Below are 68,572 nucleotides of genomic sequence, written 5' to 3' on the forward strand. Positions count from 1 at the left end.
ATGGGAAAGTAAAATAAATCTGTTAACGGGAAGCTGAGGAGGAGAGGTCCACTTGCAGACAACCAGACACTTGACACACACAATCGCGTCCAGCGCGGGCAAAAGCTGTACATCTGAGGGGCAGGCTTTCCATCCACTAGGGTCCTTTCTGTCTTTTTCACTGTGAACATTTTCCTAGACTCACACTGCCCCATCCACCGCCCTGGTTAGGTTATTGCTCTAAGTTACCAGAACTGTGACACATTGAGGCTTTGTGCACATTTGTGCTGGTGGCCCTTGGATATGAATTTCACAGGGACCTGCTATGTAATGAGGGAGACGGGGGCGGGGGGATTGGCAGCGCTGGGGGTCTGTGACCCCAACCGAGGCCAGGGCCAGTTCTGCAGTAAATGTCATCTTGGTCCCTGGTTCAGTAAACAAACCTTGTGATAAGGTCCCTTTTGGCTCTGATACTCCAGGGGTCACCTCCCAACTAGGATGGCCTCTCTGGGCTCCACATGGCTACCCTTCTAAGACACCCATGTCTTACCCAAGTCACCGCTAACCATGTGTGCCTGCTGAGCACTTGAAATGTGGCTGGAGCTACCAAGCAACTTCTATTGAATCTTAAAGAATTTGTTTTAAAAGACATAAAACATTCCCATCACTGAAGAAAGTTCTCTTGGACAGCACTGCTCTTAGACTGTTTTCAGTGGTTAAATTCTTTCAGTGGGAAGGGAAAGCCACTCCTAGGTTGACGTTAAACATGGTGTTATTTAAGTTTTTACATCAAGACGTTTCGTAGCAAAATAGCAATACATTGTTCTCCGCCTGTGTAATTACTTACCTTAAAATAAAACCAGTTCCTTAAAAAAAGTTGCAAAGTAAAAGCAGTTTCAGTGGCCTGCAAATAAAGGGAGGGCAGGAAATAGGTCTTCACCAGGGCAGGGCCGGCCCTGGGCTGGAATCCTAGTCTGGTTTGGCCAGGGTCTGCCTGACACCAGCCTGTTCTAGCAAGTAAGGAGTGGGGGGAAATTAAGAGGGTAGAACATACACCTCCCTTTGGCCCCAGCAACCAGACCTTGGAAGATAGGGAGGGGACCTGCTTAACTTTGGCCCCAACCTTCACAAAAAGCAAGCTCTGAATCCACTGGGCTCTCTGGATGCCTGGATAGAGTCCTGTGGGTTGCTGTTATCCACGCCACATCCAGCTCAAGGAGGGCGGCTTCTCTATCCCTTGCAGAGGACTCCTGCCTTCTGCTCACCCCTCCCTCCCACCCACCCACCCAGGCTGACTTTGGAGGGTTGCCCAGACCCCACCCCAGCCCGTCAGGAGAGCCCTCAAACAGAGTCACAGGACCGCTCCCCTGAGGTTTAGCATCAGTCTTTAATGCTATCACACTGCACATTGACAAGTCACACTTTGGTCTTGTGTTGGCAGTGGCAACTTACAATGAGTCTAAAGGTCTGAGCACCAGACTGGCCTGCAAGAACAATTCTTGTTCCTACATGCCTCCCCCCGCCCCCACCAGGTTCCTTCCGAATTCCATCATGGCCCCTTACAGAGAGCAGCAGCTGCTGTGGACTGTTTCATTTGAGTGCACACCAACTTTACACGGAATTATAAAAACATATTTACAGACGTTCCACAGTGCTCCTGTAATCAGAAGCAAAGACCCTTTTATCAAAAGGGATTATACCTAGGGCTGTGCAAAATGCAAAAGGATCAGATCCTTTTGAGAGTCCAGAGTCCATTAAACGAAAAATTACCTGGGCCACTGGTAAATCCCAGGTGTGCCAAAAGATTGCCTTACAGAAAAGGAAAGTGAGCGCACTCAGCCTTGGAGCCAGGGGTCGAGAGGACCCCCTGCTCCGGCCAGGGCCCCAGACGCTCGAGGGAGAGGCAGCTGCACAAGTTACTCGCTCACTGGAGGCCGGCTCCCTTGGTCTTGCTGGAACGAGAGAGGTATTGCTTGTGGGAGCCAGCCAGGCAGTTCGGCAAAAATAAGTCTAGGTTCTCAATTTGAGATGGCAAGAGAAAAGACGGGATTCTTCAGGGGAAGAGTAAGACGTGGGAGACAAATACAGAATAAAACATGAACTGATTACACAACAGAAACTGAGGAGTGTACAGGGTTTGGTAACCAAGAAGGCAGGTCCATACCACGTCTAACATCTGCAAGCAAAGGGACTACAGAGGGATCAAGTCCAGCTGTGGGTCTGCCTCTCCCCCTGGGCAAGGCCTGGGGGAGGAGGGTGTGGGCCCATCCCGGAGGGCGGCAGGACCCAGCGGGGCAGACTGGACTGCCTTTTCCTGCTGTCCCCACCACCTGCCACCTTATCGCTCGAAAAACCACTTAAGTTTAGTGCACGACTTTAAAAGATTGTTATATATTCTCTAGAAAACATTCAGCAGTATGAAAGCCTGCCCTGGGCTCTCCCGCCCTCTCGTGGGTCCACAGCTGGTGGAAAAGTCTGGAAATCCTTGAGCTCTGGAAAGGTCCCTGGTCAGTCCTTGGGGAACATAGTTGACTATATCGGAAGAACCTGCTCAAGAACGGTTCTTGACGTCTGGGGAATCCTTTCGGGGAAGATCACTTCAAACTCAATAATGAGGTCCCCACGTTTCTCGGGCATTTTGGGGAGAGGAAGTCCTTCTCCAGGAACTTTTCGCCGCATGCCAGGCCTGATGACATCTTTGAATACAACAGGTATGGTCCTGCCGTCCAGAGTTGGGACATTCACTGTACAGCCACACAGAGCCTTGGAAAGCAAATGGACAACATTAGATAGAGAGTAGCTTCGGAAGCTCACATCCTGCCCAGAGGCTGTTTAATGTAGGGAAAGCACCATAAGGCTTTTATAGCTAAGGCCCTGCCCCCAGATCCACCCAGGTCACCAGCACAGAAGCTCTGAAAAAACAGAGCCCTGCAAAGTCTTGTTGCTACTGCACCTCCCAAGCCTGGCATGCACCAAGAGCTCAGAAATGTGTCAAGCAAATACTGAACTGTGTCAAAAAGCAGCCTTCTCCCTCCACAGACGTTGCCCTGCCTAGTGCCTTACCTCCCGAAGGGTGATCCTGGCTGGGTAAATGACATCAGAGCCATCTCTCTTAAAGATATTGTGTGGCTTGTCCTTTAAAACAAAGACGATGTCGGCTGGAATGTTGTTGGAGGTCTGGTCTCCTTCCTTGGGGAAGGTGATTTTGGTCCCTTCTTTCCACCCCCGCTTCACTTCAATGGTCAAGATTTTGTCTTCGTTGCGAATGCTCTTTCCATCAGGGTTCAGCCGCTTATGAGAGATTTTCATTTTCTTGGTACAGCCGCTATAGATCTCTTCAAGTGATACCCTAAGGTCATGGGTGACAGGGGGATCCTGCTTCCTTCGGGTGGGCTCTTGGGTAGGGCGGGAGCGGCCAAAGTTCATGTTGGTGAAGCCACCCATGCCAATGGGGAAGCCTGAGAATGGGTCATCGATGTCCATGCCTTCCTCCCCGTTGCGCTGCCCAAAAAAGGTGTCAAAGGGATTTCGGCCACCGAAGAACTCAGCAAACATGGCGTGAGGGTCTCCATGGAATGTGTAGCTGAAAGAGGTACCGTTAGCACCACCGCTGCTCCCGCCACTGGGGCCACCGCCCTTTAGGCCTGAAAAGCAAAAGCAGAAGAAATCAGATGGCTGGCTAGGAGCTTAGCTCTCCAGGAGCTTTCCTTGAGGAAAAAAGCTTAGGAACCATTGCGGGAGGGATTTTCTTAGCCTGTCTGGGAAGAATAAGGAAGAACCCCAAGCTTTTACCTCCCACTTGCAGCGGCAAAAACAGAACCCTTACTCCCCAAGGTAGGTAGTTCATTGTGGCATGACAGTGGTGAAAAGCTCAAGCTCTGAGATGGCCACATCTCTTGGGGTCACCCAGGTCCTCACACCTGAGTAACCCATCCTTCCTGCAATGTTACAAGGAGTACAAAGAATTCACTAACAGATCCGATGAAAAAAGCACAACCCAGGATCAATTTTCACTAAATGTTAACTCTTAAATACTTAAGGGCTAGAGACGTGTGGGAGAGTAGAGAAGAAGGTGAAACTGTAAACGGAGACTTTCAAATTCTCACACCCTGGCACTTACTGCCACCATTCTTATTTAAAAAGTCACTTCTTTCTGAAGACCAAGCCCAGAAGCCAGCCTGAGTCATCAACGGGCAACTGGACAACAAGAAAGCTTTCTTTTTCCCTGAAGAGGGCTACCCCGGGGAGGCTGGGCAGAGACAGGCCCCATTGCTCCAAGCACCTTGACGGCCGACTACGTGCCCGGCACGGAGCCACGTAAGCACTTTACAGGGATTACCTCACTCCACCCTCAGGGAGCCCCGGGAGGTCGCTCGGCGTTAACTGTCACTTTCGTTTGCAGGCTCACTACACGCAGGCTGTGCCCGGCGCTCAGCCAGAGGCCCCGCCCTGCACCCCAGGGCGGCAGAGCCTCCCACCTCGCCCAGGTGAGCCTAGGGCCCGCGGGGCCACAATGCCACCAGTCAAGCTAGGCCTCCGAACCCTCTCCTGCTGCACCCCGGACCGATCGGGGCCGTGGGCGGAGGCGGGCGCCCAGGGAGGGGCAGCCCCAGACATACTAGAAGCTTCTGGGCGAGCAGCGCAGCTCCTCCCATTGGGCGGCCGCCTATCCGAGAACGGAGGCCCGTGTGGCCAGAGGGCGGGGGCTGCTCGCCCCGGGGCGCCGCAGCGTGGCTGCTGTGCCTCGGTTTCTCCTCCTGTCAAACGGCGGGGCCGCGCCCCCGGCCGCGCGCGCGCACACTACCTTCCTCCCCATAGCGGTCGAAGATCTCGCGCTTGCGCGGGTCGCTGAGCACGTCGTAGGCCTCGGCGATCTCCTTGAACTTCTCCTCGGCGCCGGGCTCCTTGTTCTTGTCCGGGTGGTAACGCAGCGCCTGGCGACGGTAGGCCCTCTTGATCTCCTCATCTGACGCACCGCGGGCCAGGCCCAGCGTCTGGTAATAGTCCTTACCCATTGCCTGTGCCTGAGGCCCGCCGCCCAGCTGCAGCCGTCCCCCGGCTCCGCCGCCGCCCGCTCCCGGAGTCTATATACCCGCCCGGCGGAAGCTTCCAGAGCCCGCCAGCCCCCTCCAGAACCTTCCGCCCCGCCCCCTACACAGTTTCAACCAATCGCCGCCGCCAAGGCTGCGACGCGCAATATCCGGGGCGGGGCCGAGCCGCCCACAGCCCCCGGCTCGCGGCCGCGCCCCTTCCCGCTCCGACCTCGGCAACGCCTACCCGTGGCTTGCGCCCCCGGGAGACGGAGGCCCCGCCCACCCTCCACGGGAACCAATAGCGATCTTGCTTTACTGCTCCTGACGACCCGGCCGGCCGCGCAGCCCGCCCCCTGCCTGGGTCAATAGATTACGACGCGCTGCTCCGGGAAGGGGCGGGGTCGGGGAAGACTCCGCCCCTTCCGTAGCAGAAGCAAACTTGCCCGCTCCTATCTCACGGGGCGTGGGAATCAGTTCCTGCCAGGAGTCTCGGGGCGGGGGAGTTACCTAATCTTTCCTTGCCCCAGACACCCACCCTGCTTCTGGGACTAAAATTACCCACCCGCCCTCTTCTACCGGCTGTAGGGAGAATGCACTTGGGAGCCCCGGTACTGTCCCTGTCCTCACCCATACAGTACCATGTAAAGCGAGGTGAGCACCCGGGACCAAAGTTCATCTCCCTGGAGAGGTCTTCTCAGTCCAGCTCCTCAAGCCTTTCAGTTTACCGTATTCTCAAGAACCCCTGCCACTGAAATTTGAAATTACTCTGTTCCTTGGTTTTCATGCTAAATGTCACCCTCCTCCCAGCCTGCGATCACCACGAGGGCAGGGACTGGGTCTTTGTCAGTGCTGGGTCTCCAGTGCCAGAAACGTGTCTGGAACCGACGCTTCGTAAATATTCCTGGCTGTTTTTAATACACCTGCTGCTTTTTCCCCTCCCCACTACCTTTATGATTTGGGGGAGACATGGGCGTGTCATACACGTCTCAGGACCTCTGTTTCCTCATCTGTGGGCAACATGATCCCTTTCGGCTCTGAGAGTCTGGGGTGTCTGTAGTCAAGGGCAGGGCCCACGGGGTAAGAAGGCTCAAAAAGGGGTACCACCTGAGAAGGGAAGGGGGGGTAGGTGGTAGTGCCCTGTGAAGGGGAGAGTTTCCTGGAAGAACTGCTTGGGAGGTCTGGGCGGTGTGACACTGGCTCTGGAGCCAGGCAGCCCGGTTTCATTCTTGGTTCCAGCTCTTCCTGGCTGTGTGATCTTGGGCTGGTTACTGAGCCTTCCAGGGCCTTTAGCTTCCTCATCTGTACAATGGGGGTAGTAGTTGTACCTGCCTCATAGGGCTTTGAAGTTGATGTTGATTCAACATTTGTGAAGTGCCCAGGAAGTGCTGTCAAAGGGGTGACTAGCTGTCTGGTTGAATGGTGGGCTGCTGAGCCACCCGCATCCTGGCAAAAAGCTTCTGGTAACTACTGCCCATGTGCAGGTTGGAACTCCTGAGGAAGATGCCATGGCCTTTCCCTGCTGTCTAGCAGGGGGATTCCGGCCATCCCTGGCCACCCCCGACCCCAGGGTAACCGTGTCAGTAAGGACCCTGGACTAGGACACACACCAGCTGACCTGGGAGGATGAATCTGGGCTGGGTGCCCAGGGGCACAGCACTGCAGGGTTCCTGAACCAATCATGGAGGGGAGAGAGTTTGATTTTTTTTAAAGCTACATAAACAGATAGCGGGAGAGTCACCATGGGGAAAAACTCAGAGCTTGTGGATTTCCTCACACTTATAAATTTAAGAGTTAACAGATGTGGCAGGGTCTTCACATAGCCCTGAGTGGGCCAAAAACATCATGAGAAGGGTGTCCTTGTGTTTAGGGGCAACCTGAGAGCTGGGAACTCTCCCTTCCTTGAGCAAGCCTGGGTCATGTTCAGGAAGTTTTAATTGTTTAACCCCTGCCCCCCAAAAGAAAAAAACAAAAACCAAACTCAACATCTCTTCTTATGGCTATGATTCTTTGACCTGGACACTCACTGGGCACTTTGGAATGTTATTGGAAAAGTGGCCTCTGCAGAAATCTCAGCAGAGGTTTGAGCTCTCAACTCAGAAGAAGAGAAGATGTGATGGGTAGTTGTATGCATCGACTTGGCTAGGCAGTTGTACCCAGTTATTCAATTAAACACTAATCTAAGTGCTGCTGTGAAGGTGTTTTGTAGATGTGGTTAGGTTAACATCTATAATCAGTTGACTCTAAGTACAGGAGATGACCATTGGTATTGTGGGTGGACCTCATCCAATCAGTTGAAAGTCTTCAAAAGCAAACACTGAGGGAATTCCCTGACAGTACAGTGGTTAGGGTTCTGCGCTCTCACTGCCGAAGGCCTTAAAAGCAAATACTGAGGTTTCCCTGAGGATGAAGCATCAGTTCCTGGCCAAGAGTTTCCAGCCTGCTGGTCTGCCCTACAGATTTCAGACTTGCCTTGCCAGCCCCCACAATCGTGTGAGCCAATGCCTGAAATAAATCTCTTAATACACAGACACACTCACAAACACATATATCCTACTGGTTCTGTTTCTTTGGTATCCAGTAGAACCCTAATATAAGAACTAAGCAGGACTTCCCTGGTGGCGCGATGGTTGAGAATCCGCCTGCCAATGCAGGGGACACAGGTTCGATCCCTGGTCCAGGAAGCTCCCACATGCCGTGGAGCAACTACTACTACTGAGCCTGCGCTCTTAGAGCCCACAAGCCACAACTACTGAAGCCTGCATGCCCTAGAGCCCGCGCGCCGCAACAAGAGAAGCCACCGCAATGAGAAGCCCGCCCACCACAACAAAGAGCAGCCCCCGCTCACTGCAACCAGAGAAAGCCCGCGTGCAGCAACGAAGACCCAACACAGCCAAAAATAAAAAAATAAAATAAAAAAAAGAACTAAGCAGGTGAGTCTGGAGTCGGTCAGCCTCCGTTGAAATCCTGGACCCACTATTTACTTATTTACTGCCTGTGTGATCTTGCACAACTTGCTCTACCTCTCGAATTGCTACGTATGTCCTCCATGAAATAGGATAAGGGTAGATCTTACCTCCCAGGGTTGCTATGTGGATGAATTTGAGAGGGGCCAGGAAATGAACATCATAATAATAGCTAACACTGACATGGTCCTACTCTGTGTCAGGCCGGTTCCAAGCACTTGATGTGTATTAACTCATTTAATCCTGATAATAATCCTATGAGGTTGGACTATCATTACCTCCGTTTTACTGGTAGGGAAACTGAGGCTCTGAGAGGTCATGTGACTTGCCTGAGGTCACCCAGTGAATAAAATACTGAGGTGTAAAGTGTTTAACATACTGAGTATTTATGGTGAGCACTCAGCTTATGTTAAGGTGTGATTCAGATGATGATAAAGACTTAATTTTTTTAAAAAAAGCATCGCCATTTTTTTCAACTCTTCTCTTCATGAAAAAGAACTTCAAAAGCTTTACAGCCATACAAGCTAACAATCTTCCCATGGTGGAATACCCATGTGAAATAAAAACCTATGTTCACATAAAAACCCATGAGCAAATGGTTATCAAGGCTTTATTTGTCATTACCAACAGCCATTAAAACCTAAATATCCTTCAGTGGGTGAATGAATAAACTGTGATCTGGCAACATGATGGAATACTATTCGGCCATAAAAAAAGACTGAGCTACTGACACAGGAAACAATGCAGAGGAACCTCAAATGCATTATGTTAATGAAAGAAGCCAGGTTCAAAAGTCTATTTACTGTGTGATTCCATTTTAAAGGACCTCTGGAAAAGGCAAGAGTATTGATGCAGAAATTGGATTAGTGGTTGCCAGGGGCTGGGATCTGCTGCAAAGGGATACAGGGGAATTTGGGGGGATGATGGAAATGTTCTATATCTTGACTGTGGTGGTGGTTACATGTCTGTATTTATTCAGAACTGTACACTAAAAAAGGTGAATTTTACTGTATGTAAATTATACGTCAATAAAAAGAAAGAAAATAAATCCCATGGACCTAAAAATAAAAATTAAAAAGACAGACAAGATAGAACCTGGGAAACCTCTCTCTGGGGCTCCTGACACAGTGGAAAGTTGCTATCCAGCCCTGGCTTGTCTGCTATAGGCTTTACCTTCCCTCACACAGCTCTGAATAAGCTTGATGACACACCCAAAAACAAGCCAAGCCAGATTCCTGGAAGAATCAAGATCCTGGGCTTCCCTGGTGGCGCAGTGGTTGAGAGTCCGCCTGCCGATGCAGGGGACACGGGTTCGTGCCCCTGTCCCGGAAGATCCCACATGCCGCGGAGCGGCTGGGCCCGCGAGCCGTGGCCGCGGAGCCTGTGTGTCCGGAGCCTGTGCTCCGCAACGGGAGAGGCCACAGCAGTGAGAGGCCCGCGTACCGCAAAAAAAAAAAAAAAAAAAAAAAAAAAAGAATCAAGATCCTATCTTACTTGCATGTGGGAAATAGAATTTCCCCTTTGGAAACTGCTCTAAGGGACTTATCACATTTGGCTCAGCAAATACCAAATGTATTTACTTGTCACCATTATGAATCAGCCACTGTGCTGGACAATCTAGCTGTCCCTACCAACAGGTATAGTCAGAGCCGTGGTACAGTGTCATAAAGGGCTTGAACAAAGTGGCCAGTCTTCATTCTGAGGGTGGATTTGGTTTCTGCTGGCAGATGGATTACTGGAAGCCAGGTGAGGACAACAAGGGGTCCTCACACCTGTACTACCCATCAAAAACAAAGGACTGGGCTTCCCTGATGGCGCAGTGGTTGAGAGTCCGCCTGCCGATGCAGGGGACACGGGTTCGTGCCCCGGTCCGGGAAGATCCCACATGCCGCGGAGCAGCTGGGCCCGTGAGCCATGGCCGCTGAGCCTGCGCGTCCGGAGCCTGTGCTCTGCAGCGGGAGAGGCCACAGCAGTGAGAGGCCCGCGTACCGCAAAAAAACAAAAAAACAAAGGACTTCTTTGCAGGCTGGATCATGCCTTTCTATGCATTTCTTGTAGGTGAGGAGAGGGGCGGAAATTATTTTTATGCCTCGGCTGGCACACAGCATAGTAGGTTCACAAAATTATTTGGTGCCTGTTGAGTGAGTTCAGGGCTCAAGGAAGCAGTCTCGAAAGGGAAATTCCAGAATGTTCTGAGTCTGTAGGAATGTGTGTGGAATCTCCAAAACTGACACCTATTTGGACACCAGACGCCTTACCTAGCTGGAACCCAGTGATAGGGAAGACATGCCTACTCAGACCACATTGGAGAAGCTGGAAATTGGCAAAACTGGCAAAGTAGCAAAACATGGCTGGGTTTTAGGGGTTCAACCCTGCCCCCTCAGCATCTCAGAAGTAGACACCTCAAGTAACTCAACTTCATACAATTTAAACTTGTGGCCTCTGAGTGAGTAGTCCCCCATCCCCCTCCATGAGGCCAGGGAATGAGGCCTGTCGGTACATAAAGGATCTCAAGATACTGTGAGCCCCACAACTGCTAACAGGAAGAGATCTGTACAAGAGAAAGTACAAGTATAAAACACTATGTTTTCACCTGTTTTGCCCAGATACGCCCGATGAAAAAGGTAATGAATTTCTGAAGACCACAGCCTTAGCTTCCTTTACTTGGAGACAGGGGTCCCCAAAAGCTGTAGCTTCAGAAGTCTCTAGAGCCTAACCTGGATGACTAAGTGCTGAGCATTGACTCACCTTCTCCCTGCCCTGCTCTCCTGTGAATCAGAGATCTATCTTTGAGGACTTCTCACCATGTCCCTGATGCCAGGCCTCTGAATTCTGAAGGGTTCAATGGTTGATGAAGGCTCAGGGGCAGGGTCTGGAATCAGGAGAAAGGAGATAAGGTGAGGGAGTGTGCCAGGTCCTGTCTTAAGTGTGCATGGGTCTGTGTGTGTGTGTATTTGTGTGTGGTGGAAACCAGCCTCCCAGCCTGCTCATGACAATCAATGGAGTAAAAGCATGGCGTGACCCCAAACCAGCACTGTCCAGTAGAGCTAGTGTGAGAGGGACAACCGCCAGCCACATGCAAGCTGTGTTTGATTTTAAATGTTCCAACAGGCACATTAAAGAAGTAAAAAGAAACAGGGGAATTTAATTTTAATAATGCATTTTAATCCAATATATCCAAAATAATATCATTTCAACGTGTAATCAACATAAAAGGTGATTAATGAGGTTTTTTTGTTTTTTTTTTTTACATTTTCCTTTTCGTACTAAGTCTCTGAAATCGGTTTGTGTTTTATGTTTACAGCACATCTCAGTTTTGACCAGCCACATTTCAAGGGCTCACTAGACACATGTGGCCAGCGGTGACCATACTGGACCGTGCAGGTAGACACAAATGTGGCCTCCCTGCCCGTCGAGTCGAGCAAGGTGGGGCGGGGGCTTGCATTGAAAGGGGAGTGAAGACAGCCCCAGAATGGTTACAGGTTGGGGGCGGTTCCAGAAGGCTTTTCACCACCCATTTCCCCTTTCCTTTCCTCCCATTCATGACAGGTACGGGTCCCCTAGCCAGAAAGGCCTCTCCATCCAGGTGCCCCAGCCCATGCCTCCAACCGCTATCCCTCTCCCGTTGCTCCCCGGTATCCCCCGGGGGCCGCCCACCTCGGAATTCATCCAGTCGAGCTGCCCACCACGTGGATGCTGCCTTATACGTCACTCAACTGCTAGCTCCCTCCCCCCCGCCTTGCAGTAACCTTGGCTTCCCTTGGTTTCCACAGCGACGCCACCAAGGGGCGGGGCAGGGGGGCTCGCGGCGCGGAGGCCCCCTTTGATTGGTGGGTAGCCAAGCCCCTTCTTTCTACCGACCCCCCTCCCTCTTGCCCGCGCTCCGCCCCCTCGGTGGGTCCTGCAAGCTGATTGGCTAGCCCCGTGGCGAGAGCGGCTATTTCTCGTTCAGACCAGGCCTGCTGGGCGAGGGCGAAGTGGGCGCCCCGTGCGCTGATTGGCTGGAGGGGCGCGCGCGGCAGGGAGGAGCGGGGCGGACGCGGAGCCGCGGTTAGTCTCGCGGGGAAGTCGTGAGCGCGTGAGGTATCCCTTGCAGTGTCGCGGGCAGGTAGCTGCAGCAGCAGGAGCAGTATCCGCCGTGTGAGGGAGCCATGAAGCACTCTGAGGTAAGAAACGAAGAAACGGGGGCCGAGCGACCGCCGCAGACCCATTTTTTTCTTCGTGAGACAACGGGAACCCCCCTTCTCGCCCTGTGCCGAGCCGGAAGGCGCAGGCGCAGTAGGCGCGCGTTGTGCCCTGGAGCCACTCGTAAATCGCAGTGCGCATATGCGGGGGAGGTACTTCTAATTCTGCAACCCAGGCTGTTTTGCGGTTGCCTTTTCTTGGGGTCTCTGCAGGACCTGGGAAGCTTACAGGTTCCTTGCAGCTCCCCCTGCGGGATGAGTTGCAGACTTTGGCAGGGGAGGAGCGAGGGTGTGGAACCCTTGCTTCCAGTCTGAGGGTGTCTTGCACAAACCTTGCACCCTGCCTCTGCCTCGGGCTTTGGAAGGGGCTTTGCAATCAGCCCAGAGAGGCTTGATCTTTGGATCCCTTCCTCGCCCGGGACGTCTCCCCGAGAGGCTTAGGCGGTGTAGGTGTAGCTCCAGTGCTGGCTCCCGCCGACCAGGAAAGCTGATCTTTGTTTTCTGTTAATATAAGAGATCATCTCAGTTAACCCCTGCGTGTCACCGAGGAGATATCTCACACCCACAGCCAGTCTTGAAGTCTAGGTCTAGGTCTTCTGACTCCCAACTCGGGCCTCTTTCCCTTAAAACGAAGTGTTCTGATGCACTTACCGACCTAGCTGATAATATAATGTTAATACTTTAATTAATTATTGCTGACTTATAAGTAACATTAAATAATAAACTAATTTATTATTAAATTAATACGGATAATTTAAAGAGTGCTTACTTTTGTGTTACCTTGTTTTCTTGTCTTCACACCCCTGTGAGGTAGGAGACTATTAATTATTCTTGTTTTTGTAGATGGAGAAACAGTCTCAGAGATGTCAGATGACTTGCTCAAAGGTCCTGAGCTAGTAAATGCAGAACAGAGAGAGAAACTCAGGACTCCAGAGTCTCAGTTGCTAACCTCTATGCCATGCTGGTCCCCAAATGAAAATGAGCAGGTTGAGAGGTTTCTTTGTTTTCTTTTTTCCCTTCCCCAATTAAAAAAATTGTGGTAAAATACACATAAAATTTACCTTAACCTTTTTTTTTTTTTTTTTTTTTTTTGCGGTACGCGGGCCTCTCACTGTTGTGGCCTCTCCCGTTGCGGAGCACAGGCTCCGGACGCGCAGGCTCAGCGGCCATGGCTCAGGGGCCATGGCTCAGGGGCCCAGCCGCTCCGCGGCATGTGGGATCTTCCTGGACCGGGGCACGCACCCGTGTCCCCTGCATCGGCAGGCGGACTCCCAACCACTGCGCCATCAGGGAAACCCTGCCTTAACCATTTTTAAAAGTACAGTTCAGTGGCATTAAATACATTCACATTGTTGTGCAGCCGTCACCACCATCCATCTCCAGAACTCTGTTCTTTTCATCTTGCATAACTGAAACTCTGTACTCATTAAACACTAACCCCCCTTCTCTTCTCTGCCTAGCCTCTGGCAACTGTCATTCTACTTTCTGTCTCTGTGAATTTGATCATGTTAGGTGGCTCATGTAAGTACAAGGAGAGATTTCTTGTTTTTATTCACGAGTGGAATACCACTGCTTCTGGCCACCCCCTTTACTACTACTACTACTACTACTACTACTACTACTACTACTATTATTGTTACTACTTTTGGCGGTAATTTCCCCAGAATATTTTGAAACCTTTAACCCAGAAGTCCTTAATCATTTTTGACATGGCTCAAAAATGAGGAAGTAGGATTCAATAATCTCATGCTTCATTCAACTTCATGATGATAGATTGACATTCTTCTAATAAAGTTCTCCTAATACAGTTTTCCCTCTCAAAACCTCTGTGTAACCCTGGAGAAAAAGCCACATTCACTTTGAAAGATGCAGGATGGAAGATACGTATGGGCTTACAAAATGGAGTTAGTTTTGCTAGTCGGCAGGCAGATAAAGTAGGCCCCAGAGAAGCCTCGGGGTGCGCACTTTTGTTCCGGGAAGCTGGGCACAGCCTGAGGCCCATGGCTTGGACTGGAGGACACGCTCTACTTTACTCAAACCCTTTCCCTCCCAGAAGGAGGGAGGAGCTTCAAACCCACTGTTCAAAGTGACCTCGGAGAAAGAAAATAAAATTGTTAATTTGCTGTGTTCTCTGTTATCATTCTCTGCTAACATTTGCCAAGTAAGCACTGAGGTGATACCTACAGAGTTTGTGTACGGGAGGAGCGGTTGTCTCCCAGCCCAGTTTGCACAGCATGCCGATCAGCTTTTTGTATGTTTATTCTTTAAATTATTATTGGGGTATAGTTGTTTTACAATGTTGTGTTAAGGCCGACCAGCTCTGGATGTTTGTCGCCGATTAATAAAAATAGCAGAGATTCTTTCCCTCACATTTAACAGTTTGAGAAAAGGTTTCAATTATCCATAGCAAAGAATGTATTTCTGTTTGGGACTAAGTCCATCCTTCCACCCCTAAGCGACCCCCTATCCACTGAGTGATTAACACCCACTAAAAAGACCTTTTTGACTCTGAGAGAGACCTTGGAGATTAGGACGTGTAATTGACAAGCGATAGAGATGCTGCTCAGAAAGGTGCAGGACTTGCTCAGTGACACAGTGAGTTAGTGAGGGTTGATATCTGATGTTTTTGGCAGGTGGGATTCCAGCTGGAGGGGAGATTTGCTGCTGCTGTGATGACAGTTTGCTGACGCTGCCATTCTCCCTTCTATGGTCTGAGAGGACGATGTGTCCCTTCAGTGGCCTAATTGAGACAAAGCGGGTAGAACAGGTCACTCTCGGGCTTTGGCTGAAGCCGTTCCTTGGAAGGCAGAGCAGGCCTTGGGATTGTCTTGGGATCAGAGCAAGGTCGATAAAGGAACTGCTTATCCGAGGCTATAGGAATTTTTTTTTTTTTTTTTAATTTTGTTTTGCCATTGCAGATGAGAGGTCAAAGTAATGATCCCACTAGCAGCTCAAGAATAGTTCCTGTTTCTTTTGAGTCTGTTAATTCCTGGAATGATCAGTCCCTCTCAGCCTTCTCGGGCCCAGGTCACTGCCCATTTCCCACAGCTGAGTTCCCGGAGGCAAGGCAGCCTCATCCTCGTGGGGTCCCCATTGCCCCATTTAGGATCTTCCACCCCCTTCCCCCCAGAAAAGCGTAGCTCTGTTGGTTCTCATCTTGTGAATAATCCTCGACCAATACGGTTCTTGCTTCAGTTTTCTCCACAGGAATAAGTATACGAAAGTTCTGGAAGCAAGAGTTCTGGTCAAGAGGCAGTTGTTTAGAGCCGGAAAACTTGGTGGAAGGTGAAAATGAAGGAGAACGTAGACTCGTGTGTAATGGTGCTATAGGTGCATGGGCTTTGGACAGGCCTGACTCTGCCGCTCACTAAATAACTGTGACCCAGGGCAGGTTACTTAATCTTTCTGAGCTCCTTGGAGCAAAATCTGTTTAATTGTGACAGCAAAGGCCAGCAATAAAGAACATTATGAAATTGCTGGAAATATATCATCAAGGGGTATGCATAAAACGAGAGGTGCTACATGTAGCTCTGGTTCATTTATTTTAACTGTTGTGCACGATTCCATTATATGAAAAGCAGTCTAGTTTGATCTCCTGGTCCTTTAATAAATCTCCAAACATCCTGTAGAGTGGAAAAAAAGCAAATAGCAAAAGATTTTATAAATTTAAAAAACATACCAAATGAGACTTAATGTGTGTTGTTTATGGACATATACCTAAATAAAGGATAAATTGTAATATGAGATGAGAAATGTGTGGGAATTACACAGTAGTTAGAGGAACCGTTGCTTGGGTAGAGATGGAGGGCGAGGAAAAGGCATAGGGAAGGCTTCAGCTGTTTTTTTTTTTAAAGGAATCTGATGTAAATAGAGTAAAATATAAATATCTGTTTAACCTGGGAGGTGGCATCCTAAGTGTCTGCTGTTTCCTATACTTTTTTCTTGTGAATTCTTGTGTCCTTCTGAAGTAGAAGGTGAGGGATAATTTGGGTTTTTTTGGCCACCAAGCGCTGTTTTAATATGCTGGTCTCTGACTTTTGCACTTAAATTTGGTGCCTGTTTGCAGGAAAGTATTGTACTCTGAGATGGGGCTTGCTTGATCTCTTCACTCACACCTTTCTGCAGGCTGCATCCAACAGGCCTTCAGAAAACGCTTTTGGGATTGATTTTGCATTTGCAGGCAGGATGGGAGCCAGGTTATGATCCCCCTCTTTCTGGGTTACTTTTTGTTGCTGGATAATCATATCAGCGACAGGTCACACTTCTCATGTCCTTCCAAAAACCCTGAGAGGTGGGTACTCCTTGTTTCTTTGTTTTGTGGATAAAGAACCAGAGGCTCAGAATGGTGAAGGAGCTTGTCCAAGATTACATCGTAGTGGAGACAGGATCCAGACCCAGGTCTGTCTGATTCCTCATCCGTAGAAGAGCCAGAGCCGCGGCATTGCTGGTGATGCTGGCAGTGCTGGTAATAACAGCGACCAGAGTTTATTGAGTCCCGTGAACCCCTGATCCGGTGGGCACCAGTGTTAACTTCTACTTTACAGGTAAGGAAACTGAGGCTCAGAGAAGTCGGTTAAGTTGCTCAAGGTCACAGAGCCAGGAAGCAGTGGAGCTGGGCCTTGGCCTCTGGTTTGCCTGACTCCAGTGGTGGGGCCTGGGTGGAGGAGGTGGGGCCTGGATGGAGGAGGTGGTGGGAGAAGCTGAGTGCCTGGTGTGGTTGGGCGGGTGCAGGGCAGGGCAGCTGTTAGAGCCCACTGGTGGGGCACTGGGGTGCGGACGGGGAACCCTGAGCCTAGTGGAGCCTCTTGAATAACTGGTTCCTGAGGAGTGAAAAAGGTGGAGGGTTGACAGCCCTGCGTGGGGGGGTGGGGACTGTGCTCCCCAAAGACTACGCAGTTGAGTTTGTTTGGGAAACCCTGTACTTTCACTGACAGTCTTGGCTGGATGCGGATGAGAAAAGCCCGAGACCTTGGGCTGGTTGGTCAAGTTCAGGTGAGGTCTTAACACCCTCTTGCTGATATCGACAGTGGCAGCTGAAGATGTTTTAATACCTGAGCACAGCCAGAGCATCATGATGAAAGCCACTACTGATAGAGTGCTCCCTCTAAGTGCTTTTTATCAATTAACTCATTTACCCCTCACAGTAAACCTATGAAGTTGGTACTATTCTTATCCCTATTTTTTAAAAAATTTTAAATTTATTTATTTATTTTTGGCTGCATTGGGTCTTCGTTGCTGCTCGTGGGCTTTCTCTGGTTGCTGCGAGCGGGGGCTGCTCTTCGTTGTGGTGTGCGGGCTTCTCATTGCGGTGGCTTCTCTTGTTGCGGAACATGGGCTCTAGGCACGCGGGCTCAGTCGTCATGGCTCGCAGGCTCTAGAGTGCAGGCTTCAGTAGTTGTGGCGCACAGGCTTAGTTGCTCCCTGGCGTGTGGGATCTTCCCAGACCAGGGATCGAACCCGTGTCCCCTGCATTGGCAGGCGGATTCTTAACCACTGTGCCACCAGGGAAAGTCCTCTTATCCTTATTTGACAGATGGGGAAACCAGGGCCCAGAGGAGCGAAGAGATGTACCCCAGGTGACACAGCTAGTGAGCGGCAGAGCCTAGGTTCTACTAGATTCAAAGTGGGCTTCACTGTGGGTTGGCCCAGGCATTCATGCCCTGAGGAAGGAATGAAGTGTGGCCGAGTGGCTGTGGCCTTTGGAAGCCACTGGGTCTGCTCTCGGGACAGTTTCTTAACTGTCTCGGGACAGTTCAGTCTTCTCATCCATGAAGCTGGGATAAAGACACCTGTCTTGGAGGGCCACTGAGGAGAGTGAAGTGCCCAGCACACTTCCTGGCCCATAGTCCAGGTATAAATCATTAGGCGGGTAAGGATAAATGGTTAGGTGGATGAAGACAGATCTGCATCAGTGATGCCACCTGAAATGCCTTCTGCATGTGTCTTCTTTTTTTTTTTTAATTAATTACTTAATTTTATTTTTGGCTGCGTTGGGTCTTCATTGCTGCGTGCGGGCTTCCTCTAGTTACAGTGAGCGGGGGCTACTCTTTGTTGCGGTGCGCGGGCTTCTCATTGTGGTGGCTTCTCGTTGCAGAACACGGGCTCTAGGCGCGTGGGCTTCAGTAGTTGTGGAGCGCAGGCTCAGTAGTTGTAGCTCGTGGGCTCTAGAGCGTAGGCTCAGTAGTTGTGGTGCATGGGCTTATCTGCTCCGTGGCATGTGGGATCTTCTTGGACCAGGGCTCAAACCCGTGTCCTGTGCATTGGCAGGTGGATTCTTAACCCCTGAGCCACCAGGGAAGGTGTGCATGTGGCCTGTTTTGAACGCATCATGACTTGTCAGTGAACAAGGCCCATGGAGATGGATTCTTGCTAAACAGTATGCCCAGAAGATGGAGGAAGAAGCCCAGATGCCAAAGATCAGTTCTGATACAACATCACGTACACTAAAGTCACATTTTGGGATGATCTGCTCAGTCCTCCTCTGTGGGATGACCCTCAGTGAAGTCAAAGCCCAGTCAGAACCCACCTTTTTCTTTTTTGCATTTTGGCTGTGCTGCGCAGCATGCGGGATGGTTCCTCAATCAGAGATTGAACCCGGGCCTCTGCAGTGAGAGTGCTGAATCCTAATCACTAGGCCACCAGGGAACTCCCCAGAACCCACTTTTTAACTTTTGTGACAAAGAACCATTCCAAGAGGCAGGTGCTCCAAGTGGGCCTGGTCTTCTGATGCCTGTTACAGCCTTCGTACTCACAAGTGCACCGCTTCTGTTCTTGCCCCTCCTGGCTGTGTTCCCCACCCAGCAGCAGCCAGAGGGTCTCTCCCATGTAGGGGGGAGGATCTTAGCACCACATGCCTGAAAACACTCCCCTCAGAGTCTTCTGGTCCTCCTCTACCCCCTGCTCTGCTCACTCATTGCTGTACTGCTTTTGTCTCAAACATCCACATCCACATCCCTGCCCTGTGCATAGGCTCTTCCCTCAGCCAGAAATGATCTTCCCTCTGTTTTTTCCCATGCCTGCTCCCTTCTTGTTTTTTTGTCTTTTTAAAAAAAATATTTATTTATTTATTATTTTTGGCTGCACTGGGTCTTATTTGTGGTACGTGGGATCTTTTATTGCGGTGCATGGGCTCTTCATTGCAGTGAGTGTGCTTCTCTCTAGTTGTGGCACATGGGCTCCAGAGTGTGCGGGCTCAGTAGTTGCGGCATGCAGGCTTAGTTGCCCCGTGGCATGTGGGATCTTAGTTCCCTGACCAAGGACCAAACCCGCACCCCCTGCATTGGAAGGCGGATTCTCAACCACTGGACCACAAGGGAAGTCCCTGCTCCCTTCCTGTTATTGAGAGCTCAGCTTCAGTGTCGTTCATAGAGGCCTTCCCTGACTGTCCTGTCTGGGGTGTGACCCCTGCACTCTGTTCCTCTCCTCTGGCCCTCCTTGGGCTGTGGTTGTGTTTTCATTTGGGAACTTGATGGTCTTTCTACCCGGACAGATTATGAGCTCCCTGAGGGCACGGGCTCTTGGTGTCTTGTTCCTGCAGCTTCCGAATGGGTAGATGAATGCATCTTCTCCCTGCGGTCAGGGTCACAGGGAGTAGTAGAAGGGTGAGTGGGGGCCTGCTGCAGGGACCTGGGTGAGTCCAGTGTTGCATGCGTTGGGCTCAGGTGGCCCTATGCGACCCGTCCTTAGTGGTCCCAACCTAGGGAAGTTGGCTTTACAGGGTGGTCGTAAGCCCTGGGTCCACCCTGGCCACAAGTGTCCTGTTCCCTGTTGTCCCCCTCCTTCTGGAACCTGGGCATGCTGAGACGGGAGCCTCCAAGACTGCACGTGGGCCTGCCCGTCATTGTTGCACAGGTTGCTGGCAGGTTCTGCTGGTCTGGGCACTCTTCCGTGGTGGGCTCTGCTCACCTGTTTTCTGGTCCATCGTCTATTTATTAGTTCATTCTTTCCAACATATATATATATATATATATATATATATATATATATATATATATATTTCTCTATACCTGTCATACGCCAGGAATACTGGGCTGAATGAACCACAGCCTCTGCCCTCAGGATGTCTTCATCTAAGCTGAGGCCTGAAAGAGGAGGTCTTCCGGGAAGGGAGGAGCACAGTTTGTGCAGAGGCCTGGAGGCCAGACTCCACATCTAGAGATGAGGCTCGCCAGGCAAGCCTTTGTAGGCACCCAGACACCTGTGGACTTTGTCCCAATAGTGATGGAAGTTTCTTTTTCCTGTTGATTTTACCTAAAAGTTTAACTTTCAGAGGGCAGTTTACTGCTAAGTCCTTGGCGGGGGGCCCTCCCACTATGGTGTGTGTTATGTAAACATGAGGGAGAGTTCTCATTACGGACAAGGGCGCTGTGGGTGGTGTTTGGGGCTCCCCCCCCCCACGCCCAGTCCCGTGGTTACTTAGAGATGGGCCACGAGCGTCTCCCAGCCCTCTGGGGGATAAAGGGCCTCTCAGCAGCTTGTGGGGATTGGCAGGCTGGCACAGCCCTGTCCCTGCTCGAACCAGGCTCTTATGTAAGCAGGACTCATGGGCCATTCAGGCAGCCCGGGAGACTGCAGGGTTTGTGCCATCTCCCAGGGCCTTCTGAATTCTTTTTTTCCTCTTTAAAAGGACCAGGGAGCACTGGCTGGGGACCATGCCGGTTGTGTGGGAACTGGGTCTGAGGGAACGGTGCCTGTCCTCAGGGTGGGAGTGGATCTCTCAAGTTGCCGGGTAGGGCAGTTTAACCCTAGCATTTGGGGCTTTCTAGAACAGCAGGAAGCAGGCTGAACTTGAGGGGGTCCAAGAGCTGCAGCTTGCAGTCTAGTGAGGAGAAGCTGTCTCCCAGGACACCTCAAGAAGCTAACTCAGAAGGAGAAGGGTGGGTTGGGGGAGTTGCCGAATTGATGCTTCTCAGGAGGTGGGGTTGAGGGAGCGTGTCCCTTTGTGCGTGAGGGTAATAGCAGAATTCTTGGGGAGATATGTAGAGAGTCTGAAACAGTGTATTGTTGAATCCTCTCCACTGCAGAGAATCAAGTCTCACGGAATCTCCTGGCTGGAGGTGGGATCCACAGAGGGCGGGCTGGGGTTGAGCCCGGGGAAATCCCAGTGCTGGGACAGTTTCTGGAGAGGTGGCTGTCCTCGTCCTGTCAGCAAATCTCCTCATTCAGGTCTCAGCTCAAATGTCACCTCCTCCGAAGGGCCCCCTCTGACCCACCCAGGCCACACTTGTCACCCCTCCTGTTCTGGTTCTCCGCGTAGCACTTAGCACCTTCTGATAGCTGTTTGTGTGAGGTTCTCCTCTGTCACCCTGACGTGGATCTCGTGATTGTGTGCTTGCCTGTTAAGAGACCTACACACACAGGCAGGGCGGGCTCAGGCAATTAGTTAGGCACGTCGTCCATGCCCGCACAAAAGGCACCGCAACCCAACGAGCAGGAGGGTCCCAGGAGGGTGCCTCACGCTTTTGGGGTGCCTGGCTGTTCCCTGGAACCCAGGGTTTGGCTGTGAGCACGTGTAGCTCTGGTGCGTTAGTGTGGGCTTCTGCTCATCTTTCGGTACTTTGGAATTTGGCCATTTTTTTCTCCCCATTTTTGACCCAGAGTTACTTGAACTCTGAGTTTTCATGTAAGGATGAGATGGGGATCCTGTAGGAAGCGCTGACCACGACCGACAGGCCCCAGTGATATCTCCTGCCAGGCTTATCCAGGCGCCATCTGAGAAGCGGGACCAGGAACTGTACACATTCTCAACACCACATCCTGGCTCACCTGGGGCCTCTGGATGGCACCATTTCCAGTCTCTCCAGCTGGGCCTGGAAACCTGCACCATCCGGGAGAAAGCACGGGGAAGGATGTCTTTGTGAAGACTCTGGGACTCATTTCCCTGTCTCTTCCAGAGCCAACAGAGCCGAGCGAGCTGAGACCTGTGGGGTTGGGAGAGGCTCGGAGGGCCTTGGCCTGTGGAGACAACCAAGGGTAGCCTCCTGCACCCCTCTGTCAAGAGCTGCAGCGGAGTATTTTCTCTTAAACTACCTTACCCTTTATAGACGTGGCTAGGTCTGTTAAATATTCCAGAAACCCTGCCCTCCTCTGCCAAAATCCTCTTTCACTTGTTACTACTCTCCTCTCTTTGTCCCAAGACGTGCATGCATTTTTTTCCCTTTGGCATTTTCATGTTCCTTAAGTTGGGATACATCTTTATTTATGTATCCCAACTTATTTATTTATTTAAATTTTATTTCTACCCATTTATTTATTTAAATTTTATTTCTTTTGTCTGCATTGGGTCTTCGTTGCTGCGCGCGGGCTTTCTCTAGTTGCTGTGAGCCGGGGCTACTCTTTGTTGTGGTGCTTGGGCTTCTCATAGCGGTGGCTTCTCGTTGCGGAACAAGGGCTCTAGGCACATGGGCTTCAGTAGTTGCGGCACGTGGGCTCAGTAGTTGTGGCGCACGGGCTTAGTTTCTCTGCGGCATGTGGGATCTTCCCAGACCAGGGATCGAACCCGTGTCCCCTGCATTGGTGGGCACATTCTTAACCACTGCACCACCAGGGTAGTCCCTCTACCTATTTATTTTATGTTGACATATGTGTCGTCCCCCCCCCCCCCCAAAATGGCAGCTTGTTTTGAATCAGTGGCACTTTAGATCTAGGAATTAGGGTGTCTTTTTCACCGCTTGCCACCTTCATGCTCTAATCAAAGCCATCAGTGTCTCTGGCCTTCCGTCTCTGCTTCCATGTTTGTCCCCAGCAGCGAGAGGGCTCCTTCTCAAACCAGACCAGGTTGTAGCACTCCAGCAACTTCCCATCACTGGATGCTCAAACCGAAAGTACTTGTCTTGGCCTCCACTCCAGCTTCCTCCACAGCTGCGTGCCGTCAAGTCCGCCATGCTCCAGTCTTTTGATGTTCCTGAGCCCTGCCAAGCTCTGTGCTGCCTCAGGGCTTTTGCACTTTCCTCGGGGAGCCTCATGCTGGCTCAGATCGCATTTCCTTAGAGAGGCCTTTCCTGACCACCTCCTGTGGCCCTCTGGGCTCCCTGCCCAGCTCTTTTCTTCCAGCAACTGGTACACCCTGACCTCATGTTGTGTAACAGATTCTTTGCCCACGTTCCCCTTGAGCGTGAGCAGGCCCAGTCGGGGGCGGGGCTTGGCCATTGTATCCCAGCACCTGGCTCACTGCCCAGCATGCTGCTGTCAGCCAGGTCTTTCTGTTCATCATCGAGCCCAGCCCCCAGCACAGGCCTGGCACATCAAGGGCTCGGTTTGCTCAGCACATGAAGAACAGGAACTTCTCAGTCAGCAGAAAAGGCTCTTGGGGGGTTCCAGATGACCTCCACGTGTGGTTGAGTCCTTTGCAGGTCTCTGTAGCAAGCACATCCTAGCTGTCCTTGGGCACCGGACACTGTTTCCAGGGCTCTGAGTTCCCTGGCCTGGGCCCGGCGTCTCCGAGGAGCACAGGGAACAGGATTGCTATGCAATAGGTGGCTGCAGCCATCCTTGGGTAGAGCCCTCTGGCTTATGTACTAGAAGGTTTGATGGGCTTGCTCAAAGCTCCTCTGGGCCATGTAGAGCCTTGGAAGACGGGCAGTGCCTGGGCCTGAGACTGGACTGGGAGGTGGGGTCTGGGTCTCCCACCCTGACTGGGTAATGCCTGCCACGCTCTATGCTCTTGGGGACCTGCATGGGGGTGAGCAAGTGAGCAACACCAGGCCTTGGGGACCAGGTCCTGTTGCCAGTCCCTGGGACCAGGTCCCAAGTCACTGCTTTCAGAAAAACAGTGGAGTGGTGCCTAATGGGCTGGTCAGCTGGAAGATCCTTGCAGGTACTTTTGATACTAGATCACTGTGAGACTTTGGGCCAGTAACTCGGAAGGAGTTCCCAGAATTGGGATTTTTTTTTTTTGCTTTAACAAAACTCTGTCCATTCTCATCTGTTTATTTATGTGAACTGGGTTTCTTAGTGTTTACTTTAAAAAAAAGAAAATAAAGAAATGTCAGAGTAAAAGCTGTAGCTCATTCTAGCAATAAGAAATATTCACCTTGGCTACATGAATTAATTGCGAAAAAGGGTGCCTCCATCCCATTGAGAGAGGCAGTGCCAATAACTTACTGTTTATGGTTAGTGTTTAGTAACAGTTGTTGATGATTTATGATGTATGTTTATGATGTATGTTTAGCTGATATTGTAATGATAACTCATCCTGAAGGATGTTCTCTTTACACTTAGAGCCTTAGGTCCTGAAAATGTTTTTAACAAATTTAATTTCAATATGAGGAATAGGTAGGATGCTCAGTAATAACCTTCAATCACAAGCGTGTATTTGGATAAAATTCCATGGGGGAGGGGAACAGGAACAGAATTCAACTTGAAGGCAAAAAAGGAGCAAATATTAAAGAGCTTGTGTATAGCTTTTTCCTTTTAAAGGAATGATGGTACGTATGATATTACTCAAGTATTTAGACTCTGGTGAGATTTAACAGAGACCCGTAAATGTCTACATAAAATTTGCAATATCTACAGTTGGCCAGAAGTGACATCTTTTGCAACTCTTCAAGCTCAGGTAAAAAATATTAGGTGTCGGGCTTCCCTGGTGGAGCAGTGGTTGAGCGTCCGCCTGCCGATGCAGGGGACGCGGGTTCGTGCCCCGGTCTGGGAAGATCCCACATGCCACGGAGCGGCTGGGCTCGTGAGCCGTGGCCAATGAGCCTGCGCGTCCGGAGCCTGTGCTCCGCAACGGGAGAGGCCACAGCAGTGAGAGGCCCGCGTACCGCAAAAAAAAAAAAAAAAAAAAAAATTAGGTGTCAACTTAAAAATCTTTTTTTTGTGGGGGGACATGCAATTTGCAAAATTATTTTAGGGATACATGAGCAAAAAGGGTTCGAAGAGTGCTGAGTTTGCTCGCTTACAGATGTTTTCATGGGATTCCAGGGAGGAGGACTGGTGTTTTTCAGTGAGCTGGATCTCTTTGGGGATGTTCAGTGGGCATTTCAGACTCAACATGTCCAAAACTGAGGCTGGATTCCCCACCACCAACCTGTGCTGCCCCCCAACCCCTGCTGGTTAATGGCAGTTCCAGTCTTCTCATCACCAGGCCCCAGGCTGTTTGACTCAGCTCTTTCCCTCACACCTCCTGTCCAGAAGTCCGCAAATCCTGTATCTCTTGCTTCAGAATACATGTGGCAGACAACCACTTCTTATCAGTACTGCCGCCATCACCTGGCCCGGGCCAGGGATTGGCAGGCTTTACCCGTGAAGGGCCAGATGATAAATATCTTAGGCTTTGCAGGCCCTACAATCTCTGTGACAGCTTCTCAACTCTGCCACTGTCACAAAAGCAGCCCTAGACAGTATGTCAACCAGTGAGCATGACCGTGTTCCAATGCAACTTTGTTTGCGGATGCTGAAATTTGAATCCTGTATGATTCCTATGTGCCATAAAATAGGCTTCCGATTTTTTCCAGCTGTTTAAACATGTAAAAACCGTCTTAGCTTGTCCAAAAACAGGTGGTGGCCCAGATTTGGCCTGTAGGCCACAGTTTGCTGACCCCTTGGTCTAAACCATCCTTTTATCTTGATAACTTCTTTTTTTATTTTTTATTTATTTATTTTTGCGGTACGCGGGCCTCTCACTGTTGTGGCCTCTCCCGTTGCGGAGCACAGGCTCTGGATGCGCAGGCTCAGCGGCCATGGCTCACGGGCCCAGCCGCTCCACGGCATGTGGGATCTTCCCAGACCGGGGCACGAACCCGTGTCCCCTGCATCGGCAGGCGGACTTTCAACCACTGCGCCACCAGGGAAGCCCGATAACTTCTTTTATTTATTTATTTATTTATTTATTTATATTTATATATTTATTTATTTATTTATGGCTGCGTTGGGTCTTCATTGCTGCGTGCGGGCTTTTCTCTAGTTGCGGTGAGCGGGGGCTACTCTTCGTTGCGGTGCACGGGCACTAGGAGCGCACGCTTCAGTAGTTGTGGCTCACGGGCTTAGTTGCTCTGTGGCATGTGGGATCTTCCCAGACCAGGGCTCGAACCCGTGTGTTCTGCATTGACAGGTGGATTCTCAACCACTGCGCCACCAGGGAAGCCCCTATCTTGGTAACTTCTTATTGGTGTTCCTGCTTCCATCCTTATTCCCCTATAGTCCAGAGGGATCCTTTAAGGACCCAAGCCAGGTCACATCCCTCCTCTGCCCAGAATCCTCTGTGGCTCCCACCTCACTCAGAGTAGAAGCCACAGTCCTCACCTGGCCCAGGAGACCCTGTATGACGCATCACCTCCCTGCCCTCACCTCCTTCTTTCTTCCTACCCACCCTGCCCCCAGCCACAGGGGCCTTGGCTCTGTTGCTTGAGCACGCCAAGCATGCTGCACCTCAGGGCCTTTGCACAGGCCATTCCTCTGCCTACATGGTCTCAGATCTCTCAACTGCCCTTTCCTTAACTGCCTTCAGGGCTTGGCTCAACATCCCCTGAGGGAGGCCTTTTTTTTTTTTAAGTCTTTATTGAATTTGTTACAACATTACTTCTGTTTTATGCTTTGGTTTTTTGGCTGCAAGACATGTGGGATCTTAGCTCCCTGACCAGGGATCGAACCTGCACCCCCTGCATTGGAAGGCGAAGTTTTAACCACTGGACCACCAGGGAAGTCCCAGGGAGGCCTTCCTTGACCACTTTACATGAAACTGCCAGCTCCCTTCACCTGTCCCTCCCTGTCCCCTTTTCCCGATTTGTTTTTCCCATGGCACATATCATGTGTGACTATTTTATTGTCTTTGTTCCCTGTGAAAATGTCAGTTCCATATGGGCAGGGATTTTTTTTCTCTCCTTCCAGGGCTGAACCCCCAGAGTCCTTCACAGTGCCTGGCATGTAGTAGGTATTCAGTCACTATTTATGCAGTGAATGAATGAGCCTCAGTGTCCTCACCTGGAAAAGGGGATTAATAGTAAAGGAGATAATTTGTGTCGAGGACTTGCCTCCCTGCCTGCACGTTATGAGCATGCAGGAGGTGGTAGCTGCTGCTGCGGGTAGAAGGCTGGCCACCTGGGTCCCAGACTGGGCTGTCATGCAAGCGGCACTCCCCCCGGTGTAGACTGACCTGCCTGCTGCACCTGGGCTGGGCGTGCTGGGTGTAGGTCGGCCTGGATGAGCGCCTTCTGCTGCTCCGGTCAGCCTGTGTCCTCAGAGCTCAGCCTCACCACCTCTTCCAGCTTTGACAGTGCCTTCCTGCCCAGAGATGGAGAGAGACCAGATGTGGTCACCAACCTTGACCCGGCCAGTGGTGCAGGGATGCAGATCAGGGCCATCTTCCGGGGGTCTGGGGCTAGGGGCAGCCCTGGAGGAAAAGCGTTCAGTTCTAAGGAGGAAAAGCAGGCAGGGCTCTGCCCCTGGAGCTTGTAACTCATGTGTCCTTGGGGCTCCTGAGCTGTGGCTGCCTCGTCTGTAAAGTGGGGTAACAATGCAAACCTAGCAGGCCAGCATGAGCTGGGGGAGGCAGGCTGCTGGCACCCTGCTTGTTGGTGCTGGGGAAGGGAGCAGGGAAGGGGTAGAGAGTGACCAGGGGGGTTGGCTGAGGCTCCACTGGAAGGGTCTGGGAGGGCACGTCAGTCAGTGTCAGTCAGCTGTGCTAAGGGTTTTGGGCATCATCCAAAGGGCAGGACCCTGTTTGAGGAAGGCAGTCCGGGTTGAGTTGGCCGCCTCCATCTGTCACCTGGGAGCTTTCGAAGCTGTGGATGCCTGGCCCTCCATCAGAGATCCCAATTTCCTTGTCTGAGTTGTCCAGGCCAGGGCTCTTCTGGTGGGTTTCATAAGCAGGCAGGGTTCAGGACCACTAGGCGGGGTTCTTAGCCACATCCGCCACGGGAATCATCTCTGTCAGGTCCTCTTACAAACATTCGCATTTACCGGATGGAGAAGACAGGGCTCAGGCAGGGAGGTTGGTCTGACTTTGGCCTCTGCAGCACTGCCTCTTGCTCAGTGTTGGGGAGCCCCCCACCTCTATGGCATTGGTTTTCCAGGTTCATTGGTGGCTTTAGCCTGGGGCAGGAGACCATGCAGGAAGTGTCGAGAGAGCTGCTGATCTTGCCTGAGCCCCTCTGGGTGGTATCAGGGTGACAGGCCTTTCGCCCTTGGTATGGCCTGACTCTGCTGGGGCCAAGGGAGGCTGGGGCCGGGGGACAAGCAGGCTCAGCCTCCCAAGGGCGCTCCTTGTGGAGGTGACATGTTCTGCGTTGTCCAGACCTCTGGAGACGAGGTGTGCTGGAGTTGTAATGTCAGGGAAGTTGTTGGGGGGGGGCGGCTGCCTTCCAGATAATTGGGTCCAGGCTTTGTTCCTCCTTGTTTTCTGTTAGCATTTGGCCCTGTTCTCCAGAGTGGAGGAGGTGTTGCTTTGTGATGCTGAGCAATGAGAGTCTTTGGGCCCAGGTAGGGGGGCGCGGTGCTGGCTCTGGTACTTCCTTGGGCTACGTGCCTTGGGCAAGGGCCCCCTGGTTTCCGAGCCCCGGTTTTCTGAGCCACCTAACTGGGGTCACAGTCCTTAGCTTACAGGCGCAGGTGAGGCTAGGTGAGTTGTGCAGGTAAAGGTCTTAGCACAGTTCTTGGCACAAAGTAAGCATCTGATAGATGATACTAGTGATGGCCCTTCCAATGGAATAGGCCCTTGCAGCACAGCTCTGTCCAGGACAGCGCCCCCTGGAGGCCCCAGGGAGGTGCGTGGGCTGTGGGCACCAGCAAACAGCTGGTCAAAGAGCATGGCCCTCTCAGGCCCAAGACCCAGAGTCCTGCTGTTTTGGCCCAGCATCTCCTTCATCTTGGGCCTTCTGTGGTCACAGCAACCAGCCGGGGCACCCGAGCACCCGAAGAATGTCTTTCAAGGCTGGATGCTACTGGGCTGCCTGGGGCTCTGCCAGCTTCTCCTGGCCCCGGATCCCAGAGCCTAGGGACATTGGCATTCAGACCCTGCCACTTCTCCTCTGGCTACCAAGTGTGGGAGGCAGGAGCCGGCTGGTTGAGGACCTGGGAGTGGGTGGTCAGTCTCTCTCTGCCCTTTCTACCCTGGGCAACGTTCCCCCACCCCCCAACCACTGTGGCACCTCAGGGAGGCTGTGCAATCCCCCCAGGAGAAATGGGGTCATGAGTGAGGCCACTGGGGAAGGAGGTATTTCTGGCCGAGCAGGTGTGGCCTGTGCTGGCGTCCTGGCAGGTCTTTTCAGCTGCCCTGGCATGAGTAGTGTGACTTCGATATTTCTGGAAAGTGGAAGGGAGAGGGAGCCGAAAGTGCTGAGCTGCTGAGTGTAGGTGAACATGCTCAAGCCTCTGCATTTGTGAAGTGGGTGAGCCAGTCTGGCAAGTGCTGCTCAAGGCCAGGCCTCCGTCCTCTGGGTGTGGCAGCCCTTGTGCCCCGTGTGGGCGCTCTGGGGGCCGAGAGTGCCCGGGTTGGCCGGCTGATGGACCTGTTGGGCCCTCTGCATCTTTGCCTGGAGTTCTAGGTTGCACTGAGCAGGGCTTGTACCCTCAGCTAGGCCTCTTGTGCGCCCACCTCGGGAGATGTCACCCACCAGAGCCCACACTGCCCTGCAGGTACTGACTGGGTTGTGCCAGGCTGCCCAGCACAAGGCATCCTGGTTGAAGAGCCCTTTTCTGGCAGGCAGACCCCATGGGGTCCCAGCGAGCCTGCTCTAGGCAGGGTGTGCTGTACTGCACCCTCACTGCATGGGGGCCTCTGCGGGGCGCGCTGGCTGGGGGTGCAGCCCCAGAGGCTGGTGTGTGGTGGGGATCTGGGCCCAGGAGTTTACTGCTGCGTGAGCTGGGTGCACTCCTAACCCCTTGGAACTCAGCTTCCCCATCTGTGAAATGGAGTTAATGGCTCCAGCTCCCTCGGCTGCCATGGGGATTGAAAGGAGAGGGTGAGGAGAGGTATTTGGGAAGCAGCTGCGGTTGTAACCCATACCCATTGGGCAGGTTCCATCTTAGGACGCACGGAAGCGGGAGGTGATGAGGGTGACCAGGAGGCCAAGCTGACTCTCAGGCCTGTGCCCGCCTCTGTCCCAGGCCCGGGGATGTAGACTCTGCCATGAGGCCACTGCGTCTTGTTTACAGGTGGGAGGGGCCTGAGGAACACTGGGCCTGGCTGTGTTTATGAAAATGGGGAAACTGAAGCTTGAGAGGGGCCCAGGCTCCTGGCTTGGGAGGCTTTCTGGGCACTGGTGCCTGGGTCCCGGGTGCCCCGCCTGTGCAGCAGCTCCCACAGGGTAGAGCAGCAGTTGCAAACTTCCAGCCTGGGCTCAGGCGGTGCCTGCCTTTCCTGCCGCCCTCCTACTTGGTGCTTCTCTCTTCTGAGGCTCAGGTCAGAACCTCAGACCCACCCCCGCCCCCCATCTGCACATCCACTTCTCACCCCCTCCATGGCCATCTCCCTACTCCTGCCCTCATCATTGCTTCTGCCCTGGTCTCCCACTTCCCACGGGGGTGCCTAGGAACAGCTGAGTCAGGTCACATCCTTCCTCTGCTTAAGAACCCTCCATGGCTCCCACCTCACTCAGCGTAAAAGCCAGAGTCCTCCCTGTGGCCCACAATCCCCTGCAAGATCTGCCCCATCACTTCCCTGTTTGTGTCTTCCCGCTCACCCCCTCCACACTCTGCTCCTGCCACAGTGGTCTGCTGCTTAAACATGCCAGGCACAGTCCAGTCTCAAGGCCTTTGCAGTGGCTGTTCCCTCTGCCTGGAACACATTTCCCCTGGATGTATGCGTGATGTGTTCCCTCAGTTCCACTGGCCTTTGTTTAGATGCCCCTTCCTCAGGGAGGCCTTCCTTGACCACTCTGTCTAAAATGGCCATACTCCCCCACCCCACCCCTGCCACCTTTCTCTTTTTGTCTCCAGAACTCTTGGTGCAAAACCTGCCACTATTTATTGTGTGTCCCTACCCACCCCCAGCCCACGCCTGGGATGCAGCTTCTGTGAAGGCAGGGGTTTGTTCACTGCAGTGCCCAGGGGAAGAGGGGAGGAAGGAAAGGATGAGTGAATGAAGGAAGGAGTGTGAGGCAGTGGCTCCCCGAGGCCTCTTGGCTGGTGAGTGGCAGAGCCAGAGTTAGCGTTCACTCTCTTGATCCCATCCTGCACCGGATGTGCCCGGTTCATTCACCTGGAGCTCCAGCTGCTGTGCACACCCTTCCAGCTGGTGGGAGCAGAGGCCGCGGCCACAAGGGGGCAGTGGAGAGCGGGGCAGTCTCGGCAGCTGCCACCTTGGCTGTGGTGGTGATGAACTACAGTAGGGACGCTTGCCGCAGCCCAGCCTCTGCCATCCGCACGTGTCTTGCTATTGTTAGGGTTCAGGCTCACTGTCGTCAGCTCCTTGCACCACCTTTCTGACCTTGGTGTGGTTGGGCCCTTTCATGATCGTGGTGAGGACTTGGGGAGGAGGGGCCTGGCTCCCTGTGCGTCTGCCACTTCTATTTTGCTAGTATCGGTCTGATAACATTTATTCTTTATAAGAATTATTCTAGGGGCTTCCCTGGTGGCGCAGTGGTTGAGAGTCCGCCTGCCGATGCAGGGGACATGGGTTCGTGCTCCGGTCCGGGAAGATCCCACATGCCGCGGAGTGGCTGGGCCTGTGAGCATTGGCCGCTGAGCCTGTGCTCTGCAACGGGAGAGGCCACAACAGTGAGAGGCCCGTGTATTGCAAAAAAAAAAAAAGAATTATCTAGACTGGACATGTTTGTGTGCTTTCTCAGGGAGGCCTTCCCTGACCACTCTGTCTAAAATGGCCATCCTCCCAACTCCTGACCCCCCGCCCCCCATTCTCTGTTTTTCGCCACAATTCTTGGTGCAGAACATGCCACTGTTCTCTGTTCCGGCACCCCCTGTGCACTAGCACCCCCCGCCCCGGACCTCACACAGGCCAGAATGGTGGTTGTTATTATCTGTAAATCTTACAGTAACCCTGTGAGATAGCAGGTGGGGGCAGCCCACTTTGTAGATAAGGAAATGGAGGCTCAGAGAGGTTGGGTTACTCGTCCAGGGCCACACAGCCAGGAAATAGGTGAGTCTTTTTGACCTCAGAGCCTCCTTGTGAGGGGCCGCTGTGCCTGTGTTGCTGCCGCCTCCAAGGGCCCAGGGTGTGTGGAGCCTGTCAGTGTGGAGCCCCTTCTGTGTTGGGGATGCTGGTGAAGAAAGACAGGGTTCCCTAGGAGCCAGAGCTGGCCTATCAGTGACCCTTTGCGTTGGTGAGCGGTGGCCCCCTCCTTGGAGGAGGGTCTGGCAGCCAGAATGCTGGGCTGCACAGGGTCACCGGAGCTGGGCGGGTGTGTCTGCAGGCCTCACAGAGGCTTCCCTGGAGCGAGGCCACCGGCCCAGGCTAGGGAGAGCCCCCCTGCAGCAGCTCCTGCACTGGGATGCCCACCTCTGCTCTGGGGTCTGCTGTGGTGGGCAGGCCCCCATCCCCCCAAGTGTGAAGGAGGAGTGAGGGAAAGGCCTTGGCTCACAGGGTGGTGGGGAGGGGGCTTTGAGGCAAGGTGCCTATGTGACCTTGGGCAAGGTGCCTCCCCCAGGTGCTTATGGAGAACAGCTCCTCACCAGGCTCTGTTCTGGGTGCTGGGAAGTGACTGAGGACAGGACAGTCCCTGCCCTCTGGAGCGGACCATCCAGTGGGAGGCAGACGGTAAATGTCTGGGTTGCTATTTTAAGTTGACGGTCAGGAAGGGCCTCACTGACGAGGTTAGGGAGGAGCCCTGTGGGGTCTGGGGGAGAGCGATTCAGGCAGTGAGAACAGCATGTGCAAAGGCCCTGAGCCTCTCCTACTCTTTTTTTTTTTTTTTTTTTTTTTTTTTACGGTACGCGGGCCTCTCACTGTTGTGGCCTCTCCCACTGCGGAGCACAGGCTCCGGACGTGCAGGCTCAGCGGCCATGGCTCACGGGCCCAGCCGCTCCGTGGCACGTGGGATCCTCCCAGACCGGGGCACGAACCCGTGTCCCCTGCATCGGCAGGGGGACCGTCAACCACTGCGCCACCAGGGAAGCCCTCTCCTACTCTTGAGCCCTGGTTTTCTCATCTGCCACATAGGGACCATCCCAGGAGCCTTGTCTACCTGAGGCTCTGGGCAACCATGCTAGCTTGAAACGGGTGCTCAGAAAGTGTGCACCCCTCTTTCTACTATGGCTACCTGGATCAGCAGCATCTTTATTTCCATGAAGGCAGTGAAGCCTGTGGGCCCTGCTGCCTGGCAGTAGCTCTGGGTACTCCCCTCTGGGTGGGGTAGGGCTGCAGCCTGCAGGGTGGGCTGTGCCCTGCCCCTTGTCCGGCCCTCCCCTCTCCCCCCCAGCCCTGACCTCCTGCTGCCATGAGTTGCCCTTGGCTGGGCCCCGGAATCTGGGGCCTCTGGGTGAGAATTCCTCCTGGGCTGGGGAACTGTCATCGTAGAGCCACCCTCCTGTGCCCCAGGCCAGGGCTCCTGCCTGTCCTTGCCCTCTGTCTGGCCACTGTGCCTGAGGCTTTGGGGCCACACCCCCTGCCTGTGGCCAGTGCCCAGACTTCAGGTCAGCGACACCCTCACGGGCTTTGCTTCATTCATCCTTTGAACATATCACCGCCCCCTTGTCCCCCCAGCCCCTTCCCTCCATGGGGACAGGAAGAGCTGCCCCCGGCTCCTTCAGGACAGTCCCACCACTCACTCCTCCCCTGCCCCTTGCCTGCCTTCTCTCCGGGGTAGGGCCTGAGCCTGCTGCCTCCCCTTCTGTGCTCAGGACCCCTGCCTGGGGCTCTACCCAGCGGCCACCTGTGCTCCTCACCCCAGTCCTGGGCCTATCCTGCCCCCCCCCCTCAGGCTGGCCTCAGGCCTGGGCAGGCTCAGGGGTGTGTGTGTGTGTGTGTGACAAGCGTAGGGGGCGGGAGTGTGCTGGGGCGCAGAGCAGGGGGTGGGGAGTAGGGGGTAAGCTCAGGGACTGCAGATTGGGAAGTGCGTGATGGGCTCCCCCATATTGAGGCCCTCATCGGGTGGGGTGGAGGTGTGGGTAGCCTCTGCTGCTCCCTGACCCTGGACCTTTTCTCTTTATGGGTAATTGGGACCGGTTTGCTAGCCCTGCCCTTAAAAAAAGATGATTTATTGAGGTAAAAGTCACATGACGTACAATTAGCCATTTAAAAGTGAATTTAATTCAGTGTTGTGCAACCACCGTCTCTGTCTAGTTCCACAACTTTTTCATCACCCCAAAAGGAGACCCGGTCCCCATTAGTTGACACTCCCATTTCCCCTCGCCCCATCCTTGGCAGCCACCAGTCTGCCTTCTGTCTCCTTCCATTTACCTATTCTGGGCATTTCACGTAAACATGTGACCGCTTTGTACCTGGCTTCTCTCACCTGATATATATATATATATATATATATATATATATATATATATATATATATATATATATATATACACACATATATACATATTATTTTATTTTATTTTTATTTTTTAAATTTTTTTAAATTTTTTATTTTTTTTTTCTTCCCACTTGGCTTTTAAAATTTAAAAATTTTACTTTTCTGAAATAATTAGAGAGGCACAGGCAGTTGTACGATGGTAGAGAGGTCCTGTGGCTCCCCTGCACCGCATCCCCACCCCCCTGCCCTGCCCAGGGCCTTTCAGACCTCTCCTGCGGTGGAGATTTGGGGACAGGAAATGGGAAATGAGGACCAAACCTGTCACAGTGGCCTTGAGCTGGGGCAGCCCACTCCCCAGTGGCCCCGGGCCTTGAGTGCCGCCGCACCGGCCGGGCTTACCTCTGTGAGGGCGCCGCTGCTCCTCTGCGGCCTCGGGCTGGCCTGGGTGTGTTGGTGGCGGTGGCAGCCGTAGCAGCTGCAGCGGCGGCTGCTGGGAGGGTGGCCCCTGTCCCAGCCGCCCTCTCCCGCTGCCCAGCTTCCTTTCCCAGCAGCCAGTCGGGGCCCCGACGTCCCATACTCTCCTCCTGGGTCCTGGTCTGGTGCCCAGGTTGTGGGGAGACGGTAGGGTTTCAGCCCTCCCCCAGCAGCTGGCCGGCAGGGAGAGGGGCTGGTTGTATTTTAAGCTGTTGAGTGGTTCAGCAGGAACTCGGAGGCCTGCTCTCCCAGTAGACGTGGTGCAGCCTTCCTGCGGACCACACGAGCTCCGAAGGCATGTGGGCACTGCCCGCCTGGGACCCAGGAACTATTAATATACCTGCAGCCACAGGGCAGCAGGCCCTTTGCCTGCTCGGGGCCGTGCTATCCTCGCCCTTTCGGGCACATTCTGCCTGTACCCCTTCCCCCTTCCAAGAGGCCCCTTGGTGGGGCCAGACACTCGGGGCAGTGTGAGCAGCGCCCTCTTTCTGGCCCTTCTGTCTGGCCTTGTTATCCCCATGACTCAGAGGGGTTCAGTAACCTGCCCCCCAAGGCCACGTGGCCATGCAGAGCCCCCAGTTGACAGCAGGCGCACTCTCTAGCGTGGTAACAGTAGCATCAGACAGGAATTCTTGGGCTCTGGGCTCTCTCCTGCCCTCCGTCCATGACGTGGGGTGGGTAGAGCATAGGTGGGCAAACAGGCCAGTGTGCTGCAGCGACCCCCTGGCCAGTAGGGGAGCCGGGATCTGAACCCAGGCCCATCCCGTTCCCTTCATCGCAGGCCCTCAGGGTCTCCTCGAGTCTGTCCTCACAGCCTGAGGTTTGGGGGCACTTCCCATCTGTCAGGTACCACGCCAGCCCCTTGAGGTACACACTTTCCTACCTGCCTCCAGCCTGAGGCTCAGAAAGTGACAGCCCCAGAGTCACCCAGTGACAGCGTGTGGCAGGGCCGGATTCAGTCCTGTGTGCTGCCCACCACGCCCCCTGCCTCTCCCACTGGTGGTGGAGTGTGTGTGAGGGGAGCCCTTTCCTCCTGGGGGGCGTGGCCCTAGGTGGGTGGGCATGCCCTCAGAGAGCCCTGTCTGGGGCCCTGCCCTGGGGTTCTAAGATCTGCCCCTTTTCTCCATGCTGCCTCTGACTGAGGGCCTGCCAGGCGGGAAGGGTCCTCAGCACCTGCTGCCCAGTGGCCGACTTGGGGTCAGACCCAGCCCTGCCTGCCACGTCCCCATGTCTAATAAGATCTGCATCAAGCCCTACACTAGGGCCCTCAGGCCTACGCGGTGGGCTCGGGCCCTACTGGGCCTCACTCCAGCTCCACCAGCAGTTCACACCATTCACAGCTGGCCCGGGTGCCTTCTCAGACCCGCTTAGAATGGGTGGGTCACATACCCCTGGGGGCTCCCTCCCTCCCAGCACTGCCCCTTTGCACCACCGGTCCCACCACTGCCTGGGGCTCAGGGAGAGTGGAGTTGGGGCGGGGGTGCTCAGGCTGTCTGCCCTGGGCTTTGGGGGGCTCAGGGCCTGGACGAGGGTGCTCTGTTGGGCTGACATGGTGGGAAGACTGCCCTGGAGGTGGCCTTGAACAAGGCCTGGGTGGACCTAGTGAGAAATGGGTGGAGAGGGAGGCCGGGAGGGTGTGAGCCAAGGTCTTGGCCTAGGCTGGGGGCGCTTGCTGGAAACTTCCTGGTTTCCTGACCCCTCCCACACTTAGGGAGAGGCTCTCTGCACCCTAACGCCGGAATCTGTCACCTCCCTGGGAACACAAATGCACAAGGAGAATAATCCAGAGTGTCTCTTACAGCTCACAAGGGGAAATGGATGATCTATCTCGCAGATTCTCGAAATAGCTGGGATTTCTCCAAGCCCAGTGAACTCTGCGGGCCTGAGCTGGGGCCTGGGCGGCCCGTTGGCCTCTCACCCTGCTCCTGGTGACTGGCCCTTGCTCTGCACTGGGCAGGGAGGCCAGGGGGCGCCTCCATTCCTGTTCTGGGGATCTCCCTTCCCCCCGTGCTGTTGGGGGTCCATGTCCACTCGAAAGCCTTACAGTCAGGGCAACTCAGCCCTTGGAGGGCTGCCCCCAGGTCCCCCCTCCCAGGAGGTCTGTGGCGTGGCTCCTGGGGAGCTCAGTGTGGGGCAGTTTTATATTTAGTTGGGCCGTGGCTGTTGGGCCACTCGGGTTACATCTGCACAGAAGCCGGCGGAGCCAAGGCAGGCACGGGCTCCCTTCCAGCACCGCGGCAGAATATGATCTCGCCGGCCCGGCCCAGAGCACTTCGCGTGGGGAGGTCTGTGGTGGGGGCTGACGGCCGGCAGCTGGGGCCTCTGGCTGCAGCGGGCAGAGCGGGGCAGGCATGGACCTGAGCGTGAGCGTGGTGGCCCGGGAGACCAGCCAGGGCCTTGGCCCCGTCTTTGGCCTCAATGGCCTCCCCCGGCCCATGCCCCACAAGACGATCAAGAAACCTAAAAAGGCCGTTCTCTTCTTCGAGGTGGAGATTCTGGACGCAAAGACCCGGGAGAAGCTGTGCTTCCTGGACAAGGTAGGACCGTGGTGCAGACTGTGTTGGCCCGAGGGTGCTGGGCCTGCGACCTACCCCTTCCTGGGCTCCTGGCCCCCAGGGAGATGGGAGTGCCCCTCCACCTGGGTCCTGACACCCAGCCCCTGCCTTTCAGGGTGTGCAGGAGGGGTACTGTCCCTGGGCCTGCCCCAGCCAGCTTGCTCCTCAGGGTAGATAGAGCACCCTGGCCCTTGGGTGTGGTCGGGAGCTGGCCTCCCAGTGTGAGAAGGAGGTGAAGCAGCCTCTGTGGACCCTGCACGGCTCTGGGGCCTGGGAAGGAGGTGGAGTCCTGAGACCGGCCCCACTCCGAGGCCAGGCCAGGGGAAGGGGTTTGTCCCATCCCAGGGAGGTCTGGAACAGGTTGAGGGCCGTTACTCTGGGGGGAGTTGTGGCTGGGGGTGGAGAGGAGAGGCGAAGTGGGCCTGGCTTCCCATGCTCAAACCATCTCCCAGCCAGTCCAGGGGTGACCTGGCTGCCTGGTTAAAATGGCCCTCAGGCCCATGGCTACCTTGTCGGCTACGTGGGTTGGGGGGCCTGGTCCCCAACCCTCCCGCCTCCCATGGCAGTTGCCTAGGACCCCAGTCCATCCCACCTCACCAAGGGGGATTCTGGGTCCCGGGCTCCCCGCCCACGGCTTACTGGTCCCTGGCCTGTGTTTCCCCCAGGTGGAGCCCCAAGCCACCATTGCCGAGATCAAGAACCTTTTCACCAAGAGCCGTAAGTCCAGGGCCCAGCCACACTGCCCCCGCGACCCCTCTGGGCAGGGGCCTCTAGGTAGGACCCCGTCCTACATGCCTCTCCCTCAAGGGCCTGCAGAGATGCGCCCCCAGTGTGGCCCAGGCTTCTCTGGGCTTGCCTGGGGCACCCGCCCCCCTGTGGCCATCAACAGGAACGCCCTTGCTGGGCTTTGGGGAAGGACAGCATCCCGCTTTGCCTGCTCTTCCGGTCTGTGTCCTGGAGCCACACAAACTTCAGAGATCTTGCCCGGCGGCCGGAGGAGCTGTAGGGACCCCGGGCCCCACCAGGCTGTGCGCTGTGACACCCTACTCTCCCTACAGATCCACAGTGGTACCCCGCCCGCCAGTCCCTCCGCCTGGACCCCAGTGAGTACAGCTGTCTGCTTGGCTGCCCCCGGGCTCCTGGGTGGCCCTGGGCGAAGGCCCAGGCAGGCCCTGAGCCCTGGCCCGACTCTCCGCAGAGGGCAAGTCCCTGAAGGATGAGGATGTTCTGCAGAAGCTGCCCGTGGGCACCACGGCCACACTCTACTTCCGGGACCTGGGGGCCCAGATCAGCTGGGTAACGGTGCGTGCAGACACCCTCTCCCAGCGGCCTCGCCTCCCGTCTGCCGCGTTGGGGTGACTCCCCTCTCCCCTCCCCAGGTCTTCCTGACGGAGTACGCCGGGCCCCTTTTCATCTATCTGCTCTTCTACTTTCGGGTGCCCTTCATCTACGGCCACAAATATGACTTCACGTCCAGTCGGCACACGGTGGTACAGTGAGTGGGGCCGGGTGGGAGGCGGTGGCGGGGGAGGGGAAGGCCTGCTGGACCTGCCCCTGCTGAACTGGCTTCCCCGCCCCCAGCCTTGCCTGCATCTGCCACTCATTCCATTACATCAAGCGCCTGCTGGAGACGCTCTTCGTGCACCGCTTCTCCCACGGCACCATGCCGTTGCGCAACATCTTCAAGGTGAGCCCCCAGCTGCCTGTCCAGGCCCTTCACCCCCGGCCCTACACTCCCTGGTCCCCCTCACCTGGGTCCTGCCCTCCACTGGGCCAGGCTCCATCCCGGCCCTGCTCCCTTTCAGAACTGCACCTACTACTGGGGCTTCGCCGCGTGGATGGCCTATTACATCAACCACCCTCTCTACACACCGCCCAGTAAGTGGCCTCGGACCCTGCTCCCCCTGTGAACACCCCTTCACCCAGGCTCTCCCCTCACGGGCTTCCCCTCTCTGCTTCCTCTTCAGCCTACGGAGCTCAGCAGGTTAAACTGGCGCTCGCCATCTTTGTGGTAAGCGGGCTGGGACGGATGACGGTGCGAGGAGTTTGGGTGGCGGGGTGGGGGCTCCGAGCTGACCCTGCTTCTCTAACAGATCTGCCAGCTCGGCAACTTCTCCATCCACATGGCCCTGCGGGACCTGCGGCCAGCTGGTGAGTGGCCTGCTCCGGGCAGGGGGGATGGCCACCTGGGCAGGCTGAGCCAGCAGGTCTCACTCCTGTCCTGTCCTCCCAGGGTCTAAGACCAGGAAGATCCCATACCCCACCAAGAATCCCTTCACGTGGCTCTTCCTGCTGGTGTCCTGCCCCAATTACACCTACGAGGTGAGGGTCTGCCCTCCTCTCCTCTCCCTCCTGGGGCTTGGGGTCCCATGTGGAGGGCTAGCTTCTAGGAGGGGGCGCTGCCTGGCTCCGTGGCTGCTCCTGCAGTTTGAACTTGGAACATTTGGAAACGGAGAGACCGTGGCCTCTATGGGGCCTGGGAGGTGTCCAGCTGGGCTTGTGGCTATTGGGGACTGAGGGGCAGCTACATCGTGTAGTCCCCCCCTTACTCCAGGCTCCTCTGGCACTGGCGTGTGGTCCCCATCCCCTTACTAGAACAGCTGGGGCTGCCCAGCCCTGCCCGCCCTCACCCTGCCTGCCCTGCCCACAGGTGGGGTCCTGGATTGGCTTTGCCATCATGACACAGTGTCTCCCAGGTGAGCCCGCTGCCCCTTCCCCAGGGGGCCCTGCCCACCCCTGCTGTGTGCAGCCCTCCCTCCCTGACTTCCCTGCTCCACCCCACAGTGGCCCTCTTCTCCCTGGTGGGCTTCACCCAGATGACCATCTGGGCCAAGGGCAAGCACCGCAGCTACCTGAAGGAGTTCCGAGACTACCCGCCCCTGCGCATGCCCATCATCCCCTTCCTGCTCTGAGTGGCACCCCCTCACCCAGGCTCAGCCACGCCAGGCTCGTGGCCCCCCGCCCCAGTGCCATTCTGGGCGAGGACTGGGAACCACTGCTCTCCAGCGTCTGGAATAAAACCTGCCTGCCCAGCTGGACTCAGACTCGGCGGTGTTTCTTTTGGGGGTCGGTTCGGGGATCAGCACACCAAAGAAAGAGGCGGAGCCAGGGATGAGGGCCCTGGAGGCTTTTATTTTTTTGACTGGTCAACAGGGTGGGTAGGTGGGGCCACTACAGGGCCACCCCGGGGCCCACGTCGCCGGACCCCTGGCCTCTGGCCATGTCCGCCTCCCTCTGCTCCCGCCTCTTCTTCCGCTGGAGCAGCCGCCGCTCCCGCTCAAACTCCTTCATGCGCCTCACGTAGCTGCAGGCAGAGTACAAGGAGGGAGGGGTAGCCTGGGGAGCTGATGGGACTGGGAGGGGGTCGCAAGTAGGGAAGACCTGCGTGCCTGCGATGTAACTCGGGGGTCTGCCCCCTCCCCTGGGGTGGACACCCGTGGGCCCAGAGCAGGAGCTGGGCCTCCCACCTGAACTGGGCGTGGCCGCTCCTGTAGGCACCTCAAAGCAGCCCGCCCCACCCCACAGCCCCTTTGGGATTCCTCTTTCTACTGAGGCGGGGCCTGGCTAGAAGCTCAGTGCTAGTTTGCTGTCCTTTGCCTCTGGAGCCGCGCGCCCAGGGCCGGGCCAGGTGCGGGTTCGGGGCGGGCGTGGGGCTCACTCGAGGTGCTCGCAGTAGTCCCAGTCGTGCTGCTCGTGCTTGCAGGCCAGGAAGTTGGGGAAGCTGTCGCGCTTGCACTTGAGGAGCCGGATGAGGTAGTGGGCGCAGTAGTCCCGCTGCTGGAGCACCAGCTGTGCGTCGTTCATCTCCTGCTGAGTGGCCACCATCTCTGCCGGGGGGGATGGGTGGGGCTCAGCCAGGGCCAAGCAACCCCCAGCACTGAGGCCCAGATGGGCAGGGTCCCTCTCCCGCCATCACCGAGCACCTCAAAATCCACACTAGATTCTTGCCTCCCGTCCCCCTGGGGTCACTCCCCAGACAGCCCCACCCTGCAGAGGTGTGTGTGTGTCCGTGTGTCCGCCTGGGGGACCTGGATCCCAGCTCTGTCCTCTCGGTGGAGGCTTGGCGTCTGCCCACCTCACAGCTGAACTAAGAATCCTCGTCCTGCTGCCCCACCCACCTGGTAAACCCCAGGGGGATGAAATCAACCTTCACTTCAACTGGGGCCCATTTGGGGGCCGTCAGAAATCGTGGGCACACACCCCAGCGCGCGCCCGCTGTGCTGGTGGTCCTGAGCTCGGTCCCCACCCAGCGTGGGGCACACAGGACCTAGCCTTCCTGCATCCTCAAGGGAACCCCCGCCCCCTCTCCAACTTACCCCATCTTTCCTGGTCCTAGATGCTCCTCCTTTCTCGAACATTCTCTTCCCGTGGCCCCCCTCTCTGCCACACCCTCCCCAGGTTTCCTCCCATCTCTATGGCTGTCCAAATATGAAGCTGCCCAAACATTAAGCCTTGGCTTCTGGTGGTTCTTGCTAAGAGCCCTCCGCTCATTCTAATTCATGGCTTCGGTCTCCACCCCGTAGATGGTTGAGCCCCAGGCCTTGTGTCCACCTGCAGCCCCTGATGGTTTCCATGTCAAGGTGGCGCTTCACACGTGATGCTCCAGCATGATGAGTCAGCAGCCAGGATTTATGGAGCACCTACTGTGTGCTAGGTGCTGGGGATATACAAGGGAACATGCCAGGCAAGGATCCCTCCCTGCTCTTGGAGGGAGACACACAACAAACAGGTAGAGCTAGATGTTGTAGGATGCCTGACAATGCTAAATATTAGGGAGGAAAATAAAACGAGGGAGAGAGAGAGGCAGTGTGGGGAGGTGGGTCAGAACTTTAGATGGAGGATTCCCTCAAAAGGTGGCATATGAAGGTGAGGGAGTGGGTCACATAGACACCCGGGTAAGGCATCCCCAAGAGCGGAACAGCAGGTGCAAAGGCCTTGAAGTGGGAGGATAGGCGGGATGCCCCAGGGGTTTCGGCCTGAGCATGTGGTGGTCAGTGCTGGAGGGGGAGGCACAGGGTTGGTAGGGGAGGTCAGGAGCTCTGTTTCAGGCCTGCTGAGTGCAAGATGCCCGTTAAATGTGGAGCGGAGATGCCAAGCAGGCAGTGAGGTCCATGAGTCTGGGGTTCAGGGTCAAGGCCCAGCGGGAGATAAAAACTCCAGCACTGGTGCACAGCAGCCATTTGAAACCAGAGGACTAGCAGAGACCCCCAGGGAGTGGTGGGAGTGGGTGGAGACAGGAGAGACCCACACAGTGGAGCGCCCTGGCATTTACAAGGCAGGGAGGTGGGCGGGAGCTGTGGGGTCTTGGGACCACGTGAAGAGGGGCTCCCAGGAAGTGGCAGCGACCGGCCGTGCCTGCTGCTGCCGTAGTGCAGTTAGACCTGAGAATCTGACAACGGGGCTTTGCAATACAGACGTAGTGAGGGTGGGGAGGAAGCTTGACCACAGCCCTGTCGGTGAAGTGGTGGGGAGGTAGCTGGAGGGGGAGGTGGGGCCAGGAGAGGATTTTTTAATTTTTATTTAAAAAAAAGGTTTTTTAGGGCTTCCCTGGTGGCGCAGTGGTTGCATCTGCCTGCTAATGCAGGGGACACGGGTTCGAGCCCTGGTCTGGGAAGATCCCACATGCCGCGGAGCAACTAGGCCCGCGAGCCACAACTACTGAGCCTGCACGTCTGGAGCCTGTGCTCCGCAACAAGAGAGGCCGCGATAGTGAGAGGCTCGCGATGAAGAGTGGACCCCGCTTGGCACAACTAGAGAAAGCCCTCGCACAGAAACGAAGACCCAACACACACACACAAAAAAGAGTAAAACTTCTTAAAAAAATTTTTTTTAAATTTATTTAATTAATTAATTCATTGGCTGTGTCAGGTCTTCGTTGCTGTGTGCGGGCTTCTCATTGCGGGGGCTTCTCGTTGCGGAACACGGGCTTTAGGCGCACGGGCTTCAGTAGTTGTGGCTCGCGGGCTCTAGAGCGCAGGCTCAGTAGCTGTGGCGCATGGGCTTAGTTGCTCCGCGGCATGTGGGATCTTCCCGAACCAGGGCTCGAACCCATGTCCCCTGCATTGGCAGGCGGATTCTTAACCACTGCGCCACCAGGGAAGCCCCAGGAGAGGATTTTACAACAGCAGAAATAACAGTGTATTTGCATGTTGATGGGAAAATCAACCTTGCAAGAGAGGGAGAGTGGTTGGGGGCGGTCCTTGGATAGGTGAGAGGATGGGATGGAGGGCATCAAAGGGCTCACCTGGAGCAGAGGCTTAGTTAAAGCCGGGGCAGATCATCTGGGCTAACAGGAGAGAAGGTGGAGTCCAGGGTGTGTAGGAAGCAGGGATGAAGGGAACCCACGAGAGCTCTTTTGGCTGCTTCTGTTTTCTTAAGAGGATACAAAGTGACTAGCTGAAAGGAGGTGCTGGAGTCTGAGACAGAAGGCGTGAAACCATGGTCTAGGAAGGAGCAGGAGAGAGCGAAGGGCCAGGGAATGTGACAGGAAAACAGCAGCATGAAGAGTCAACTGGGGGAGCAATTGGGAGACCAGTCAGGGAGGATGGGTATTTTTCTCCGATGTTCAGCTGCACAGGGACAGGAGCCACGGAGGAGAGCTGGCTTTAACCAGGGTTCTGGTTAAGCAAGACAGAGGAGGGGATGGGGTGGGCGGCTCTGGGTATTTGCAAAACATTAATGGGAAAGCAGGGTGTGAAGTGGGAAGGACTGACATGATAAGGAGGTGGGGGTGCTGATGGACTGCAGGTTCCAGTGGGGCTGAAGGAACTACAAGGACACCAGAGACACCATAGGACTGTACCTCCCAACATTCTCCTAAATCCACACCTCTCTGCACCACCCCATTCCCTTAGGGGTCTCCCTGTCTCCAAGTCGTCGCCCACCTGGCAGTCAGCGTGACCTTTTGATAAAGCAAATCTGATCGTGTCCCTCCTCTGCTTTGAAGCACTAGCTCTCCCCTGTCCTTGGTCCCGGTGTGGCCAACTCCTCCGCATCTCCCGCAGGCCTCGCTTCCAGTCATAGTCTCCTGAAAGCCCGCCTTGATACTCCCAGGGGCCATCATCAAGATCCGCCAGGTTCCTTTGTCTTCCCTACAGGGCTGTGAGTTCCCCCTTAGTCAGTGCCTGCTGCATCCTCGGTGCTCAACTTGGGACTTGGTCCAGGACTGGCGCTCGATATGCTTGTGATATTAACGAATAAAAAAAGCAACGTGCAGGACAGTATGTGCGGCGTGAGCCCCCCTTGTGTTTTCTCTAGCATACCTAAAAATAGTGACATCTGGACAGAGGTACAATAACCACATCCCTTCCGCGATAAACCCTCCCATAGTTCCCCACTCACTCCAGGACTAAGTCCAACTTCTACCGCCTCATTAGGTCCTGTATCGCCACTCTCTTTTGCCCCTGGGCTTTTTGATCAAACAGTGTCCTCTGCCTGGAATGCCTCCACACTCAGGCAGGGTCACGCGCGCCCTCTGGACTCCTCTGGGCCGAGGTCAGGGCTGAACCCAGACACAGTGCATGACGCTCGAGCCCAGCCGACCCCGGGGTTCAGGGGTTCCGGCGCCCACCCCAAACTCCCGCCGGCCGCGCCTGCGCACTGGGCCTCACCGCGTTCTTTGCGCCCGGGGAAACCGTAGTCTGGCGGGAAGGTGGGCATCTGCAGGGGGTCGGGCTCCACCGATGCATCGCCCAGGTACCGCCGGGCCAGGTGCGCCCCCATGGTTGCTGTCGCCGCAGGCAGCCGGGGTCACCCAGCTCCTACCCGGAAGCACTCCTTGCCCAGCGACGGCTTCCGGGTTGCTCAGGGCGCAGCGGTGACCATAGAGATGAACGACTCCGGAGGACTTCAGGTACCTCTGGCTCCACCTGGCGGTTGGGCTGAGATAGTAAGGTGCGCGGCTCCTACTCCGGTGATCGCCAGAGGGGACCTCCCTGCTTCTGGAAATCCATCTGGGCAGGAGAGGGTGGACGATGCGAGCATGGGTCTGCCTCCCTCCCTCCCTGGGCGCTTCTGATCTCCCGAAGCTAGAGCACAAATGAAAATTATTCTTCTGTCGTGTTTCAAAAAAGTCTTTATTCTAAAACTTTCGAATTTGTCATAAAAAACCCTGCACAGAGCTGATATAATTAGCAAATATCAAAAGTTTAAATAAAATTATTTAAACTAAGTATTTTAATTAAGTTTAATTTAAATAAGCAAATAAAAGTTATTTATAAACTATTTATAAGCTGAGATTTTAAATAAATCCAATTTAATACTTTGTAAAAATAAAACGAGTTGTGATTCTAGTATCCCTGTAGTTGCCCCTGTAAAGAATGGGTTTACATTTCACACCTGTTACATTAGAGCTTCTACACATGTATATTTAAAAGTATAATACATTGTTTAATACTGCCAAATACTTCTTGGCCCAATGTGCAGCTGTAACAAATGCTGTGTTAATTTGTTACTCTCTCTGGAATCCTGCACATTGGAACACAAAAGAGAAGCCTTTCACTGGGTGCTTGGCAGTGCTGGGAAATGATACTTGGATGCTGCATGATTAGATTTCATTTGACAAGGTGTTGTGGGTTGAATTGTGTCCACCCCCCCCCCCCCCAAATAAGTTGAAATCCTAACCCCTGGGAACCTGTGAATGTGATCTTATTTGAAAGTAGGGTCTTTGCAGATGTAATCAAGTTAAGATGAGGTCATGATGGACTCGGGTGGGTCCTAATCCAATGACTGATGTCCTTATAAGAGGGAAATTTGGACACAGACGTGCACACAGAACATCACATGATGCTGGAGGCAGAGACTGGAGTGATGCATCTACAAGCATATGAACACCAAGGATCCCAGGCCAGGAAGGATCCTCCCCCAGATCCTTGGGAGTTAGCATGGCCCTGCTCACACCTTATTTTGGACTTGCAGCCTCCAGAACCGTGAGACTATAAAATTTTCTTGTTTTAAGCCACCTAGTTTGTGGTACCTTGTTATGGCAGCCCTAGGAAACGAATACACAAGATAATTTGTCTTTTCTCCTACCTAAACTTGTCTGGTGCTCCAATCCTCTACACACCCCAAAGCAGCATCTGTTTCCAGCACTGGCAGTGGCACAACCAGAATCACACTCAGACACAGGAGGGCATCAGCCAGAGAGGTGGGAAAGTGCTCCCTGGAGGCCTGAGTGGCATTGATACCAAGAGATGTCATGTTTAGAGTTACGGTTGTTTTATGCCAGCTCCAATCACAGGATCTCAGCTGACAGCAGCATCCGGTGTTCTTCAGTAAAGTTATTTTGTGTTTGTAATATGTGAGATTCTCTAAAGCAAGCCAGCTTCCTCTACTTGGGCCAAGGGGGTTTCCTGCTATTTGAGAGAACAGATGTCCTGGATTAGAACCCTATTTGTGTGGCCTGGGTGAGTGCGTTTAGCTCTTGGTAAAATCAAGATCTCAATTTTAATGTTTTAAGCATTAAATGCGTTAATTATATGAAGTACTTATAGCAGTGCTTAGCACAGAGCATTAGTTAAGTGTTACTTATTGTTACTACTACATCCCTCTATTATGAATGGCTGTGTCAGACCTTGAGGACACAGAGGTGAACAAGAAGAAAAGAGTGGGGGTGGAGGGTATCTCTCTCCACTCACAATCGTCCTACGAAGGGCTTTAAATACAATCTGTAGCGGGTTAAATAGTGCCGCCCCCTTAAAAAGGTATGTCCATACCCTAATCCTGGGAACCTGTGAACGTGACCTTCTTTGGAAAACGTGCCTTTGCAAATGTAATGAAGGGTATTGAGATGAGATCGTAGGCCAAGTAGGCCCCCAATGCAATGACAAGTGTTCTTATAAGAGAAAGATGGAGGGAGGTTTGACATCAACAGAAGAGGAGACAGAGAAAGAGAGAAGGTCCTGTGAAGACAGAGGCAGAAATTGGAGTGATGTGGCCACAAGCCAAGGAACACCTGGAGCCACCAGAGGCTGAGGGAGGCAAGGAGCAGAATCTCCCCTAGAGCCTTTGGAGGGAGCACAGCTCTGCTGACAACATGATTTCAGACTTCTGGCCTCCAGAACTGTGAGAGAATAAATTTCTCTTGCGTTAAGCCACCCAGTTTGCGGTCATTTGTTGAGCAGCCTTAGGAAACGAATACACCACCTTATAGGTGGATAACCCCCAAATTTGTCTCTAGATATGTCTTCTCCCCTGAAATGCAGACACATGAATATATCCAGCCACCGACTGGGCATCTTCACATGCTTAGTCCGTTTGAGCTGCTATAATAAAGGCTTATAAACAATAGAAATTTATTTTTCACAGTTCTGGAGGTGGGAAATCCAAGATCAGGGTGCCAGCATGGTTGGGTTCGAGCAAGGGCCCTCTTCTGGGTTGCAGACGGCCAGCTTCTCATTGTGTCCTCACATGGTGGAAAGGGGGTGAGCTTGCTCCCATGTCTCTTCTTCTAAGGGCACTAATCCCATTTGTGAGGCTCCACCCCCATGACTTAATCACTTCCCAAAGGCCTCACCTCCTAATACTATCACATTGGGGATTAGATTTCAACATATGAATTTTTTTTTTTTTTTTTTTTTTGGTGGTGGGGAGACACAAACAGTCTATAACACACCTTCAAATGACACTCCTGATTTCTCTCTGCACTCTCCTAAATCTGTTCCTCCCTCTGTCTTCCTGTCTTGGGCAATGTCTGCTCCATTTTTTCCAGGTGTCAGGCCCCAAACCTTTTGGTCATACTCAACTCTAGTCCTCTCACTCCAGGCATCCAAATCAGTGGCATATTTCTTTGGTTGCACTGTAGAAACCAATAAAGAACACAACCCATTCCTACCCCCTCCATGGCCACCAGTCCCATCCAAGTCATGGCCATATCTCCAGTACAACTGCAGTAGGCTTCTCCTGGTCCCCACCTTCCTTAATCTCTCACCCTCGGGTTGCACCTGTCAAAACAGAAATTGGATCATGTCCTTCCTCTGCTGAAACCCTCCCGGGGTTCCCCATTTATGTGGAGCAAAAGCCACACCCAGCCTGAAAGCATTTGACTCAGGAGGTCTGGAGCCCCAGAATCTGCATTTCTAACAAGTGCCCAGGTGACAGAGATATTGCTGGTCTGGGGACCAACCTTGGGAGAACTACTGAGCTAGATTTTCATGTGCTGACACAGGGAAGTGGCCGTGATATATTGGTAACTCAAAAAGGCAAGTGAAACGGAACGTCATCAGTTAGATCCATTAAACTGTAACTTGCTTAATAAGTAGTGAACTGTAACGTGCCTTCATGGTTCAAGCTTGCTTTAATTGTTTTTATAAAAACTTGCATGTCCTCCAAGTGTCACGTAGCCTAAACAATAAGATGTTTACCAGAGTTGTTTTTCAGGAACTTGGAGTCAGCTGTGTCCAGTCTGAGCTCAAGCCAGTTAAGACTGGTTGGGACCACCCACCCTCCAAGTGGGTCTGCACAGGTGCCCAATCAGTGTCCTTTTGACGTCAGAGGACTCAAAACTCCACCCTCAGAGCATGCTAACCCTGCCATTTTCTGGACTTGCATCCCGTGGAGAAGCATGTAGCTTAGATTGGCCTGAGTAGAATGATGATTACCTCACTTAAAAGAAAAGATCTCTAATCACCTTTCCCCATGCTCCCCAAGCCTCAGCTTTATTCCATAAATATCCCAAGCCCCTCACCTTCAGGGAGGTGGATTTGAGATATGTTCTCCCATCTTGCTTGGCTGACTTGTGAGTAAACCCTTTCTCTGCTGCAAAATTGGTGTCTCAGGTTTGGCTTGCTGGGCATCAGGCAAACAAACCCGGTTCAGTAACGCAAGCCATAGAGGATAGAACAATGGTGATTGAGACTTCCTTTCCAGGAAGTTCTGCCCCAGAACATGGCATAGATTTGAGATTCTTGTGCACTTCCTGACTCCAGGGGACAACATTCACATTCTTGTCTTTGTGAATGGCACTCCTGGAGTTGTGCAGTGCCCAACCTGCACAGCTATGCCAGGCAGCCCTACTCTGTTCTGTGTGTCTCCCCTCTGCCTCTCTTTTTCTGTGTGTCAGCTGCTCACCTAGAGGCCAGAGCTGGGAGGAGACCCAGAGTGGCAAATCACGGTGCCAACTCACTCTCCCTGTGTGACCTTGGGAAGTGACTTCCCTTTCAGAGATGCAGTTTACTCACCTGTAAAATGGGTCCCTACTAAACAGCTCCCACCCCCTTCATGGTTGTATTTTCCTTATTAGCACTTACCACCCTCTAACCTGAGATCTATATATTTGACTTAATATTTAACTTGTTTACTGTTGGTCTCTCCTCTTGAATGTCAGCTCTGCAGAGCAGGGAATTTTACCTGTCTTGTTCACTGCTGTGTTTCTGCACCTAGAAGGGTACTGGCACACAGCAGGGGTTTAGTAAATACTTGTCAAAAATCAACAAATGAGGGCCTCCCTGGTGGCGCAGTGGTTGAGAGTCCGCCTGCCGATGCAGGGGATACGGGTTCGTGCCCCGGTCCGGGAGGATCCCACATGCCGCGGAGCGGCTGGGCCCGTGAGCCGTGGCCGCTGGGCCTGCGCGTCCGGAGCCTGTGCTCCGCAACGGGAGAGGCCACAACAGTGAGAGGCCCGCATACCACAAAAAGAAAAAAAAAAAAAAAAAATCAACAAATGAGGGCTTCCCTGGTGGCTCAGTGGTTGAGAGTCCGCCTGCCGATGCAGGGGACACGGGTTCGTGCCCGGGTCCGGGAAGATCCCACATGCCGCGGAGCGGCTGGGCCCGTGAGCCATGGTCGCTGAGCCTGCGCGTCCGGATCCTGTGCTCCGCAACGGGAGAGGCCACAACAGTGAGGCCCGCGTACCGCGAAAAAAAAAAAAAATCAACAAATGAATAAATGAACAGGGTGGTTTGGAAGAATCAGTTGATCAACCAGTTGATGGTTGCCTGAAAAGCGCTTCCTGCCTGGCACCTAGGAGGTATCCAGTATGCGCTGTTATCACTTTCGTCTGGTAGGCACTCTCTAACTAGAAGGCCCACCAGAGGGGACTCCCACGACCAGTCGTTTCACTAGAGGATGAAGAGGTCCAAGCCAGGGATGACTCTGGGTGGGTGGGGATGTGGACCCACATCTGTCCTGAGGTCCCTGGACTCAGAGACTTCAGCTTGGTCTGTCCATACTCAGAATTGGAGATCTGGGGGGGATAATATTAGAGTGAGGGTAGTATTAAGGGGTGAGGGAGGGGCCGGGTCTCAGTCACCCGTGCCCCACAGTCTTCCTGTTTTTTGTTCTCTACCAGCCATCTGACGAGGAGACCTCACTGTGTTCCCCGCCCGCGTCCCCAGGTGCCCTGCATCGCTGCCCACAGCTTCCCCGCCCCTCCTTCCTCTTTCCCTTGCCACCGCCGTCCGCGCCGCGGCTTCTGCTCTGCCCCGGGCAGGGGCTGCATTAGCATTTTGTGGGCGGAACAGCCTCGGAGGCCCCAGGTGGGGCCGGGGATGGAGAAGAACATTCTGGGCGGAGTTTGCGCCTCGCCTCGGTCCTCTGCATGGGAGATCGGAAGCTCTGGGTAATTCAGTTCCGGAGAGGAGGAAAAATAAATTAGCTTGGCCTAGACAGTCCCTGGGGAAGACCTGGCCTCGGTCTGTGATAGTGACCAGAGGCACGCCTGTAATCCAGGAGCTGCCCCGGGATTCTGCTGCCTTCGTGTCGGGCTGCTGGCTGGTGGTGGAGGACCAGTGAGCCTGGAGTGGCCTGGCCTTAGTCAGGGCTTGGTGGGCAGGACCGTCACTCATTCATTCAACAAGCATCCTATTGGACACAATGTGTGTGACAAGATGGTGATAACTGTTAAGAACAAACGCAATGAATGGAGTGTATGGAGAAGGGTGGGCTTGGAACTTCAGTTTTAGAAAGTTTCACTGAGAAGGGGACTTTGGATCTCAGACTCCCTGTTTCTCGAAGACACCAGGAGCTTGCTGTCCTCAGGGCCTTTGCACAGACTAGAATGCTTTTCTTCCAGATATATACAGGGCCTTCCCCCCGCCTTCTTCAGTTGATTTCAACTGTCAGGTCTTTCCTGATCACCTCCTTCTCCTCCCCACCTTCCTCCCTGCTCCTTCTTTTAAAATTGATATATAATTCACATATAACATTATATTAGTTTCAGGTGTACAACATAATGATGGAATATTTGTATACATTGTGAAATTGTCACCACATTAAGTCTTATTAACATCCATCCATTACAGCACAGTTACCCTTTTTCTTTTTTTTCTTATAATGAGAACGTTCAAGAGCTACTTACTCTGTGAAAGCAGTGTTATTTCAGGGCATGGATCAGGTATATGTTCTGTAATGCATATAAGGAAGTGTTTATAGACACACAAGGTTGTTCTAAGAGTGTTAATTGCTCAGCAAGATTAGATGAGTCTTACATCAGTAAATAACGTGCTGACCGTTTTTTTATTGCATGTAGAGGTGTATTTAACAGCTCATGTATAAAAACGTGTTTTTTTAAATGCTTTTATTTTTTATTTTTTTTTATAATTACAATGGTGTGTTAGTTCCTGCTTTATAACAAGGTGAATCAGGTATACATATACATATATCCCCATATCTAGTCCCTCTTGCATTTCCCTCCCACCCTCCCTATCCCACCCCTCTAGGTGGTCACAAAGCACCGAGCTGATCTCCCTGTGCTATGCAGCTGCTTCCCACTAGTTATCTACCTTCCGTTTGGTAGTGTATATATGTCCATGCCTCTCTCTCGCTTTGTCACAGCTTACCCTTACCCCTCCCCATATCCTCAAGTCCATTCTCTAGTAGGTCTGTGTCTTTATTCCTGTCTTACCCCTAGGTTCTTCATGACATTAAAAACGTGTTTTTTGAGTGTTCCTTGATCATCCAGTTGTAAACAGTATTACTTTAGTGAATGGATGTGCAGACAGTTCTGTAATGCATGTAGAGAAGTGTCTAGAAACACAGATAAGAAAGATGTTCCTAAAACTGTTACTTGAAAAAGAAAGAAAGAAAAAAACTCTATTTGCAACTTTCAAATATACCCAATCACCTTCTTATTTATTTATTTAGTTTTGGCCACACCTAGTGCTTTGCAGCTTGTGGGATCTTAGTTCCCCCACCAGAGCCACGGCAGTGAAAGTGCCGAGTCCTAACCACTGGACCGCCAGGGAACTCCCCCCCATCACCTTCTTAAACATAAGTGTTTAATGCCCTACAATTCCCTCTTAGCACTGCTTTAGCTGCACTCCACATATTTTGATATGGTACGTTTTCACTTTCATTCAGTCAAAAATATTTTTAGTTTTGACTTCCTGTCTGACCCATGATTTAATTTCCAAATACGTATGGAATTTCCAGATATCATTCTGTGATTTCTAGTATACTTTGGTTCTGGTCCAAGACCATGCTTTGTATCATTTCCATTCTGTGATCTTCCTTACTATTGCAACATTCCCGCCCCATGCACACCTGATTCCTCTTGTCTGCTTTATTTTTCTTCTTTTTTCTGCTTATGCCTATCTAACAACATTTCTAAGATATGTTTTGTTTTTTTTTTTTTTTTTGCTGTACGCGGGCCTCTCACTGCTGCGGCCTCTCCCGTTGCGGAGCACAGGCTCCGGACACACAGGCTCCACGGCCATGGCTCGCGGGCCCAGCCGCTGCGCGGCACGTGGGATCCTCCGGGATAGGGGCACGAACCCGTGTCCCCTGCATCGGCAGGCGGACTCTCAACCACTGCGCCACCAGGGAAGCCCTAAGATATGTTTTTTTATTGAAGTATAGTTGATTTACAATATTATGTTAGTTTCAAGTGTACAACATAGTGATTCAATATTTTTATAGATTATACTCCATTTAAAGTTATTACAAAATAATTGCTATATTTCCCTGTGTTGTACAATATATCCTGTTGCTTATTTATTTTATTCATAGTAGTTTGTAACTCTTAATCTCCTACCCCTATTTTGCCCCTCCCCTCTTTCCCTCTCCCCACTGGTAACCACTAGTTTGTTCTCTATATAAGGTATTTGTTTATTTTATTCATTATATCTCTCCCTGTTTCTAATCCCAAGGGTAGAGATTTTTGTTGTTATTCACCAATGTCTCCCTAGTACCTAGAACAGAGCCTAACACATAGTAGCTGGTCAATACATATCTGTTGAATAGATGAATGAACAACTGAATCCCCAATCTCCATTGGACATATCAGGAGACCTCTGCCCAGAGATGTTGTTCTACTCCCCTGAGGTCATGTAGCAAGAATGGGGCAGAGCCAGGTCAGCCTGGACCCATGGCTTTATGTTATTATACCCAGTTGACAGGACTGGATTTCACTACAACTTCCTGCACACCTCCTGTGTGCCAAGTCTCGAGGCACAGCCTTGGCCATGTGGCCATCACCCTCACATAGTGAGACCATCCAACATTCACCACACTTACCTTGCCCAGGCCCACCCACCTTAAAGGATGCCCTTGATGGCCAGAGATGCTATCAGTCCTCTTGGTTGGTGTATCCCCCCAATCCCTTCCCTATCCCTCCACCCTGACCCCCCCATATCCATCTGGAATCTGATACTTGTTGTGTATGCTCAGTGGGTATTTGCTGGGCAGACAGACTCTTCCTTCTCAGACAAGTCTCCATTTCCCCATCTGTAGAATGGGAACAGCACACCCACACCTCATGCAGGTGGGAGAGGTTCAGCATGTTACATCATGGGAACGGGGCGGGGGGAAGCCCAGCCCCTGGGGTGAGCTTTTTCTGGAGAGGGAGGCTGGTCTGCTGCTGCCCTCCCACCTCAAGTAGGGCTGGGGCCACCCCCCTCAGCATGTGCTGGGGAAGAGTTTCCACTGGCGGAGACTGGATTGCTTATATTGAGACTGTGAGGTGAGAAATAAATTCCATCTCATTTAAGCCACTCTTGTTCTGAATCTCCGTTACAGCGACCCCACCCAATATTCTAACTTGTACATGGATGGGCCTGACGGGATTTCCTTGTTGTTTAAGCCAATCTGAGTGGCATTTCCTTTTACTTTAATGGAAAACCCCTCAAAAGAGGAATTGGGATCTTGCCCTTTGGGGTATGTAATATGTTATGCTTGCTGTAACAAATTACCACAAATTTAGTGGTTTAAAACAACGGAAATTAATTCTTTTATAGTTCTGGAGGTCAGAAGTTCAAAGTTGTTTCCTGTGGCGGAAACCAAGTTGTCAGCAGGACCACTATCCCTCAGAGGCTTCGAGAATGGGAGAATCTGTTTTCTAGCCTTTTCCAGCTTCTAGAGCTGCCTTCCTTGGCTCATGGCCCCTTCCTGCATCTTCAAAACCACCAGCATAGCATCTAGAGTTGAGACACAGAGATGCACAGAGAAAAAGCCATGTGAAGACTGAGGCGGAGATTGGAGTGATGTGGCCACAAGCCAAAGAGTGCCAGGAAACCCTAGAAGCTGGAGAGGCAAAAAGGATCCTCCCCTAGTGCCTTTGGAGGGAACATGGCCCTGCCCACACCTTGATTTCAGACTCTATTTTTCCCCAAGAAAAATTATATATTATTGCAATGTTAAAAAAAAGTGAAAGAAAATTGTGGTAAAGAAATTATCAAAAGTTTAAATAAAAACAGTTATGGTCGTTTTTCTTCCAGCTTTACTGAGGTATTCTTTTTTTCAAATTTAATTAATTAATTAATTTGGCTGAGTTGGGTCTTTGTTGCTCTGTGCGGGCTTTTCTCTCTAGTTGCAGCGAGTGGGGGGCTACTCTTCATTGCGGTGCGCGGGCTTCTCATTGCAGTGGCTTCTCTTGTTGCAGATCACGGGCTCTAGATTCGTGGGCTTCAGTAGTTGTGGCACGCGGGCTCAGTAGTTGTGGCTTGTGGGCTCTAGAGCGCAGGCCCAGTAGTTGTGGCACACGGGCTTATTTGCTCCGCAGCATGTGGGATCTTCCCGGACCAGGGCTCGAACCTGTGTCCCCTGCATTGGCAGGAGGATTCTTAACCACTGCACCACCAGGGAAGTCCTTCTGAGGTATTCTTTTTTTTTTTTTTTTTTTTCTTTTTGCGGTATGCGGGCCTCTCACTGTTGTGGCCTCTCCCGTTGCGGAGCACAGGCTCCGGATGCGCAGGCCCAGCGGCCATGGCTCACGGGCCCAGCCGCTCCGCGGCATATGGGATCCTCCCAGACCGGGGCACGAACCCGTATCCCCTGCATCGGCAGGCGGACTCTCAACCACTGCGCCACCAGGGAGGCCCCTTCTTCTGAGGTATTCTTGACAGTCAAAATTGTATGTATTTAAGGTGTACAACTTGATAACCCAATATACATGTATATTGTGAAATATTCACCACAGCCAAGCCAGTCAACATATCCATCACTTCAGAGTTAACATTTTCCTTTTATTTATTCTTTTTTTTGTGTTAAGAACACCCAAGATCTACCCTCTTAGCAAGTTTCAAGGACACAATACAATGTTGTCCACTATAGTCACATTGTAGTTTTCTAGAACATATTCATCTTGCACAGCTGAAACTTTGTACCCACTGACCAACATCTACCCATTTTTTCCATCCCTCCAGCCATGGGCAACCATCTCCCTGCTTCTATGAGTTTGACCATAAAGGGGGCAAGGGCAGAAGTGGGTAGACCTAGGTGGAGGCTATTACTGTAATCCAGGTGAAAGAGGATGATGGCTAAGACCAGGAGGTGAAAAGGACTCAGATGCTGAATATGCTGTGAAGGTAGAGCCAACCAGATTACTAACAGATTGGTCATATTTCCAGTTATCTAGGGTGTCTAAGAAACCACCCCAAACGTAGTGGCATAAAATAATCACTTCATATGCTCATGGATTCTAGGGGACAGGGCATGGTCGGGACAGCTTGTTTCTGCTCTATGATGTCTGGGGCCTTGGATGGGAAGACCCAAAGGGCTGGAGGTGACTCTAACTCTCCTGGGGGCTGGAATCATTGGGAGGTGTCTTCACTTATATGTCTGGCACCTGGGCTGGGATGACTTGAAATCTGGCCTCAGCAGGGATTGTTGAGCCAAGCACCTCCATGTGGCTTGGGCTTCCTCACAAAGTGTCAGTTGGGAGCACATGTTCTGACAGAGCCAGGTGGAAGCTGCATGGCAGCTCTCCCTTGTGCCACATTTTGTTGGTTATAAGAGAGTCACTAAGGCAAGCCCAGATTTAAAGGGAGGATAATTAGACTCTACTTCTTGATGGAGTGGCATGGTCACATTGCATAAGAACATGTAGTACATGAGATATTGTTGCAGCCATCTTTTGAAAACTTAATGTGCCATAGCCATGGAATGAAAGAGAAGGGAGGAGTCATGGATGATTCTAGGGCTGTTTGCCCCAAAGGCTGATGGTGGTCATTTTGAGAAACATAGGCAGGCTGCTTTCTTGGGCCTCAGTCTGGTTATTCCACTGCTTTCACGAGGCTCACAGGAAACTCCCACATCCTTGATGTACCAAAAGACGCAGCCACTCCTATTGCAGCCCTTTCCCCTATGTCCATCATTTCACTTCATGATGTTTTGGGTGAGAATCAAAACCTCATCCCTTGGTTTCCCCATAGCATAGACAGACCTCTCTCTCTCTCTCTTTAACTTTCACTTTTTAAATACCCTCCATGAAAAACACTCCTTTGCAAGTTCTGTGTATATGACTGTGGTAGGCAGCCTTCAAGATGACCTCCAAATGGTCCCTACCTCTTGGTATTTATGTCCTCATGTGGTTTCCTCCCACAGTGACTCAAAGCTGGTCCGTGTGATAAATATAGTGGAGATCATAGTTTGTGATTTGTGAGGCTAGATCATACAAGGCTTTGTGGCTTCCATTTTGGCCTATGCCATGTTGTGAGGATACTCAATCAGCCCTTGGGAGAGGCTCACATGGCAAGGAACTGAGGTCTCCTGCCAACAGCCATGGGAGTGTACCGCCATGGAGGAGATCCTCTAGCCCCAGCCCAGCTTTCTGATGACTGCAGCCCTGGGCAACATCTTGACTGAAACCTTATGAGAGATCCCGAGCCAGAACCACACAGCTGCTCTTGAATCCCTGAGCCTCAGAGACTGTGAGATAATACGTGCCTACTGTTTTTTTAAGTCATGAAGTTTTGGGGTAATTTTTTTTTTTCGGTACGCGGGCCTCTCTCACTGTTGTGGCCTCTCCCGTTGCGGAGCACAGGCTCCGGACATGCAGGCTCAGTGGCCATGGCTCACGGGCCCAGCCGCTCCGCGGCATGTGGGATCTTCCCGGACCGGGGCACGAACCCGTGTCCCCTGCATCAGCAGGCGGACTCTCAACCACTGCACCACCAGGGAAGCCCGTTTTGGGGTTATTTGTTACGTAGCCACAGTGAGCCTAAAACTTCACTGTGGGAATGTGGGAGTACTTAGCACCGATTACTTTAACGTCTTGTTGTAAATGTCTACCCCTCTGGGAGGCCTCCCCTGACCACCTCTCTACATTAGCCCCCATCCTATCCCTTTACCCTGTTTTATTTTATTTTAAAATAATACTTAGTTACTATTGGAAATAAAATAAAAAAACAAACCATATTTCTTATTTCTATATTTCTTTATAGGTTTATTGTCTCTCCTGTCTAGATTGAAGTTTCATGAAGGAAGGAGCTTATCTATTTTTCACCCAGGGCTTGGTGCTGTGTAGGAACTCAAATGCTGGGGCTGTTGTCATTGTTATTTCTATGCATGAATCCAAACTGGGGAGAAGAATAAGAGTGTGTGTGTGTGTGTGTGTGTGTGTGTGTGTGTGTGTGTGTGGTCTGTGGTGTTCCCCTCAAGATAGATTTGCATATTCTTGACTTTTAAAGAAAAAAGGAACTGAGAAAAACCCTAGTCACTTTAGTTGAGGACACAAGGAGAAGAAGCTGTCGAGCTCTGCCTGCTTCTTCTCAGGCTCCTGTGTTAGCTGCAGTCATGTGCACCCTGTATACTAACTCTGGGTGCAGGGACCTGCCAGGTATGGCCCTGGCCAGGCATGGGCTGGGGACCAGGGGTGGTCAGGACCCAGGTTACAGTATTCCCACCTTGGGGTCAGAGACCAGGGTGTGAGGGACAGAGGAGGGAATGGGCTGGGCTCTCACTTGCCTTTCCTCTGGAAGGGCCCAGAGAAGAGGAGGATGATGATGATTATGAGAACACGGCACCACCGTACAAGGACCTTCCTCCCAAGCCAGGTAAGAGGACCTCTCAGAGGCCAGGTGAAGAGATGTGTGATTTGAGGGATGAGGTTGGGGAATAGACTCCCCAGGGGGAACTAGCTGGGCACTGCAGACATATATGGTCAGCCTGCCCATACTGGGCACCATGATGGTGGGAGTACCCATGCGTCCACGCTGAGGGTCTCTCAGTCTGATGGGGGAGGCAGTTTTGGGCATAGTCTTGGGTGAGCAGGTCTGAGAGGGGAGGGACTATGAAATTGGGGAAATCCTGAGGGTAATTGAGGGGTCTGCCTGCACTAGTGGGAGGATTCGGGGTCAGATGAGGGGACATTGGAGTGAGACTTGAGGGATGAACAGGAGTTTGTTAAGAAGAGAAGCCCAGAAAAGTACTGGTGGATGCAAAGGCCCCGAGACGTGAAAACCAGTATTTCAGAAGCTGTGAGTGGACAGTTGTCTCTCCAACCTCTTCGCATTCACACCCAGGGCCCAAATTTGCCTTTAGACTTGGGTGGTCCATGCCTGGCCAGGGACTCACCAAGAGTCCAATAAGTGTACATAAAAGTGGAGGCTTTGGGTCCAGTGGTTGGGACTGGGTGCTTTTACTGCCATGGCTTGGGTTTCACCTCTGGTTGGGGAACTGAGATCTCGCAAGCTACATGGCAGGGCCAAAAGAAAAAAAAATTGGAGGCTTTGTGTCCCTGAGTAAACTCCCATCAGGGCCCCTGAATGTCCTTGGACAGGGGCCATTCCACGTGGATCCACGCCCCCCACTTCTGAGTCCAGAGTGGAGTCAATCTAGGAGGTCCCAGGGCACCATGGGTCTCAGTATGAGTTAAGGAGGTGCACTGGGCTCTGCTTTTTGACAGTCCGTCTCCAAATCCAACTTGGTCCCAGCATGATCCCCAAGCCCAACCCGAAGACCCACCCCATCGCTGTCTTCAAGGCCACCCCTTCCCCAAATTTAGGTCCCATCCCCATCTCCAAATGCAGCCCCATCTCCAACCCATCTCCATGTCCAAATCAAAACTATCACCAAGCCCCAACACAACTACAACCCAACCTCAACTTCTCCCCCATTCCCTAATGCAGCTACAGCCCCATTCTTCATCCCAACTACACCCTGAATCACAAACCTACTCCCATGTCCATCACTATCCCTGACCCTTCTTCAACCCCATCATCTCAATCCAAGCCCTCATCCCAACCTTAACCTTGACTCTATTCCCATACCCAAACTCACTTGTGTCTTTAACTTAGGGGGATCAACTGTCCTAGTTTGTGCAGAGATGAAAGATTTCTTGGAATGTGGGACTTCCTGTTTTAAAATTAGGAAAGTCCTGGGTAATTCAGGATGGTTGGTCACTGTATCTTAATCCTGTCCCTATCCCTAAGCCCAATTCCATTTTCATGCACAGCCCCATCCCTAACCCTCCATTGCAATCTCAATCCTGTTTCTTTTTTCTTTTTTCTGGCCACACTATGCGGCATGTGGGATCTTAGTTCCCTGACCAGGGATTGAACCTGTGCCCCCAACAGTGGAAGTGCAGAGTCCTAACCACTGGACCGCTAGGGAAGTCCCTCTTTAAAAAAAAAATTAATTAATTAATGACCTTGTTGGTCATCTATTTTATTTTTATTTATTTATTTAAAAATATTTATTTATTTATTTGGCTGCATTGGGTCTTAGTTGCGGCATGCGGGATCTTCCTTGTGGTGCGCGGGCTCTTCATCGCGGCGTGCAAGCTTCTCTCTAGTTGTGGCATGCAGGGTCCAGAGCACGTGGGCTCAGTAGTTGCAGTGCGTGGCCTCTCTATTTGTGGCACATGGGCTCCAGAGGGTGCGGGCTCAGTAGTTGCAGTGCGCAGGCTTAGTTGTCCCACGGCCTGTGGGATCTTAGTTACCCGACCAGGGATCAAACCAGTGCCCCCTGCATTGGAAGGTGGATTCTTAACCACTGCACCACCAGGGAAGTACCAGTCATCTATTTTAAATATAACAGTGCGCACATGTCAATCCTGTTTCCATCACTGCCTTTCCACCTCATTCTCATCCTTGGACCAGCTCTAATGCTGAGCTTCTCTTCGCCAGGTTGGACGGCTCCACCAAGGCCTCCAAGGGCAGGTGAGCTGGGGCTGGGGGTACAGGAGACCCAGTGCTGGCTTTGTCCTGATCTGGGACTGAGCAACCATTCCTCCCTCCTCAGGAAAGAAAACAGAGAACCCCCCACTTCCCTGCAAGCTCCTGAAGAACACAGGTGAGCATCTAGGGCTGGGACCTTCCTGTTCACTTGGCTGAAGGCCTGCTCTGCATGACTGTTGTCTTTCTGATCCCTTCCAGGCCTGAACCTCACCCCTGTCACCTGCACAACTCCTCAACTGGGTGAGCAGTGGGAATACCCATTACGAAGCCTGAGAGCGGACACTTGGAAGTCCTCCCTCCAGTCCCCCAATTCTGACCAAAGAACAAATCAGAGGGCTTGGGGGGAGGTTGTTGATCTTGAAAGACGAAGTCTTTCGGTGACTTCTGAATAAACCTCTCTTGCCTTTCTCCCAGGCACTGATCTTGTACATCCTCCATCCCAGCTGCCTATAGCCAGTAAGTCCTTTAGGTTTACCTCTATCTCCCCTTTCATGGTGGCCAGTGTATTTGAGACCTATAGCTCTGGAGTGAGACCCTGGTAGAGAAACATTTCCTTTCAGAAGCTCCTCCTTTCTGAGTCTAAACCAGACCCCCAGGGACCCAGGATATCTACCAGGTACTCTTCAAGCCCTACCTCCTGCTTGCCTATAAGTTATGGGAAATGTACTCTGCCCCAGATGCAAGGGTCCACAGCTTGGGCCACCGGGGAGCAGCTTGGGCAGGGGCTGCTGGAGTGTAGAAGATAATGCATCCTAAATGTTAAGAGAAGAGCTGGGTCCAAGTTATGCATGACCTCTCCAAGCTTTCAGTTCACTTATTTGCAAAATGGGAATATTATTTAAATTTACATCATAAGGGTCAGGAGCCAATAAGATAATAAGGGTATGACAGAATGTTTGGCATATTATATGTATTCCACAAATGCTCTGGGCTTCATTAGGGTTTGCTCTCCCTGATATTCTCTTGCTGACCCCACCTGGCGATATAGTCATGACCATAGTCATTTGCCCCCCTGCTCTTGGAGGAAAGCTCAAGGGTCCCTTCCTCACTATCTGAAGCATCAGCATCAGTCTCTCTGTCCCCATCTCTGCCCCCCAGCTACTCCAGTGCCCTGGATCAGTCAGAAGTCCGGAGGTCCTAGGTGTTACCAGGAGGAGAGACTGATGGTGTACGTGTGTCTGCTGGTGGTGGTGTCACTGCTCATGGGCTGCACTGGTCTGGCTGTTACCCTGATTAAATGTGAGTAAGGTGAGGATGGGGCGTGCAGAGAAATTGGGGAAGGGGTATGGGAGGACTTGGGCTCAAGCTGGACTCCTTCTCATAGACCAGGAGGTGGTGGAAGAGCTGAGGATGTTAACCTTTCAGCAGATGGCATGGAGAGCAAATGGTGAGCGCTTTCAATCATCCCTTCAAACCATGCGTATTGAGCACAAACATGATCCTCAAATCCAGCTTCATGACCAACCCCAATGCCATCTTTGCTAGGCACTGTGCTATGTAGCAGGGTGGGGGATGGGTGGGTAGGATAGTGAACACATCAGACATAGTGCCTGTCCCTGTGGAGTGTGTGTGTGTGTGTGTGTGTGTCTAGACCTCCACTGTCCAATATGGCGACCATGAGTCACTGTGGTTGTTGAGCACTTGAAATGTGGTCATTTTGGATTGAGTTATACTGTAAGCCTAAAATACATATGGGGGGCTTCCCTGGAGGTCCAGTGGTTAAGACTTCACCTCCTAGTGCAGGGGGTGTGGGTTCCATCCCTGGTCGGGGAACTAAGATTCCACATGCCTCGCAGCCAAAAAAAACAAAAATGTAAAACAGAAGCAAAATTGTAACAAATTCAATACTTTAAAAATGGTCCACATCGAAAAAAATCTTAAAAAAAACCATACAGATTTCATGGGAATTCCCTGGAGATCCAGTGATTAGGACTTGGAGCTTTCACTGCCTTGGGCCCGGGTTTGATACTGCTCGGGGAACTAAGATCCTGCAAGCTGCGTGGCATGGCCAAAACAAAAAAACAGAAAACCAAAACCACAAAACAAACAAAAAAACCCAACCAAAAAATACATATTTCAAAGATTTGCTACAAAAATAATGTCAAATATATCAATAATATTAATAATGATAATCTTTAATATTGATTATACACTGAAATGCTAATATTTTGGATATATTGAGATAAATAAAAATGTCATTCAAATTAATTTTACTTTCTTTTGACTTTTAAAACACGTGGCTACTAGAAAATTTAAAATGACCTATGTGGTTCACATCTTGTTTCTGTTGGACAGTACAAGCATAAACAGCCATTTACCAAATTATCATCCAAATGAGGGTAAAATTCCAAGTTTTGATGAATAGTCCAAAGGAAGAGGAAGGCAATTCTATGAAAAAATCTAACAAGGGGTCTTGACCTTATCTTTGGGAGTGTCATATAGAGTTTCGCTAGGGAAATGGTACTATAGCTGTGTGAAGGAAGAGAAGGAATTAACTTGGTAAGGAGTTCAGGGTCTCAGGCATGTGCAAAGGCCCTGTGGTAGGAGGTGACATAAGTACAAGGGAGGAGAATGGTGAAATTGGGTAATTGAGAGATGATGGATGCTTGGATGAGGGTTGTGGTTGTGGGAATGAAGAGTAGTAGGTGGAGTGGAAAGATTTAGGAGGTAAAATTGACCAGACTGGGGATGAGTGAGTGGGAATGGTGGTGAGTGAGAGGGAAGAGTGTCAAGGATAACATATATGTTATCTATCATCTATCTATCTATCTATCTATCTATCTATCTATCTATCATCTATCTGTCTGTCTATCATCTATCTATCTAATATTTCTGTCTTGTCCAACTGAAGGGCCATCTAGTGATGGCCCTGAGGAGTATTGGGAGAAGGCAAATTTGTGTGAAAGTAGTGGTAACACATACATTAGTTGTAGAAGAGGCTTTCAGTATGATTCCTGAAGTCTGAAAATTGCTCCATTCCACAATCCTTCACCCCACAATTCAGACCAAGCCACTCTTCCACTCAAAACCCATCAATGGCTTCTCACTGCCCAGAGTCCAACAAAAAACCTTTAGCTTTGCATTTAAGGACCCAGACACCAGACCTCTTCCCACTCTGATCTCAAGCTCCTGTGAGTTTCCACTTGATCTCTACTGCACCAGTCTTTCCCAACATGCTTGTCTCTGGACCTTTGCTTCCAAGGTGGCTCCTGCCTACTGAGCCTCCCCATCCCCTTAGAGATACGGAATCACCATTTTCCTTTAAAACCCACCTCCTGCAAGAAGCCCACCATCTTTACTCTTCCTCATGCCTCAGGGATTAATCTCTCCTTGGAGCCACACTAGGGCTCTTCTTGGGCACTGAGCATGTGTTTTTGAGTTTTACCTCCACCCACTAGAACGTGGGTGCAGTGGGGGAACACAGCTCTTGCTGCTCTCTGGTGTGTCTGCGGTCAGTGATGGGTAGGTGGGTAGATGGGGGTTTGGGTCTCTAACCCTACAGCCCATCCCTGCTGACAGTGACTGGCATGGTGGGGCTAGCCGGCCTGAAGAAGGACATTGAACGAGTAAGAGCTGACACCAACCAGTCCCTGCGGGAACTTCGGGGCCTATTAGGTGAGTGAGACTTGGGGAACTTCACTGAGATGGGGGACATGGCAGAGCTGTGACACTGCATACATCCATGGGAGTAATTCTCAGTGTGATCTATGTGAGTGGTGCCCACCTGGAGTGGAGCAGTGCATAGCCTGCACAACTGTACATGGCATACCATGTACATTACTCTGGTTCTGGGGCCACTCTGACAGAATCCTATCCTGTCCCCAGACTGTACCAGGGTCACCTGCCCTGAGGGCTGGCTCCCTTTTCAGGGTAAGTGTTACTACTTCTCTCCAAGCACCAAGTCATGGGATGAAGCCCGGAAGTTCTGCCAGGAGAATTACTCTCACTTGGTCATCATCAGTAACTTTGCTGAGCAGGTGAGCTGTCCCTACCAAGCCCTTGAGAACCAGCAGGGCCAGCCTGCTTCTCTTCTAGGATTTACATATCCTTCCCAGGCCTGGATGTAGAGAAATTGGAATTGCTTTTGAGTCACTAAAACTTTTTCTTTTTTAATAATATGTTTTATTTTTAAATTTATTTTTAATTAAAAAAATATTTTTGGCTGTGTTGGGTCTTCATTGCTGCGCGTGGGGTTTCTCTAGTTGTGGCAAGCAGGGGCTACTCTTTGTTGTAGTGTGCAGGCTTCTCATTGCAGTGGCTTCCCTTGTGGAGCATGGGCTCTAGGCATGCGGGCTTCAGTAGTTGCAGCACACAGGCTCAGTAGTTGCGGTACACAGGCTCAGTAGTTGCGGCACGTGGACCCTAGAGCACGTGGGCTTCAGTAATTGTGGCTCATGGGCTCTAGAGCACAGGCTCAGTAGTTGTGGTGCACAGGCTTAGTTGCTCCAAGGCATGTGAGATCTTCCCGGACCAGGGATCGAACCCATGTGCCCTGCATTGGCAGGCGGATTCTTAACCACTGCACCACCATGGAAGTCCCCACTAAAACTTTTAATATCAAGGTTAAGGGGGTATGCTTTGCTTGAGTTCAAATCCTGATTGTGTTTACTTATCCTCTCTGAGTCTCAGTTTTCCCTCTAACATGGAGATATAATATAATGGCTATCTCTTAGGTAGCACTTTCTATTCTCTAGGCTGTATTCTAAACATCTTACATGCATTCACATAATTCTAACAACAGTTCTATAAATTAGTGTGTGAGTCAGGAGAGGTTATGTTATGCTGAAGTAACAGACAGTCCCTATAGCTCAATGATGGAAGTGTATGAGGCAAGTCATACACTAACTTTTAAAACTTCTACCTATGTGTACTCACAAAGAAAGTCACATGGGCACTGCTATGTTTTAAGATGCAGGGAAAGACGGTTTCATCTATGTTTACGTAGAAGGAGAATTGGAATATGTGTAAATAACTTTAATGACTTAATACTACCAAAGCTAGGTGGTAAGACCATTTGTACACTGTGCATATCATTACATATCAGTACTTCACAGATGAGGAAACTGAGGCATATTTCACTTAAGCAACTCACTTGTTACAACTAGTAAGTGTCAGAGCTGGAATCTGAGCCCAGGAAGCTGGTTTCAAAGTCCATGTTCTTGGCCATAAGCTTCATAGCACTATTTGATTAGTGTTTCATGGTTTATCTTTTCCCATCCTTTTATTTTTAACCTGTCTATGTCATTATTTTAAAAGTAGATTTCTTGTAGATAGCATATAGTGGGGTCTTATTTTTTTTAAATTCAATCTGACAATCTCTGGCTTTTAATTGGTGTTTTAAGACCATTTACATTTAATGTAATTATTGATTTGGTTAGATTTAGGCCTACCATCCTATTTTTTCCCCTCTATTTAAAAAAATCTTTCTGTTTCATAGCATCATTTGTATGAGTAGGTAGTACAGAGGGGTTTTTTTGAGATTAAGTTAAATGATATAATTTAATTAGATGTAATAAGATGATGGGGAGGTATAAGTCATACTCCTTAAACTCAGGTGCATAAGAAATATAACTTTGTTTTCTTTAAGTAACTCATTTCCTGCCTCTTTTGAGCTCCCATTATACCAGGAGGGTGGAAATTTTATCTGTCAGTTGAGATCTTCTATTTTTCTTCTGAGTAGGAACAGCTTATATGGGGTCAAGGCGGAGTGTAGTACATGTCTGGTCCTCAAGGTCTTTACTCCAAGCTGGTATCCACTGGGACATCCACTGGATGAATGATCCTGGACAAATTACTTAACTTCTCTCTGCCTCAATTTTCCCATCTATAAAATGGGGTTAACAATCCTTGCTTCAGTAGGTCACAATGAAGATCAAATGAGATATCTGTGCAAAGTGTGTAGGTCACTTATTAACTTATTAATTCAACGAACAATTTTTGAGCACCTACTATGTGCTAGACACTATTCTAATTTGATGGGCCAAGCAGCTCTTTTCTCTTTCTGGTTTCCTGATACTTCTCTGGGGCTTTACCCAGGAAACAGGGTCGAGGTACACTCTACTTTTTAGAGTTTTCATACCCATCTGAGGCATGGTTTTGGCCATCACCTCAGACTCTACCAGGGAATGAAATGCAGAGCCCTCTTTCTGGCACCCACCATGTCTACATCTCCATAATTTCCTTCACATTGCAATCTTTCCTCTTTACCTTTTAGGGAATCTTGGTCTTGAATAAGGTTGAGTGAATGAGATATTATTTGCATACAGTAAAATGCACAGATCTTAAGTGTACATTCACTGAGTTTTGGCATATGTATATACCTGTGTAACTGTCAACCCAGTCAAGATTTACAATGTTTCTACCACCCAGGGAGGTCTTTCATGCTCCTTTCCCAGTCACCCCACCCCCACCCTAGGGAACTACTTATCTGGTTTCCCTTACCATAGATCAGTTTGCCTAGAGAGGAGTTGCTTTAAATCATGCTATTTTCATTTTCTTCCTAATTTTTGTCTTTTGCCCAAGTCCTTTCGTATCTCCCAAAGGCCTGGGCTTTGGAAACATAAAAGCCAGGAATCCCCATTCCTCTCCTTCCCCCGCCACCCAAGTTCTTCTGCCTGGATGCAGATGAGGACTGCAGGGTGGGGTGAAAGTACCAGGGAAATCAAGATATCACTTATTATTATTAAAATGTTCCTTAAATTATATAATGTTAAATGTTAAGATGTCATAGTACTTACTGCATGTCAGACACTGTTTCAAGCTCTTTATGCATACTAATTCATTCAATCCTCTCAATAACTCTATGAGGAGTTAGCTACTATTATCCCATTTTACAGAGGTGGAAACTGAGGCACAGAGTGGTTCATAGGTTTTGCAAGAAGGTGGCCTGACTATTACCACTGAACATGCTCAAGTGGGAAGAATGCATTGATCTTGTTCTGCATGCCATGGGGACTGGGAAGGGTATTGGGGTGGCACTCACAAGCCCTAAATGTGTGTGGGACAGAGCAGAGGGTGTGTAGAAGAACTGGTGGCTGAATGAAGTTTGTACTTGCAGAACTTTGTGGCCAAGGCTCATGGCTCTCCTCGGGTATACTGGTTGGGGCTGAATGACAGAAACCGTGAAGGGGACTGGAGGTGGCTGGATGGGTCACCCATCACTTTGAGGCAAGTATCCAGGGCTCTTGGGATCTCTCTTCCTTGTAAGTCCTTGTGAAGTCCAAACCAGCAGATTCTTTAGAATTCCAGGCTGAGCTGGACTGGGAGGCACAAGGGTGCTTTTTTTTCTGATAGGGCTTCTGGTGCCTGTACTTTAATTTTTCCTGCATTGAAACATCTCAACCTTTAGCACAACTGCTCAAACATATCAAGTCCCCAGACCAATGACTGAGGGGGAGAAAAAGGAAAAGGAGGCATGGTTATAGGGCAAGAGGAAGAGAAAGATTTTGATTTGCCAAAAGGATGAACAGGATCTCATTTTTTGGTCACTCTTTATATTAACTCATTTATTTAATCTTCTTAATAATTCTGTAAGGTGAGTACCATTATTATCTCCATTTTGAAGGTATGGAAAATGAGGCACAGAGAGGTTAAACAACCTTCCCAAGGTCAGACAGCTAGCAGGTGGCAGTGCCACCCAACCTGGCTTAAAACTCTATGCTCTTAGCCATTATGCTTTACTTTCTCAAGGAGTGTA

At 51.8% G+C, this 68,572-nt stretch overlaps 4 protein-coding genes across 5 annotated transcripts in view; 2 read left to right on the forward strand and 2 right to left on the reverse strand.

Moving 5' to 3' along the window:
• Positions 1-1,347: 1,347 nt before the first annotated feature.
• Positions 1,348-5,079, reverse strand: DNAJB1 (DnaJ heat shock protein family (Hsp40) member B1). Its single transcript, XM_081230545.1, has 3 exons — positions 4,784-5,079; positions 3,043-3,623; positions 1,348-2,742 (listed from the first exon to the last, which is right to left on the reverse strand). Exons 1-3 carry the CDS (start codon positions 4,992-4,994, stop codon positions 2,512-2,514), a joined length of 1,023 nt encoding a protein of 340 aa, XP_081086671.1. The 5' UTR covers positions 4,995-5,079; the 3' UTR covers positions 1,348-2,511.
• Positions 5,080-12,000: 6,921 nt separating this feature from the next.
• Positions 12,001-40,584, forward strand: TECR (trans-2,3-enoyl-CoA reductase). 2 transcript variants are annotated; one of them, XM_081232964.1, is made up of 13 exons: positions 12,001-12,141; positions 37,478-37,528; positions 38,212-38,263; positions 38,605-38,649; positions 38,745-38,848; positions 38,926-39,041; positions 39,128-39,233; positions 39,352-39,424; positions 39,514-39,557; positions 39,640-39,697; positions 39,780-39,868; positions 40,197-40,242; positions 40,331-40,584. In XM_081232964.1, exons 1-13 carry the CDS (start codon positions 12,127-12,129, stop codon positions 40,456-40,458), a joined length of 927 nt encoding a protein of 308 aa, XP_081089090.1. In that variant the 5' UTR covers positions 12,001-12,126; the 3' UTR covers positions 40,459-40,584. The 2 variants fall into 2 exon arrangements, with proteins under 2 accessions (XP_081089090.1, XP_081089089.1); XM_081232963.1 differs by lacking the exon at positions 12,001-12,141 and having other exon boundaries at positions 37,328-37,528.
• A 74-nt stretch (positions 40,585-40,658) lies between these two features.
• Positions 40,659-45,337, reverse strand: NDUFB7 (NADH:ubiquinone oxidoreductase subunit B7). Its single transcript, XM_081231473.1, has 3 exons — positions 45,157-45,337; positions 41,205-41,373; positions 40,659-40,850 (listed from the first exon to the last, which is right to left on the reverse strand). The coding sequence occupies exons 1-3, from the start codon at positions 45,266-45,268 to the stop codon at positions 40,718-40,720; spliced, it is 414 nt and encodes a 137-aa protein (XP_081087599.1). The 5' UTR covers positions 45,269-45,337; the 3' UTR covers positions 40,659-40,717.
• A 13,095-nt stretch (positions 45,338-58,432) lies between these two features.
• The window catches only part of CLEC17A (C-type lectin domain containing 17A), a 12,686-nt gene continuing 2,546 nt past the window's right edge, over positions 58,433-68,572 (forward strand). The window contains exons 1-11 of the mRNA XM_081232804.1: positions 58,433-58,535; positions 58,678-58,752; positions 60,826-60,858; positions 60,941-60,991; positions 61,075-61,116; positions 61,291-61,332; positions 61,975-62,115; positions 62,201-62,263; positions 64,396-64,491; positions 64,702-64,853; positions 67,934-68,043. Coding sequence (XP_081088930.1) covers positions 58,493-58,535; positions 58,678-58,752; positions 60,826-60,858; positions 60,941-60,991; positions 61,075-61,116; positions 61,291-61,332; positions 61,975-62,115; positions 62,201-62,263; positions 64,396-64,491; positions 64,702-64,853; positions 67,934-68,043 — 848 coding nt within the window. The 5' untranslated portion in view covers positions 58,433-58,492. The remainder of the gene's footprint in view (positions 58,536-58,677; positions 58,753-60,825; positions 60,859-60,940; positions 60,992-61,074; positions 61,117-61,290; positions 61,333-61,974; positions 62,116-62,200; positions 62,264-64,395; positions 64,492-64,701; positions 64,854-67,933; positions 68,044-68,572) is intronic.

This window comes from Mesoplodon bidens (assembly GCF_964165515.1).
Source record: "Mesoplodon bidens genome assembly, chromosome: 4".
Classification (NCBI taxonomy): Eukaryota; Metazoa; Chordata; class Mammalia; order Artiodactyla; family Ziphiidae; genus Mesoplodon; species Mesoplodon bidens.

Excerpts from the sequence above, each read along its gene's own strand:
- DNAJB1 (XM_081230545.1), bottom strand. The coding sequence starts at position 4,994 with ATGGGTAAGGACTATTACCAGACGCTGGGCCTGGCCCGCGGTGCGTCA. Across the intron at positions 3,624-4,783 it reads CGACCGCTATGGGGAGGAAG|GCCTAAAGGGCGGTGGCCCC; the intron begins GTAGTGTGCGCG and ends TTTGCTTTTCAG. Across the intron at positions 2,743-3,042 it reads CCAGGATCACCCTTCGGGAG|GCTCTGTGTGGCTGTACAGT; the intron begins GTAAGGCACTAG and ends TTGCTTTCCAAG.
- TECR (XM_081232963.1), top strand. The coding sequence starts at position 37,343 with ATGGACCTGAGCGTGAGCGTGGTGGCCCGGGAGACCAGCCAGGGCCTT. Across the intron at positions 37,529-38,211 it reads AGCTGTGCTTCCTGGACAAG|GTGGAGCCCCAAGCCACCAT; the intron begins GTAGGACCGTGG and ends TGTTTCCCCCAG. Across the intron at positions 40,243-40,330 it reads CATGACACAGTGTCTCCCAG|TGGCCCTCTTCTCCCTGGTG; the intron begins GTGAGCCCGCTG and ends TCCACCCCACAG.
- NDUFB7 (XM_081231473.1), bottom strand. The coding sequence starts at position 45,268 with ATGGGGGCGCACCTGGCCCGGCGGTACCTGGGCGATGCATCGGTGGAG. Across the intron at positions 41,374-45,156 it reads CCCCGGGCGCAAAGAACGCG|AGATGGTGGCCACTCAGCAG; the intron begins GTGAGGCCCAGT and ends CCCCCCCGGCAG. Across the intron at positions 40,851-41,204 it reads GACTACTGCGAGCACCTCGA|CTACGTGAGGCGCATGAAGG; the intron begins GTGAGCCCCACG and ends CTCTGCCTGCAG.